The sequence below is a fragment of the Diospyros lotus genome, chromosome 15 (assembly GCF_014633365.1).
Source record: "Diospyros lotus cultivar Yz01 chromosome 15, ASM1463336v1, whole genome shotgun sequence".
Lineage (NCBI taxonomy): Eukaryota > Viridiplantae > Streptophyta > Magnoliopsida > Ericales > Ebenaceae > Diospyros > Diospyros lotus.
The window spans coordinates 18,330,322-18,402,410 of record NC_068352.1 but is presented as its reverse complement, the minus strand read 5'-3'; the positions used below and the strand labels follow the sequence as shown (position 1 = coordinate 18,402,410).

At 37.5% G+C, this 72,089-nt stretch overlaps 1 protein-coding gene across 4 annotated transcripts; it reads right to left on the bottom strand.

Annotated features, from left to right (window-relative positions):
* Positions 1-22,141: 22,141 nt before the first annotated feature.
* On the bottom strand, positions 22,142-63,794 carry LOC127791890 (plant cysteine oxidase 4-like). Of its 4 annotated transcripts, XR_008021018.1 has the most exons (7): positions 63,596-63,792; positions 62,951-63,343; positions 48,859-49,007; positions 48,586-48,727; positions 23,228-23,431; positions 22,837-23,023; positions 22,142-22,525 (listed from the first exon to the last, which is right to left on the bottom strand). XR_008021018.1 is itself a non-coding variant. In XM_052322056.1 (6 exons), exons 2-6 carry the CDS (start codon positions 63,048-63,050, stop codon positions 22,908-22,910), a joined length of 711 nt encoding a protein of 236 aa, XP_052178016.1. In that variant the 5' UTR covers positions 63,051-63,343; positions 63,596-63,792; the 3' UTR covers positions 22,677-22,907. The 4 variants fall into 4 exon arrangements, 2 of the variants coding, with proteins under 2 accessions (XP_052178016.1, XP_052178017.1); XM_052322056.1 differs by lacking the exon at positions 22,142-22,525 and having other exon boundaries at positions 22,677-23,023; XM_052322057.1 differs by lacking the exon at positions 22,142-22,525 and having other exon boundaries at positions 22,677-23,023; positions 63,526-63,607.
* Positions 63,795-72,089: the final 8,295 nt, after the last annotated feature.

Sequence of the window (72,089 nt, the reverse complement as noted above, 5' to 3'; positions counted from 1 at the left end):
TGGTCACCCCCACACTGGAGGACAATGGATCCCAACTAAAATTATATGTCTCCATACACACCACTGGACGTTGACTATATAGAGAGCATCCCTACCTCTCACATCGGATGGTTTTTCTTAATTGTAAATCCTTGACACTAATGTACATGACAACTCTATCGCCTCCGATCAAAGGACTAGATACACAATCAAAAACTAGTAACAAGTTATTAGTCTACTCAAGCATGTGATTTCTTACAAAAGTCACATTTAGTAGATGTTTTCTACTTCTACAAGTAGAGCTTCCACACGGTACTTAAGTCTCTTATTCTCTTCTTCCAATTACTCTCTAAATTTGAATAAGACCTCTAAACTTAGAGAATTTAATAACAACATAAAGTATATCAATGAGATAGAAATGTTGCTCCTGAAAGACTAGAAGTAGAATTACAAAAAAATTCGAGATTGGTTACCTTGAAGGATGAAACTTGAGAATAGTTTTTAACAAGCCATTCCCAATCTTCTTGATCTTGAATCTCCTCAGTCTTTTTTTTTTTTTTTCAGAATGTCTTGTACACTATTGTACAACTTGATATGTTTTCTATTTAAAAAGGACCTCTAATTATTGCACAAGAAATGCATGTGACGAAGTGCATCTTCTTAGTGATCCTCTATATTATCATTTTTAAACTTCTCCTACAAAGAAAAGTTAAACAAATCAATAACCCATATTAAAAATATATATATCAACTAATTTTTATTTACCTTAATTGCAGCCCACATGTGGCTCTTCAATTGTTCTCCAATTTCCTTCCAACAATGAACTCTAAAATGGAAAATATTAAAATCACGAATAATTCGTCCCAAGTGTCTTGAAAAATCCTCGTGATTAGATCCAACAACTTGATTTTGATAGAAAGATACTTATAGTCAATCATCATTTTTTAGGTTTGCAACTCTTTTGTTCTTGTTCATTCCTCGAACTCTTTTCTCTTTGTCTGACATAAATTTGTTAATATTACATAATTATGTATTAATATGTATAAATACCAAAATTATGATAAACAAATACCTTTATTTCCACTCATGCTTTCCTTTTTTCTTAGTGATTGATGTGGTTGTGGTTCGACTACATTTGGTTGTGGTTCACCCCCACACTGGAAGACAATGGATCTCATTCGAAAGCATCTGTCTCCATACACCACAGCGTGGAAACCACAGAGAGCATCTCTACCTCTCACATCGGATGGTCTTGCTCAATGGCAAACCCTTGACACCAGTGTACAAGACAACTCTGTCTTCTTCAATCAAAGGACTAGATACACAATTGAAAACTATTAACAGATCATTAGTCCTCCTAGACATATGATTTGTTACAAGCGTCACATTCAGTAGATGTTCTCTACTTTTACAAGTAGAGCTTCCACACAGTCCTTAAGTCTCTTATTCTCTTCTTCCAATTATTCTCCAAATTTGAATAAGACCTCTAAATTTATAGAATTTAATAACAACATAAAGCATACCAATGAGATACAAATGCTATTCCTTAAAAAACTAGAAGTAGAATTACAAAAAAAATCGAGGTTGTTTACCTTGAAGAATGAAATTTGAAAATGGTTTTTGCAACTTATTCCTAGTCTTCTTGATCTTGAATCTCCTCAGTCTTTTTTTTTTTTTTTTTCAGAGTGTCTTGTACACTATTGTACGACTTGATATGTTTTCTATTTAAAGAGGACCTCCAATTATTCCACAAAGAACTCATGTGACTAAGTGCATCTTCATGGTGATCCTTCATATTATCATTTTTAAACTTCTCCTACAAAGAAAAGTTAAACAAATCAGTAACCAATATTAAAAGTATATATATCAACCAATTTTTATTTACCTTAATTGCAGCCCACATGTGGCTCTTTGATTGTACTCCAATTTCCTTATAACTATGAACCCTAACAAGACAAATATTAAAATCAAGAACAATCCGTCCCAAGTGTCTTGAAAAAGCCTTTTGAATAGGTTCAACAACTCGATTTTGATAGAAAGATGCTTCTAGTCGGTCATCATTTTTTAGGGTTGCAACTCTTTTGTTCTTATTCATTCCTTAAAACTCTTTTCTCTTTGTCTTACATAAATTTGTTAAAGTTACATAATTATGTATTGACGCGTATAAATACCAAAATTATGATAAATAAACACCTTCATTTTTCACTCGTGCTTTCCTTTTTCTTCATGATTGATGTGGTTGTGGTTCGACTACATTAGGCTGTAGTGTAGTTTCATCAATTAGTGAATTATCTAAAAGACATTGGGAATCATCATTTGACTAGTTTTGTAATTCATTCCTAGTGGAATAAAATAGAATTAACAAACTTCAATAAGTGTGTGTAATATTAAATTGATGTGGCATTTGTTTTGTCTTTCTTTCCTTATGAAGCAACAAATAACAAAACTTAACGTATTAAGTTCTAAATAAATGCCTTAAGAAATCTAAAATCATTCAATTAAGAATAGCATTAAATTTAAAAAATCAAGAAGAAAATAATATCAAACCCTGTACGTCCAATACGAACTGAACCATCATGACTTTGATTTTCTATTTCTTTCTCTATGAAGAAACAAAAAATAAAATTAAAAACTTAATAGAACTAGAATCATTCAATTAAGAAATAAAATTAAAACTTCCGAAGAAACCAATTTCAAACATGTGCATCCAATACTTACGGATTGAATCATCATGACCTTAATCTCCCATTTCTTTCCCCATGAAGCAACAAAAAACAAAATGAAAAAACCTAATGGGTTCCAAATAAATATCTTAAATGACATATAATCATTCAATTAAGAAGTAGAATTAAGTACTTAAGAAGAAAACAATTTCAAACCTGTGTGTCCAATACAGATTGAATCATCATGACCTTGATTTCATATTTCTTTCTTTGTGAAGTAACAAAAAACAAAATTTAAGGACCTAATAATATCTTAAAAGATCTAAATAATTCAACTAAGATGTAATAATATCTCCAAACCTGGTTCTTTGACATGTTTTGGTAACTTAAAGGGAACGGGGCATATTGGCTTATCCTCATAGACAAAGATATGAATGTTCATTTCTTTATGACTTTCTTCGAACATTTGAAGCAAATCAGCATCACATGTAACCCATATCCCATATATATATGATTTTCATCCCAACAATATATATATCTAGATGTTTTGAGCACATTTCTAGGATGTCCATGTAAGTATACTTGTTTAGGTCAACTTCTGTTTCTATTTTTATTTTGTTGTTGTCCAAGTAGAAAAGTAAATTGTGTAGCATTTTTTTACCTATCACAAAACTCTTTGCTTAGATCATAAGAAAATGCTATTAATTGAACAAATCCAAGGGCCAAAAACGTATATGTTAATACAAACTTGGGTTCCCCAACACCAACCTTTTTACTGCCTCAAAAACAAAATGCTATGAACTTTTACTAGCTCATTTTTCATTTTTTATTTTTCTCTTTGATTGGAACTTTTGATCCTCTATTAGAAAAATATGTTGACCTTGAAGTTGACAAACCCTTTCATCTTCCTCTAAGTAAAGTAAGTAAAGTACCTGGAGGTATGAAGACATGTTTACCAGTTTTGAGCCTTCTTTCTTATCTTTTGTCTCTTTCATATTACTACAAAGCACAAGCAAAATAAATTAAGAACATATACCAAAATAAACATACATACACAATATAAAACATGCATGCACATATAAAATTAAATGCAAAATAGTTAAAATTCATAACCTTGGGTTTTGTTCTCTTTGCTATTTTTAGACCATTTTAGTTTTTAGCTTTCCAAAATAGTGAAATGTGTTTACTTTCATATTTTCGAAAACAAGAAAAAAAATTTGTAAAGAAAACTCAAAATAACAAAAAGTCATTTTTATTGTTTTCATCACAAATACGCTCAAAATTTTCAAAATGCTACAGACAAAAAGAACGCATTTTCAGAAATCTCAAAACAGACACTCAAAATACAAAACTAAAAACTAAAACATGAAGACAACAACCCCTTAGTTTCTTTCCTTTTTTTCTTTGAATAAATAATTGTGTCAACGACCATTGGGTTCAAGTCTGTCCTTGTCCAATGTATTGAGCCAACTTGCCCCAATTAAATGTTCAATTAAGTTTTGACAATCAACAAAAACAATATTTTTTAATTCATGTATAATTTATAGTCTCTAATTATTTCAAGTAAATTGTTGTATATTTCTTTATAATCTTAATATCCTCTAAAACTATTTGTTTTATTAAAACCAAGTCTTAAGCTCTTGCTATATGTATAAAATCTATTTTCTGTAAATTTTCCCTTCAGAAGTCAACTCTTGTATAACTGAAGTCGACTCCTGCAAAGCTAGAGTCGACTCAGCCAAGAGCAGTTTTATGCAGAGTCGACCTGCCAGCATTGATATTTTTGAAGAGTCGACTCTAGCATTAGAGAAGGTGACTCTTGTTCGACTAGAGTTGACTCCCACTTAAAATGGAAGTTGACTCTGTGTAAGGAAAGTCGACTCCTCAGGTCCAACAATCAATTTTTTTAATGTTGCACAGGTTTTCCAGGCTCGTCTATAAAAGCTCAAAGGTTGTTTTACTTGAGAAGTTTAGCACTTATCTGATTTCAAAAAAGCACTACAAGTTCCCAATCTCTCTCATCAAATTAACCAAGCATCCAAAGGCTCTCAAGCTTCGTTGCTCAATCACTCAAGAGCCACAAGGCAAAAAGAAGAAAGTCTCTTCGAGTTGTATCTGAAATTCTCTATCTTGAGGTTATTGTATCATTTTATTTATTGCCTTGTATAAGTTTCGTATTGCTTAAATCCTTTGAGTCCAAGTGTGGACAAAGTATTGTATTTATCTAAACTTTGTTGTGGATTGCTTAGGTTTCCTAGAACCATTTGTAATTTAGGATTGTATTAGTTTTCAAGGTGATCTAAGGAAAAAACTTTGGTGTTGGTTTTTAGTTGAACCCCAATGATGGTTAGACCTTGGGAGAGTGGAGAAGGTGTGTGGAATACACTGAACCACTTAAAAATTATCTTGTGTCATATATTGTGTTTCATTGATATATATATCTTGTGATGAGAAATTCATCTCTACAACCTCTCACACATATATTTATATAAATCTAATTTTGGTAAATTTGTAATAACAAGACCTTTATTTAAAAATTGATAAAATTTTAAATCACTTAATTCATCCCCTCCCCTCTTGAGTGGCCATACCCTAAAGGACCAACACAATAAACATTATCACTTATATCCATTGAGTTGGAAGCTTGAAATTCGAGTGGGATTGATGCATTTTGAGGACAGATTTCAAATATTTGATTTACATCATCAATGTCATCATCCTTTTGAAATAGGAACTCATGTGAATCATGAGGTTGTGTTTTTGTAACTACATGTCATCCTTTGATGTAGTTGTCATCCATATAAAATACCTAGGATGCTTGATTGCCTAGTACAAAATAATCATTAGATTTCAAAGACCGACATGGGTTAATGGATATGAATTGATCCATATTTATTGACCTTAATGTCTTTATCTATATCATGAACATCAAACCATCTGCATCGAAATAGTACTACTCTATTGTTATCAAGATATTGTAACTCAACTATTTCGATCAAAATGCCATAGTAGTCTATTTCATCCATCCCATTTCCCACATCCCCACGTACAACTACTCCACTATTTTGTGTTGTTAATTTTTTATCATAATCTTTGGTGTGAAGTCTATACCCATTGGCAATGTAACCATTGTAAAATGTCACGTTTTTAATGGGCCACGAGATAATGACAACATGCTCTCATTTATGTTACTCCGATCTTGACTACGTAATCTTACAACCTACAAATCAATTATTTTTAGTCAATTACTCAAAAAAAAAAGAGAAAAAAATATCTAGTGCCAAAAGAAATATTGAAATTACTTACCTATGTTCATGGTCAATGAAAGATTGAATTTTAGAAATATTGAGAAGGTTTAAATTTTCTTAAAACGATAAATTAAAGATGGTTCACACTTGCCCCTCAACTCAATTCTCCAACCAACCATCTTGGTTCGCATACGCCACAAGGTGTGGTCCATCAACCATTTTTCTCATGAGGAAAATATTCATCTAAAAATAGTGTTTTTATGTCTTTTCATTGCGAGGTGGCCTTTGATGATAATAGTTTCCTAATCTCACTTGAGCAAGTTTGTTGGGACACAGAGCATGGGTTAGGTGATTATTCCCTAACCACCACCAAATTTATTTGGCACATAAAACCTGCAAGTGAGATTCTCATGGCATACTCAAGATAAATGAAAAAGAATGTCTCCTGGATAGAAGATTTACATAACGGATACTATAGATCTTGCAGGTAATATTGATGGAAAGAGACAACCAAGATGTTTTTATTAACCCAATAGTACAATATTGGTAGCATAGAGAGGAAATTTCAGATTTCTTGTTAGATTCCACCATTCCAAGAGTAACTTCAATTAATACTTAATTTTCTGTAAAAACTCATGGTGTTATACAGGTAATATTAGTGCCATATATTTAGCCAAAAAAAAAAAGAGCCATACTATCATGTCATAGGCCAAATTAATTTAATTGCAAGTTTGGGGCTGAGCATGTATTAGATTAATATGGTAAAACAGGATATGACAGGATTTAAAAGGGAGAGTTTTTGTCATGACTTAATCCCATATTAATAGTATAATAACTAAACCAACTTCATGTGCTAAACGGCTTGCTAAATTAACATACATGAAAGAAAATTATTTCCCCTTTTTTGCTCGGCAAATTAAGAAAATTGTTGCTTTCAAAAGGTTATTTCCATCTAAGTTTCCACCCCAAAAGCATCCCTTGATTGATATGTGAAGTAAAAATGATAGTTTTTTTTTTTTTTTCCTAATTAGTTAGTGTTAAATGCATGGTGTGTCGAGTGAGTGAAATTAGTATTTCATCTAGTTACACCCACTCAATGTTCTTTTAAGTATGAAGCACTGCATGAAATATTAATAAGATGGTGGTGATGATACCATATGCATGCAGGCAAAATAAATTTCAGCAGGTACATGCATGGCTGGAAAAGTAATTCTTGATACGAGGGTTAGTAGTAATTAATAATATGATATGACACCATTTTTGCAAGCCTGAAGTTCTGATGTACATTATCAAGATTGGAGTTCAATTTACATTTGTTGACCCACAATAATAAATTTATTTGATGGAGAATGTTGTCGTCAAGTCATTTGAATATAAAAAAAAAATAATCAGAGAGTACGAAAAAGTACATGTGCAAACACTCCGATACTTAGATCAAGCATTAAAAATTATGAACACTGCATTGAAAACAGTTTTAAAGACATACCTTTTTGGAATAAGAGTGTGTGTTTTTTTTTATAAAGGAATATGGAGTAATTTTAAGTAATCCAAAATTAAAATTTTTACAAATAACATCTATCTTGATATTTTTAGGATTATTACATTTTTTAACATATTAGGATTAAGATTCTCATGGATGATGTTTATTCTAATATTTTAAAATTCTTTTAAAATTTAAATTTTTTATGGATATTACTTGTTCTTTTCTTGAAATATTTGAAAGAATTTTGAATGTCGGAGTTATTTACTTTGCTCTTTACGTTGGACCCCCTGCGTACCAAAACATTTATATTTTTTAGTCCAAAAAATTATTTTGGGCTTTTGAACTTTTTTTATTTTTAATAAACTTTTTCCTATAACACAACAACATTAATAATAATAATAATAATAATTATAATAATAATAGCATATATATTAATTGTGGAATTTTGACTCAATTTAATTTGTAAACAAAATTAAAGCATAGATAATAGAGTCAGAGGAAGGGACAAAATGTGAAGTGAGAAATAGAAAGAAATGATGCAGAGGGTAAGTCAAGAATTGTCTCCCATTAGCTATTCCTCAGACTTGTCTCCTTTCTCTTTTATCTTTTTCCCTCCTGTCCAAGGATTTACTTTCCAAGGCATTTCTAGAGAACTTTTCGGGGCTTGTCTGCCAACTCATATGAATATGAATTTAGCCTACCTATTAAATAAAACTTTAATGTAAAATAATTTAACTTATTAATATTTATATAAGAACAGTACTGATCTTAGTTTAATTATAATTTTTTTATTAAAAAAAATGCTATTAGCTAGAATGATATAACAACAACATGTTTACGATTACCAGCCGTTAATTAATGAACATTTTTCTTTTGAATAAATGTTCATCATTATATATTGGTCATGTCTTTGGAAATATTAATTATTGCTTTATATATATATATATATATTGATAGTTAAAAACTAACCCGGCGCCTTAATTATAAATTATAATCACAATTAAAATACATTATATCTAGATGATTTTTAAAAATAAAATTAAAGTTTTGTGTAACTACTAGCTAGCTAGCTAGCTAGCCAGTCAATTTATTTGTTTTGGCACTTTGGAAAGACAATAGGTCCGCCAGAGGAATCAATTCAAGGATAAGGTTTAGCTAAAAGACACCCAAAACTGACTTAGAAATGTGTGTCTGGAGAGAGAGAGAGAGAGAGAGAGAGAGATTCCGATCGAGGCAATGGAGACAAATATTCGAAGGATTAAATTAGTGAATGGGAAAGACTAGGAAGGAAATTGGGTTTGGTGTAGTAGTTAATAAAAGGGAGTTCTGATACACCGCCTACCAATGGAACTCTGTCACTCTTGTCATCTTTCCTGCATCTGCATGGGGAGTTGACATTTTCATCTTTCTGTAGCATTAATTTGCTGCCATTATATATATATATATATATATTCTTTTTTTCTCCTGCAATTGTCCTTCATTAATTATATGCATGTAAACATACATATACAAATATATATGCCGTTTTGGATATTTTGATTGTCACGCCATGCATATTATATACAATGCGTTTAACTATATAATAATGTTGGGTAATCCTAATTACAGTTACAGCGTTACATGGATAATGTGGAAATATTAAATTCAATTAATCATTTTGAAATAAATGACTCAATCTATATATCATCTTCTTTTTTTTCTAAGAAAAAATTCTAGTAAACCAACATTTCTCTTTATTATTTTATGGTGAAGGAAGAAAAAAATATATAGTGTATTAAAAGTTAAAACTGCCGCATCTCACATCCATCCACAGATTTTTGTTTATCTTTTGAGGTGTCTGTAGGCAGATGGCAATCCGATGCCTTATGAACAGTTCTCGATGTTGCAATTCTGCCATTTATTTTGAGAATTCGATTTGAGAGTCTTGAGAATATCTATATTAATATATTTATATTTCTATTTGGTTTGTTCTTGTAATTATTCTCTGAGATTTGAACTTATATATATATATCTATATAGAAGCTGTGCATGTAGATGATGAGAAGGCTATATATATATATATATATATTGGTCCGGAGTCTCTGTTGTGTTGGCAAAAGAGTCGCCGCGAACATAGGCATCAATGCCGATCTCTCTCTCTCTCCCTCTCTATGGATGAGGTAATTTTGTGGGTATGTGTCGTAGATAGGTCACATGCCCATGTTTTAAGGAGGGTTTAGCTGCTTCCAATGGAGGCTAATATATATATATATATATATATATATCAAACGTTCTGTAAATTGTATCAGCATGTCAATCAAGAACGAGAACTAGGACCATCCAACCTAGCTACCTATAACCACAGTGACAGTACTACTGGACATGCCATTACAATATATTGGCGTTCACATATTTTGATTAAAAAGAAGGCTCAAAGGGATATGAGGGTTAATTTGTCAATAATTAAAAAAAATATCATGTTTAAATTTTGATATATAAAACGTCAAGATTCGATATTTCAATTATTAAAAATTGATACTTTAAATTTTTATCATGACGAAATGTTAACACGTTCATGAACATGCTCGTTTCGCGAGTGAACGTTATGTCATTAAACATTACATCAATTAATATATAAATATGACATTTGATCTTTCAATAATTAAAAAATTTGACATTTGATGATTGATAAAAAAAAATGACCAAATTTGATTAAAAAAAATGACTTAAATTTCATAAAAAAAAAAAACCTAAAAATTTCGTAAAGAAGACTAAATTTAACCAAAAAGACCTAAATTTCATAAAAATACCTTAAAATTTCATAAAAAAATACTTGAAAATATTCAAAGAAACCTAAATTTCTTAAAAAGACTTAAAAAAAATTTAAAAAATACTTAAATTTCATAAAAAGACCTAAAAACTTCAATGTGGTTAGAAGTCAATCTAAAAGATCTAGAAGGAATAAACTACAAACTAGGTATGGTTTTTTAGTACCAAATAGTGGTGTTATGATTTGGAATGTTAGCTTTCTTTGAACACTACAAACTTAGTTTGTGATGGATTACCTACATGTTTGTTTATTTAACTAACTCTTCTTTTAAGCAACTATTATTGTCAGACTATAATAATTAAAATTTATTTGTTTCGGATAAACCCAACGAGCAGTCAGCAAGGCCATGGAGAGAAAATAAGGTGAATCTGGAAGGGGTCAACAATAGTTAGGAGGGCTCGATCCGTTATCCAAGAGAGCTGAGAAGAGTGAGGAAGCCTTCAAAAGAGTCACTCGGGGATTATCCAAAGGGTCTTACAAAATGGCAACTTTGGAAAGAGATGAAGGTTTTCGGGTAAGAAGGGCTCTAAGGGGAGCTATGCAATGTCTGTCAAAGAGCTTACCCAAAGGTGCAGAAGAGGTCTTCCAATTGGTCTCCAATTGGTTTGAATCTCTAGATCACCAAGATAATTAAAAGGCACTTAGGAGGCACGTAGGAATTTCTCCCACATAAGCCCTTTCATGCCTAAATCAAATACTATCTTGATACTAAAGAGGTGCATGTGTTGTGTGGATATGCGGTGGTATTTCTAAAGAGTAAGGGCTTCAGGAAATGCGTGATGAAGAGTCTTTGGTGTGGCTGAAGAGTAAGTTCGAAGAGTTGGAAAGTTTCAACACTGATGTAGCAGTTGTAAAATAACCCGAGGCAGCAACCTTTGCTCACCAAACAACTCCCAAACCAAGCCTCCAAACAGTCACATTGTTACGAACTATCTACCAGATGAGCAATCCGACCCCTGAAAACATGAGGGGCCTAGTTAGTCCACGCCCCGGGTAGCAATTGAAACTTGCAAGTTGCCTTATGTGCTAACTAAGAAACTTGCAGGAGATGAATTGAATGGGTTCAAATGAAATGGATTCTAAATCCAAATAGACCTTCTATTGGATTGGTTTGCTACTCTAGCAACAATGGAATCCAATAGCAAATGGGAGCTAGGGTAAAGAGGGATTCAAGGCTCTAGAAATAAAGAGAAAACACTCATAGCTGAGAAAAAAAAATTGGGCATCAAAATGGAACAAGTAAAAGCTTCGGTGTTTCTCTTCACCATCCCTTATATATGAACCCTAAAACCTTAAATACCTTCAAAACGAACAAACCAGCTAAGAGAGGGGGGGGACAAATCTGAAAGAGGGGGAGGAGTGCCCTAGGCATGTCGTCCTTCCGTCGTCCTCCTCTTCCATGACTCCCACAGAAATGATTACAAAAACGACAAAGAAATTATGTCAAATCGCAACCTTTCTGCAAGAAAATAGTCAACCGTATTCAAGGAACCAGTTAATTGGTTTGCACCAGTCAGCAAGGTCTAGTTATTCGTTCTCAACCTGTCGATCAGTTCTATTCCTTCGTTTCCAATTTTCAAAAATTACATCTAGGCCCATCGTTAACTCTTAATGGCCCTTTCATTATCTCATAATAAAATTGAGGCCCCCATTAACTCTTAACGATATGCTTGTCAACTCTTGACAATTGCTCTAATTAATTTAAACTCATTCCTCTAACTATTAACGGTGTCATCATTAAATCTTAATGACAATCATTAATTACAGTTTTTCATCACTAGTCAACCACTACATTCGGATATGCGTGTGAGCTTCTAGGTTCACCACCAAGTAGTAATCAGGACACGTTAAACACTTTGACGTCGACCAAACACTTTGATCTACAACGAAAATCTCTCCATCTCCCTAGTGTACCCCCAAAAAGTTCTGAGTGATAGAATGACAACTAGCATTATGTCAGAACGATCAACTAACATCCCGATCAAATGAGAGTCATGGACTGATCAAACTCACTAACTTAATATCTATACCAAGATCAAGTATGGTGTGATTGAGATGACACTTCAGAACTCCTTCCGAAATTGAAAACTCATTTCCAATCATGTGCACCCTGTCCAGGGGTTTATACAATCACAAGCCACCACCAATCACATAGGATATTCACCTCATGCTGGAGGTCAATGGATCTCATTAGCAACCACCTTCATCCATATGTTACTGCATAAAGACCACATAGTGCATATTCTCACCTAGATAACCAGGTGATTAGTAGCAACGATAAATCTCTGGCACCAACATACAAGACAACTATATTACCTCTAATCTAAAAACCAGTAATACAATCAAAGCCAGTGACATATCATAGATCTTCTTAACCATATGATCCATCACTTGTGTCACATTCACCAGATGTTCAACTAACATCCACTCACATCTCTATTATATCCATGTCATAAATTATGGCATGTGAAGCACCATTCTTTAATAATTAGTATCTCATACTAATAAAAGCTAGTAACCCATGTGCCAGTCCATAATTGATTAATTATAGTCTCTTAAGAAATCTAAGGATTGAGAATCACATTAAGAAATCCTTAATTTAAAGGTTTTTGTCACATATTCTTAATACTTAAGAATAAGACATTCTTATTAGAAATCTAGGGACTCATTTATATAAATAAATTTGAAGAGATATGAATGACGATATGACCATTAAAATATGAAAACATATTATATTTCATTTGCAAGATTTACATCATTAGTCCCATAATACATCTGTTAGATGTCATCTAAATCTAACATTAAGGGCACTAAAACTAACACATAAATGATCTATAAAACTAGTCGTTAAAAACATTTGCAACGAAAATGGTCGACTGGTTAGAGAAAACCCTAAAGGAAATGTTGAAAGGCATAAGAAAAATGGTCAACTAGGTTGACGTCAATCGGCCAGATTTCATGCAGTAGCGATCGATTGTGCTTGGTTGAGAGCATGCATTTGATCAGTCAATTGGCTAGGGTAGCCGGTCAACAATATGAGCTCAAGCAGTCAACTAAATATCAAAGGCAATCGATAGCTTAGCCTTGCATTTTAAAAACATTGTTTTGTTTTTCAAGTGCTTCAAGGCCAAATTTGATACAAGAATTTTAACCAATTCTTTTAACATAAAAACTTGATTTTTCGAATACCAAGAATTTTGAGAACGAGATTTTGGCATTAGATGAAATTGATTTTCATTTTGGTGCTTATAAAATGAGATAGGCACACCAAATAAAGAACCATGAAATTATTTTCATTTTGGTGGTTATAAAATGAGATAGATGCACCAAATAAAGAACTATGAAATTGATTTTCATTTTGGTGCTTATAAAATGATATAGATACACCAAATAAGAAAATCATTTAGACAATATTTTTCATCTTAAAAACCAATAATGTTTTTCATCATCAAAACCATAATAAAGAGCAAAACAACAATCGTCCCCTTTTTGATGATGACAAAACTCAACAAAATAAATCAATTTCTCCCCCTTTTCATCATAGTTCGAAAGGATTTTTGGAAAACAAATTTTATAAATAACACTACTCCTTAATATGAACTCCCTTTTAAGATGACTTGACCTTAAACATCCAATCAAGCAACTGTTAGTAATAAGCGAAATAGGCCAATGAAATGCATAGATAAAGACATTACATTCATTTAACATACAAACATTCAATACCTAAGAGCAACATATAGAAAACACATTAATTCAAAGCGCAAAACATACAAGAGTACAAGAATATGTGAACATAAGAAAATAATTTGGACTGGCGAGGGCTGATGTTAAGCTCAAGGGTAAATAAATACAATTTTGATGATAATAAAAAAATTTATGATATAAATGTATTTTTTACTCATGCAAAAAGTAAATTTATTTTGAATTACAGGAGAATTGCTTTTAGACATATTTTCTTATTTTAATAATTTATATCTCAAAAGCTTATATTTAAATTTTCAAATCTTGATTTCCCATGTAAAAAGTAAATTTATTTTGAATTAAAGGTGAGTTATCTTTAGACATGTTTCCTTGTGTTGTTCCTTATTATTTGAGAAAGCCTAAACAATTTTTGAATTTCAAACTTCATATTAACCTTTTCTTAAATGGCTAGTTTGTTTGGAAGATATATATATATATATATAGGGTAAGTATGGAGGCTCAAGGTTAAGAATAAACTTGATAGAGTATTCAAACAAAAGTGAGAAACTTCAATGTGCTGGTTGGTGGAATTCTCAACCGTTAGTGACTTATTTGTAATTATCTTTGGTTGTAAGTTTGTTATTTTTACTCACTTGTTGTGTGAGGGGATTGTATTTGCTAGTAGTGTGTTAGTGGTTATTGCTTAGACAAGGGATTGTATATTGGTTATAGTTTCAATTAAAAGCTAGTGTTGATTCTCCCTAGTGAAACCTCAAGCTAAGTCTTGAGAGCCTCTAGCTAAGTCTTGAGAGAAAGAATTAGGCTCTTTAGAGCCGAACTTTTATAAATTTCTCTTGTTCTTTGTGCTTGTATGATTTTATTGTTATCAATTCTACTGTAATCACCACATATCAAGATCACAAATTTAACAGTTTTCAAAAGAGCTAAAATTATTAATTTTTGAAAAACTCAATTCACCCCCCTCTTGGATATTTTTCTAGGCAACAGTTGAGAAGAAGACAATGCTAGTGGCGACAAGCAAGAGAGAACGATCTCGATAAGCTGCGCCATCTGAGCCAACATTTCATCTTGCCGACTTCAATTGTCCTGAATCTCCGCTCTAAAGTTGTTGACCTCAAACTAGAGATTGGTCAATCCATGCACAATGTGATCATCATGTGGTTGAGAAGACTCACCCACGATGTGTGATAGGGGAACCAACAAGGGCGAGAGAGGAAGCTAAAAGGAAATAGGAGGAAGAGGCTGATCGTCCTCATCCTCAGAGACATGCATTTTTTCTTTCTTTTCTTGGATTTAGAACATCTACACTCATCATCTTTCTTGTAACCCATACGGACTAAGGAGGCTTGATTTAAGAATTGGGAGGGGTTAATGGACACTCACTTAACATTACCAACATTTTCGACCTTAGAGTCTAAGATTGTGCTCAAGGCCATACGATAGGGAAGTTACCTAGTTTTGCTATTAAACACTTATATCATTTGGTTTAGGATGATTGAACAAAGGTCGACACATTGGTGAGTGATAACATTATACATAAGTCAAAAATTCTCTTTAGTAACTTGGGTGAAATTGCCCTTCTGTGGAATAAGGAAATAAACGTCAATCAAATGAATGAGACAATTACATATAGATAATTGAGACACATAATCAATATAATGAGTGAGTGTTTCATCTTCAAAAACAACTTGGGTTACTTCAACAAAATTAAACGACCATAATTGATATACTAGACCTTCCTAGGGAATACCAAACAGATTATGAATAAGAGAAGTGTTAACTTCAAATGACTTGCCACAAACTTTTGTTTTGAAACGAATTTCAGACGCATGACCATGAAAAATGTTTAAGGCATTCAAATAACATGCTCTAATGGCATCTACATAACCAAAGTTTGAAAAATTTTCTCAGTACAAAAAACAAATAGATTCAAGGAATGGAATATCAAGAAATCTACCCGATATGACATCTCAAGACCCGAAAAGAGATGTGAATTGCCCCATGTGGCATGGGTTGTCCAAAAGACATTGAATGTCAAATGGTTCATTTGAACTAGGGTTTTCTACAACCAAAGGGTGTTTGGTTCACGCCATTGAGTGGTTTTGATGCTAAACGGATGGATGGAACAGATGAAAAATTGAGAAATCAGACGAACGGAGTAAGGAGATCAGAGGATTTGGCTGAGAGAGAAATGGGAGAGGGTTTTGGGCAAAATGGCAAACAATTAGTCGCCCGTTCTTTTAAACCCTCGACAAAAATGGTCAATAGCAAGGGATAATCGATCTACTATTTCCTTTAGTTCACAAAATGATATAAGCCAAGTCCAAAAAGTCGACAGTCTTTTACAACCAATTGATAGTTCAGGTAGAAACGGTCGATAACATGGGCTTATCGATAGACAGTTTCTACTTAGCTTTTTCAAAATATTTAAAACAAATTGCACAAAAATGATATTTTAATCACATTTCTCTCATAGATAACATATAAAAGTTGCATCCAAATAAATTTCAATCACATTCATCACATGGATAACACATTATGATTGATCAATCATTCCTAATTCACTTCTAAAAAATTCAAATTTGTTTTTATCTAATGATTTTGTAAAAATATCCGCTATTTGGTGATTTGTGTTTATAAATTCAAGTTTGGTATCTCCTTTTTATACATGATCTCTAATAAAATGATGTTTTATCTCAATATGTTTTGTTCTTTCATGAAATACGAGATACTTTGTTAAGGCTATAGCACTTGTATTGTCACATTTGATTGGAATATTGTTAAGTTTTATGCCAAAATCTTCCAATTGATGTTTCATCTTATTGTGCCACTCCTTCTGAGTGGGAAGAATTTTTTCACCAAGATCAATCAAGTAGAGAAAATTTTCACTCGGAACCTAGTAGCAAGGCATTTCTTCCAGGAACCAGACAGTAAGGCATTTCTTCCCGAAATTCGAAAGCAAGGCATTTCTTCCCAGAACTCAACAATTAGGAATTTCTTCCAAAGACAAGGCAGCAAGGCATTTCTTCTAGGTGGAAGGAATTTCCACCTAAAATCCAACAAAGTAGCATTTCTTCTGGGTGTTCTTTTCCACCTGGAACCCGACAACATAGCATTTTCACCAGGTGGAAGGCATTTCTACCTAGAGCAAAGCAAACTCTCCGCATACTCGCACGACACATGTTGACATCCTAGTGTGACACATGGCCCCTCCAAATTCCTCGAGAATTGTGCCTATAAATACCCAATTATTTGGAAAAAGAATGGACTTTTCCACTTTTGGTAAAAACTTAACCTTATTAATTGCTCATCTCTTACTCTTGTTTACAGCACCTACTTCACACACTTTTACCCAAATGGACCTTACAATCCACCCTGATCAATTACCTTCATTTGTTACTGACTTAAGCATCGAAGGGTTTACGCGGATGAGAAATCCCCACATGGTTTCTAACCATTGCTTGTGATCGCAGTTCAACTAGAAGGAGCAATTGTCTTCCTAAAGCATGTCTGTTCCACTCGGTAAGCTAGCCAATCGAGCCACGATCCTTTTTCCCGGTAAGCCATCCACCTGGGTCAGCTCATTCCTCTCGAGTAGGCATCCACCCAGAGTCGATCCTTCCCCCCGATGCATTCTTCCACCTAAAGTCATCTCTTTCATTTTGGTGGATCCTTCTACCCGGAGCTAAGAACAACAATCTAAAGACGTCCAGCCAACTCCTGTGTTTTCCTCCCGGTGTGCCGTCTAGCAGGGTCCAATGCTTTCCTCCCAATGTGTCATCCAACCAAGTCCAATGTTTTCTTTCTGATGTGCCGTCCAGTTGGGTCCAATGCTTTCTTCCCAGTGTATCGTCCAACTGGGTCCAATGCTTTCTTCCTAGTGTATCCTTTCAGCCGAGGTCAATCATTCTCCCAAGTAGCTGTCCATTTGGAACCGACCCTTCCTCAAGGTGAGCCGTCCACCTAGGTTAGTTGATTCTTCCCCGGTAGCCGTCCACCCAGAGTCAATCCTTCTTCCTAGTGCTTTTATTCACCCGAAGCCATCTCTTTCCTCCTAGTGGGTCCTTCCACCCAGAGTCAAGCATCTCCTCTCGGAGGTTCATTTCATCCAAAGACATCACACGTCTCCTGAAATCAAGCAAACACAAATGCCCAGTCCCACATCACAGATTTCAATTGTTGTATTTTGACAACAACAATTTGGCATCCTCTGTGGGAATTGCAACTAAAAGTCAAGTACGATGGTGAGAACAAACAAATCTTCCTACATGGGTAACCCGCCTAACCACCCACAATGAAATCCCATAACAAGAGATGTAGCTATGGGAGACCATAGCCAAGTCAATCCTCTAGAAACACATATCTCAAGGAGTGGTGCTAATGAAGAAATTCAATATGGAAATAACCCTTTCATAGAAGGAAACTCGATTGCTATAATGGGGAGCATTGGGATTAGGAGACCATCTAAGCAAGAAGAAGCACCTCACGACAAGGCTACTAACCCTACCATACAAGAAATTAGAGGCCGGAGGCCCTACCCCATCAGGCCACCGCTAGTGATCCCAGCTCCACCAGAAAGGGATTCGCTCAGTCAATCCTCATTTCCAAGAGAAAATCCTATTGCCACAATAAGTTGCTCTAAGCCTTGAAGGGTGGCCTAGCCCACCATCCTACTAGCTGAATATGAGTAGATTAAGCAGAGCTGCGAGGATTTGAAGAGTATCGAAGAGTTGAGAAGTAATAATGAGGAAAATGTTTGAATGATGCACGGGATAACCTCCTTATTGCATAAGCTAATTCATGATGCTCAATTACCTCCTACTTGACCCAAACCAACCGAGGAGAGAAAGCAACTAACACACTGTGATAGGTTGGGGGGAAACCAAAACGGTGCACAGATAGAGATATCCTTACCCCACGCTCAAACTCGGGCCCAGGAAGATTCATGTGCTGAGAGGTGACGATGAATTGGAAAAGCATCAATGTATGATGAGACAGTTGAGAGGACCCCATCTAGGGGAAACGGGTTGCTAAATCAAGCCATTTGCATGCGCCCTTTTACAACAGAAAATCCCTTTCACGAGCCGATCAAGGCTGTCGATGTTAAATGATTGATAGAAGAAGTTTTGGAACAAAATAAGGTAGTGACAACCCACAAAGAGACGACCACGAAAGGTTTTCCACTTTCTGATGAATTACTTCAGCAGCCAGCCTAGCATGGTTTTAAACTCCCACAGTTACTAGTATATTTTGGATGGGAAGACCCAGAATAGCACATTTAGTAGTTTAAAGTAGTGGCTATGCTACATGGCTAGAATGAAGTCACCAGATGTCAAGCATTTCGCATTTCCCTGTCAGACCAAGTACATTAATTGCTCACTGAGTTACCAGAAGGGCACATAGGGTCTTTCAGCCAAATGAAAAAGGAATTTGTGGAGGTATTTGCAGCACAAGTGTCCAAAAAGAAAGACCATGGAAGCTCAGTCAATCTTTTGTATTGGAACTATTTTGAGCGAATTCACATCGCTCATGATCGATTAAAGACTGTCTTGCCCCCTATATAGTTTTACAAGAAAGGTTGTTCATGTGGTTGGATCAGTGCAACTGCCTATCACCTTAGGGGAGCATCCTCAAAGTATTACTCGACAAGTCTGTCAATGATGTGCCCTAATGTTAGATTTAGATGATGTTTAGTGGGCTTGTAATTAATACATATAATGTATCTTTGTATATAATTAATAAAAGGTAAGTTTATCTTCATTCATAAACTCTTCAAATTGTTGAATGAATGAATCTCTGAATTTCTTGTATTAAGAGTCTTATTCTCAAGATGTTAAAAATGTGTAACGAGATTCTCTAGTAAAAGGATTTCTCAAATATTTATAATCCTTAGATTAATCGAATAAGGACTTAGATTAGTCAATCTTTTGAGGCTATGGTCAGGGATGACAACAATTGATCAAAGGAAAATCCACTCTCTTTGGATAGTAATAAGGTTAGTTCTAAATTGTCGTGGGCAAGCCTTTTGGAATCAAGTGGTCCTCGCATTCCCACAAAACTAGAGTATGTTTCACCTCAAGTATTGGAGAATGGAATTCCACGAGTTAAGTTGCCGTTGGATGTTATTGAAAAGAATACGGCATATTGGATAAGCATGCTAATTGGTTATTTTATAGAAAAGAGATTAGCTTTTTCAGTGGTTTAGAATACTGCTATGAAGTTATGGAAACATCATGGGCTCATTGATTTACTTTCTAACAATACTGGATTTTATTTTTTATTTTTTTCCTTTTGACACTATGGTTGGGGTTTTTGATGTTGGCCCATGGCATTTTGCGGGTAAGCCATTATTTTTAAGATGTTGGGAGCTTGGAATGTTTTTTTTTCCCAGAATTCTCATACATCTATCCCTAAGTGGGTAAAAAAATTTAATGTGCCTATGGAGGAATGGTCAGTTAAGAGTATTTCAATTATTGCTAGTGGGATGGGAAACCTTTACATTTTGATCCCATGACTAAGGATAAAACTAGGTTGGGATATGTTTGTGTTTGTGTGGAGATGCATGTGTCTCCTTCTTTTCCCAAATACATTGACTTGGATCAAGGCATAGATGAATTTACTGGTGATTTGAAGGTTGCGTATTTACTAGTGGAATATCAATGGGTGTCCTCCGTGTGTACTCATTGTTATTTGTTTGGTCATTCTATATTAAGATGTCCTAAGAATCCTTCTCATCCTTAGGGTGATAAGGGTTTAGCCTAGATGGAAAAGACCATTTCTTGTTTCTAGGAATAATAAAGGAATGGGCGTTAAGTCTGTTCGAAGGAAAAAAAGTGGGGGAACCTTCGAGTAATGTTAGGAGAGAATCATCTAAGAAATCCATCATTGAGATGGTTGAACAAGCTTCTAAATCTATTCCTATTAAGCCAACTAAGTAGGGTCATTGATGGAGAATAGATTTGGCTCTCTTATGGAGAAGGCTAAGGATATCCCTTCTCCTAGGGAATTGAATATTCCTCTTGAATGAGAATGTGTTGTTAAGACAAAGATAGATATTGAGAACAAGGATAAAATGAGCCATGTGGAGGAGGAGGATTTTGCATCTAACATGATAGATAGTTTTGGGTATGTATGTTCCTATAAAATCCAAATTCCAGTTGAAGGAGGAGAGAAAGAAGAAAAATGCAATGGAGAAAGCTAGAAAAGGTTCGAAAGATTCAAGTCCGGTAATTATAGACCCAGCTTGATGGTGTTAGCTTTCTACATAGTTTTTGTAAATATGATGTAAGGATAGTCCTATGTTAGTTTGTTTCTTTTGAGGTCTCTTCTAGTTTTTTTTTTTTTTTTTTTTTTTTTTTTTTTTTTTTTTTTTTTACTCGGGATATGTCTTAACATAAATTATAGATACTTTGCGATATTTTTACTAATACACTTACAAAATATATATATATATATATATCATTTAGGTCATTACTTGCACGTCTCAAACTATCGGTTGAATTTTCTATTTTACAAGATGAAATGCCACTCGTAGAGTTTGGGGAATGTTGGGTGCAAGACGGGCCAAGGAATGCACTGCTAGTTGGGGGTTGCAGTTAGGCAGAGAGACGTAGCCATTGGCCAACAAAATCCTACTGGGTGTGTAGGAAGAGAGTCAACAGAATGCTCGCAGGTTGCCGAGTAATAGGGTAAAAAGGTAACCACAACTATGGGAGAAGCAAGTAGAAGGGCCAATGGTGCCTAGTTCGAGCACGTAAGTCTCGAGGCAACAAGGACATTGCCATGGTTCTGGGGGAGAATTGTCACAGGGTGCTAGTGCGATGGCCAACCAAAAAGCCCCAAGGCATGCCCACATGAGGATTCAACCAAGGGAGGTAACGAATCGAGGCTGCAAGATAAGCCCAGCCGTGAAGCCAAGTCATGCCAACAATAGTGACTTGGGCGTGTGAGGCGATGAGCCAAGCAGCAAACGCATGACACGCAACAAGGCATGCGCACAAGGAGGGACTTACGTTGCACAAGGTTAACACAACGGGCCATGCGGCAAGATGATGCGCACGCACACTTAGCAACTATGGCAAGCTGGGCGACGAGCAAGGCATAAAGGCCATGAGCGCACGCAGGAGATAGCTGCATGGGGAGTCGATTAGTACACGTGGGAAGCCAAGATGCGAGGAAAATTGTGCAATGGCTAGATGGCAGGTGCAAAAGCCAGGTAACGTAGGCAAGAAGCCATGCGCGCGCAAACGCAGACAGGTGTGAAAAGCTACACGAGCTAATTTGAAATTTGAGTTAAAGCGGGCATTTTGTTGCCAAATTTAAGCGATCGTCTGGTCTATAAATATACAAAAACCACCCCAAATTGCAAAGCTTGAGAGTTTTATAGGTAAGGACTTGAGCTTGAACGTGTTTGAGAGTGTACATCCTTCTCTCCCTAGTGAATAGCATACTTACCTTTCCCACATTATTTTGCATCCTCATGCTTCCTTGTGTGCACTTTTCATTTGTTCTTGCGCATGAGGGCTCCTTCGGCTTGAGTGTACATTGAGTAGCCTGACTTAAAATCGCCAAGAGCCATTTGGGACACTACGGTCGCACGGTTTCAGGGCTTGAAGAATCGACCATGACATTTAGCATAAACCTGAGATAAAGCAAACATCTCAAGCTCCACTTAACCAGACTCACAGGATTCGCATAAATAAAAATGCAAAAAGCAGCTGCATAAATATAAGACGAATGATTTTCCATCTACTCATCATAATCAAACACAGATTGCCAACAAGAGGGTATCATTATTCTCTCAAAAATTTTCATTTGGTCTTCAAACTGTTAAAATACAGTAATGGCAGCTATATATCATTGCTATGTACAAGTCAAAGGCCGAACTCATAGCCAGCAAAAACAAAGTCATTATTGTCATGACTATTGACAGCTCTCAACTCCAGAACTCACCTTAAAATTACCCAAATTTAGCACTCAATTCATTTGAAAATTAAGATCAATGCCAAAAATGAAACTATTCGTCAGGTCCTGATTGGTCGACCCCTATATGGCACTCTCTGGATCATAAATTCATCTGGGAGTTGGTATTCTTCCAGCCAGGTCACCTCCACAGTCGAGCCATCCAATTCAAGAGTACCTTCAAGGAAAAAAGCAAAAGGGATAGGTATAAATTCAAGAGTACCTTCAAGGAGAAAAGCAAAAGGGATAGGTATAAATTCAAGAGTACCTTCAAGGAGAAAAGCAAAAGAGATGGGTATAAATTCAACGATTCAAAAAGCAGGCATCGGAAGCATTTATGTAGTTGCCAAAGGTGGTCGACATCGTGCAGTAATTCAATTACCTGGCAAATCTGCTGCTCGAGACTTCTGGAAATAAGTACAATGTCGTCCATCCTTGGCCGAGTAAGGCGGAGACAGGATGTCAAAGAAAGCACAAGGAGTAACAGCTTTGAAATGATGGATGTTGCCTCCACTGGCTGGGTAGAGAATGGTTGGCTCACAGGGGGCCCTCATCTCGGCGTCCTTAACAAGCTTTGCGGGTCTTGCTGTGAATAAGTAAATGCATGAATAAATAAAATTGCAAACACGAAAAGCAGTTTCTGCAATGAGAATTTTGACAATAATGATGCGTGAGAGGAAATAATATCGTTTCTTCCTTAAGAAAATAATTAGTTAAAATAAAGATGCAAAACTCCTGGTGATGGGCATTCTTTGCGCAACCAACAATAAAGATACAACAGGACTGCACAACATTTGGTCATCACTAATCATCATTAACGTGTATTGCATTCATCCAGATTAATACACAAATAACAGAGAATAGGATTGGGCCTCTATCTAATAAGCACCAGTCCCAGAAACTCAATAACATGGTACACAAATAAGTTTAAGAGCTCTCATCTTTTAACCAAAATAAATTAAAGCTGCAAACGGAAGCATTTTCAAGGGAATGAACATTTCAATTAAAATGATAGCTAATCTTACAAATAACATACCTAATAAGCTAAAGGTATTACTGAGTAATTTGAACAATTGACATCATGGAAAGACCTTGTCTCAAAAAGAAAAATATATTATCCAAATTTAATGAATTTGTAAAATATCCATTAGTAATAGGTCCATCTTTCAGTTAGGTTCAATATGGTGTGTCAAACCAAAAGACAAGAATGCACCTCAACCCGTGTCAACCTGAAGCATTCAGATTATATACAGCTATCCTTCTTGTCCAACGGATTGCTTTCTTGAACCAACTCATCAATAACTCTTATTTGTATGAGACCACAACTAAATTTTATTCTTGCTTTAAGTTTAAGAAGTGCAATAGTATTGCTTAACCCAACGTCCGAACTTGCACTTATAAGCAATAACATCCCCCACATCCTACTAATCAACCAAAGCAATCTTCAAGTGACTAAAAATAAATTGGGTGTGAAGCTTAGGAAATAAACCTAGCTTTTAATATGTATAAAACCACTTAATTAAATCCATAGACTATACACCTATATATATATATATACAAATACAATGGGCTATGGGCTCTATCATAGGATTAACCCTAGACTATAACCATATAACTCAACACTCCCCCTCAAACTGGAGCATATATATCATATGCGCCAAGCTTAGTACAAATATACTCAATTCGAGGACCCCTGAGAAACTTAGTGAAGACATCTGCTAACTGGTCATTGGAATTGACGAAATTTGTGGTAATACAGCCAGATAAAATCTTCTCTCGGATGAAGTGACAATCTATCTCGATATGTTTGGTCCTCTCATGAAAGACTGGATTGGAAGCAATATGTAATGCAGCTTGATTGTCGCAAATTAATCTCATCTGTGATATCTCCCCAAACTTAAGCTCCTGAAGCAATTGTTTTAACCAGATAAATTCACACATTGCCAAGGCCATAGCACGATATTCTGCTTCGACACTCGACCTAGCAACAATCTCATGCTTCTTACTTTTCCAAGATACTAGGTTTCCTCCAACCAAAACACAATATCCTGAAGTAGACCGTCTGTCAGAAGAAGAACCTGCCCAATCAGCATCAGAATATCCGACTACTTGAGTATGACCTCTGTCCTCATACAATAGTCCTCTACCTGGAGCTCCCTTAATATACCTGAGAATCCGGACTACCGCATCCCAATGGCTATCACAAGGAGACTGTAAAAACTGACTGACAACACTGACTGAGAAAGAAATATCTGGGCAAATGATAGTGAGATAATTAAGTTTTCCGACTAGTCTGCGGTATCTTCCAGGATCAGCAAGAGGCTCCCCCTGTCCTGGTAAGAGCTTTACATTAGGGTCCATAGGAGAATCTATAGGTTTACAATCAAGCATCCCAGTTTCTTCCAGAATGTCTAACACATACTTCCGTTGAGAGATAACAATACCAAAACTGGACTGAGCAACTTTTATGCCAAAAAAGTATTTAAGTAACCCCAAGTCCTTAGTCTGAAAATGATGGAAAAGATGTTTCTTCAACTGAATAATACCATCCTGATCATCACCGGTAATAACAATATCATCCACATAGACAACCAAATATATACACCTCCCCTGTGATGTGTGCTTATAAAAAACCGAATGATCAGACTCATTACCAGTCATACCAAAGTCTTGAATGACAGCACTGAAACGACCAAACCAGGCTCGAGGAGACTGCTTCAACCCATATAGTGAGCGGCGGAATTTACAAACCTGCCCAGACTCCCCCTGAGCAACAAACCCAGGAGGTTGCTCCATATAAATCTCCTCCTGAAGCTCACCATGTAAAAAGGCATTCTTAATGTCCAGTTGATACAACGGTCAGTGGCGCATAGCTGCTATAGAGAGAAATAAACGCACAGCGGACATCTTAGTAACAAGGGAAAAAGTGTCACCATAGTCAAGGCCATAAACTTGAGTATACCCTTTGGCAACCAAACGAGCCTTGAGGCAATCAACCTGCCCATCAAGACCCACCTTGACAGTGTAGATCCACCGACAGCCGACAAGAGATTTCCCTGGGGGTAAAGGAACCAAATCTCAAGTACCATTGGAATACAAAGCAGTCATCTCATCCACCATTGCTTGTCGCCACCCCGGATCAAAAAGTGCCTCACTAACAGTCTTAGGTACTGAAACAGAGGATAAGGAAGACACAAAAGCACAAAAAGGAGACGAGAGACGATGATAGCTAAGAAAATTATAAATGGGGTGAGGATTGCGAGAAGAACGGGTACCTTTTCGAAAGGCAATAGGAAGCAAATCCTCAGAAGGCAAGACCGCCACAGGGGAAGAGACTGGAGCAGGATGTGAGGCAGCAAGAGTCGCTGAAGTAGTAGGAGATGTGGGAGAAGGCGTAGGAGCAACATCTCCACCAGGAGGAGACCGAGGCTGATGACGCCGATGATAAACCTGCAATGGGGTAAAAGAAGGAATAGGGAGAATAGGAGCAGGAGGACTCGCGGGAAGAGGGATGTCCTCAGAAATGGGCTGACACTCGGAATGAGGCGAAGAGTAGAAAGGAGACGACTCAAAGAAGGTAACATCCGCCAAAAGAAAATAGCGGCGAGTGTCAGGAGAATAACACCGATAACCCTTCTGAAGGCGAGAGTAACCAAGAAAAATGCACTTGATGGACCGAGCAGACAATTTATCATGACTGGGAGACAGATTATGGACAAAACAGATGCAACCAAAGACACGTGGAGGAAGAATATATAATGGTTGATCAGGAAACAAGAGAGAATGAGGAATTTGGTGCTGAAGAACCGATGAGGTCATCCTGTTAATGAGATAGCAGGCAGCAAGGACAGCTTCAGCCCAAAAGCGAAAGGAGACATGATGATGTAGAATAAGAGTGCGAGCAGTTTCAATCAAATGTCTGTTTTTACGCTCAGCAACTCCATTCTACTGTGGTGTATATGCACAAGACGACTGATGCAAGATCCCCTGAGAAGACATAAAAGTAGTAAAGGGAATAGAAAAATACTCAGGGGCATTGTCACTGCGCAATACTTGGACAGAGGTATGAAATTGCGTTTTGATTTCAGCACAAAAGGATTCAAAAATTGAGAATAACTGAGAACGATTTTTCATTAAATATAACCATGTGCAACGAGAATAATCGTCGATAAACGTTACAAAATATTGAAAACCCAAAACAGACACGACACGACTAGGACCCCAGACATCGAAATGAACTAAAGCAAACGGGGACACAGCCCGATTATTGACACGCTTTGGAAAAGAAGTGTGAGACTGTTTTCCAAGTTGACAAGACTCACAATGAAAAGACGACAAACTAGATAAACTGGGAATCATCTTCTGAAACTTAGCCAAACTAGGATGTCCCAAACGATTGTGGAGAAGAGCAAGAGACTCAGTCACCGAGCAAGCAATAGGCGATGCAGGAAGGTTGAGATGATAGAGACCCTACGACTCACATCCGACGCCAATCATCTGTCCCGTACTGCGATCTTGGATAGTAACAGAATGATCATCAAAGGTGATAGAACAATTTAAGGCACACGTAAGTTTACTAACAGAGACAAGATTAAAGGGGCAATGAGGAAGATAAAGGACAGAATCTAAAGGCAGAGAAGGTAAGGGTTTGGCAGTACCAATAGCTTTAGCAAGCGCTTTGGACCCATTGGCTAATGTTACAGAAGGTAAAGAAATAGAATTAGTAAAATGAAAGAACAAATGGGGATTACCAGAGATATGGTTAGAAGCACCTGAGTCCAGGACCCATGGTCCCAAAGAGGAAGACTGAGCGAGACAGGCAGTGGAATCACTAGAGTGGGCAACAGAAGCAACTGTGGATGAGGTTTGCTGGGACGTCTTATACTTGAGATACTCATCATAGTCAGCCCCAGTGAGAATGACAGATTACGGTGGATGACCATCAAAGGACTCAGATCGAGAACCATCAGCATGAGCAACATTAACACGAGGAGGGCGGCCATGCAACTTATAACACTGTTCCTTAGTATGCCCCCACTTGTGACAATAGTTACACTTGGGCGTTTGCCCCGATTACCACGATCTCCGCCCTGTTCGCCAGTACTCTGAACCTGAGAAGCCATGACTGAATGATCACCTGCAGAAGAGGGAGGCATCGTAGGAACGGATGAAACTCGAAGAAGACGAGAATACACTTCATCCATAGTAGGTATAGTAGGACTAGCAAGAATCTGATCATGAACAGGAGCAAGCTTAGGACCAATGGCAGCAAGAGTACACACCATGAAGAACTTATCCCGCTGAGCCAGATCCTCTGCAGCAATCTTACCAGCAAGTAACAAGGAGTTAAATTCAGCTTTAATAGAGGCTATCCGACCAAGAAAATCAGGAAGAGTCAAACCCTGTTGTCGTAAACTGAGCAAATTAAACACCACTGAATACAGGCGTTGAATGTCATTAGTGTATAACGCCTAGGCCTGAACCCACAATTCACAGCACGTGGTATAGTTAGTATAGATCGGATGAAGAGAGGGATCAATTGACTGCCACAGGAGACTGCACAACAGAGCATCAGCTCTCTGCCACTCGGGTTTGTTTGTGGTCACATTCTCAGCCTTGGTAGTTAGATGATCCTGTAAGCCTTGACCCATACACCATAGTTCAACCGCCTTGGACCAAGAGATATAATTGGAACTACCCATCAACTTCTCAGTAGCAATAGCTGGAGGGAGACAAAATACCAGAAAAGGAGCCAGATTTACTAGTATCAGCCATGTTGGATAAAAGAGAGCCCTACAAGATCAACAGATCTGCAATCAAAGGGTTAAATAAACCAAAAATAAAGGCTGGATGATTCAGCACAAAGAACAGGTGCGCTAGAGCGACGGCAGATGGCGGATGCCGGTGACCGGCGACCGCGACGAAACCACCTGGGCTGGGATGGACTGAAGGAGGTGAGTCCAATGGTGAAGACAGCGTTGCGATTGGAGCACTGGTGAGAGAGATCGGAGCAAAACAGTCTTTGTGAACAGTGCGAGACAGGCGGCGCGTGGCGACAGCGGCGGCAATGGCGACAATTCTCCGGGGGTCAACAGATCAGAGGCCGGCGAACACAACGGCGGTGGTGGTGTGCGTAACCGGTGGCCGAACGGTGAAGACCCACAGCTGACCAGTAGCACGCGCGGTATAAACACAGTGGGCGACGACGGCAGTGGCACGGCAGGCTGCGACGGTCGGTGGCGACGCAACCTACGGTGTTCGTCAGTGATGTGGGCGGCGGCGGCTAGGGTTTGTATTAAAAACTAGGGTTTTTATTTTGGCTCTGATACCATGTGAAACTTAGAAAATAAACCTAACTTTTAATATGTATAAAACCACTTAATTAAATCCATAGACTATACACCTATATATATATACAAATACAATGGGCCATGGGCTCTATCATAGGATTAACCCTAGACTATAACCATATAACTCAACATTGGGAAATCATAAAACTTTGTATAAATCTCTCCACATATCTTGGCCACCAATTGACAATCTGAAAATTCAAGCACTTCATCATGTCCAACAATTTCAGCAGCATCAACTTCAATCTTTGCCCCTGTTATTGTTACTTTTAGTTTTACTACCTATTTCAGGGTTTACACTCCCTACCCCAAGATTCAGAGTTATTACAAAGTACCCATCAAGTGCCAAAAATTCACTAACTAGTTCTGTTATTTATCAAACAAAGGTATTCACTGGTGCCGTTAAAAAAAAAAAAGTAAACAAATAGTGTAGAGTGTACTGTTGAAGAATGCATCTTTTTCTGCAGATAACGATAAAAAATCAAAAATATGGATAATTTTTTTTATCAGGATATGATTTGGCTGAATTTGATCAAGTTAGTTGATCATATCAGATTATACGCTATCTTTTCAGTTGGTTTTTAAATTTTACTTTTTGAATTTGGGTAGAGTTTATCCATGTTAGTTATTTTTCCTTCTATAAATATCAGTTTCAATCAATGAAAAGAAATCAATTCAGTTTCACCTGTGTTTTTTATTGCTTTTTGAACTAAGAGCCTACAAATTGGTATCAGAGCCTTACTGTTCTTAAGGGCCTGTGATTGAGTGCGAGTGAATCTGGTGAGATTAAACCTTTCACTTCAAATTAAACACAAAAGCCTTCACTGCCAAAGAAAATCATGGCAGAAAACAATGAATCCCAGACACTGCCTCCATCATTAACATGAGATAATTATCAAGTTTGGGCTATAAGAATGAAATCCTCTCTGGAAGCTAATGATCTTTGGGATGATGTTGAAACAGGAAGGGATCCACCACCATTGCCTGAAGATCCAACTCTTGCACAAATCAGGAATCGCAGAGAAGAGAGAATGAAGAAGCACAAAGCCAAGAATTATATCCATTCAATTGTGTCGGAGGCAATTTTCACAAGGATCATGGCTTGTGATACAGAAAAACAAGCCTGGGATTTGCTTAGGGAAGAATTTCAAGGCAATGATAGAACAAGGCAGATGCAAAGTCTTGAACATCAGAAGGGAGTTTGAGACCCAAAAAATGAAGCCCTCAGCAACTATCAGAGAGTATTCTGACAGACTAATGGCAATCTGTAACACAATCAGATTGTCTGGAGAACAACTTCCAGACAGCATGATTGCTGAGAAAATCTTGGTTACATTGCCAGAAAGGTTTGAATAAAAAATTTCATCCCTTGAAGAGTCAAAGGATCTAACCAGAATCTCTTTGGCCAAATTTTTAAATGCTTTACAGGATCAGGAACAAAAGAGAGCACTCAGAAAGGAGGAAGTGACTGAAGGTGCATTTCAAGCAAAAAACAAGAATCCAAGTCAGTATGGAAACAATGGAAGAAAGCAGAATTGGAACAATAAGTGAGGTCAGAGTAGAAGAAATGAGGAAAAGAAAAGAGAATATCCTCCTTATTCGCATTGCAAGAAAACAACACATCCAAGTAAATATTGCTGGTACAGACCTGATGCATGCTGGAAGTGCAAACAGAAGGGACATATGGAGAAAGTTTGCAAGGAAAAACGGCAAGATGAGAAACAGGCTCAAGTTGCTGATCAACAGCAGGAGGAGCAGCCGTTTGTGGCAACTTGCTTTGCAACCAACAAAACAAGTGAAGCTTGGTTAATTGATAGCGGCTGCACTCATCACATGACCTTTGATGAGTCCATGGTTTAAGGATCTTGACAGAACAAAAATCTCTAGAGCCAGAATTGGAAATGGAGACTGCATTGAAGTTAAAGGCAAAGGAACTGTGGCAACTGATACTGGGTCATGTATAGAACTCATTCCAGATGTTTTATTTGTACTGAAATTGATCAAAACCTAATAAACATTGGTCAATTGCTTGAAAAAGATCACTATGTGGTGTTTTAAGGATAAGTTTTGTGTAATTTATGATTCTGTTGGTACTAAGCTTTTTCCTATGAAGATGGAGGACAAACGTTTCTCTTTAGATTGGATGCAAACTGAATCTTGTGCATTTCCAAGCTTGGTTGATCAGTTTAAGCTTTGGCACAAAAGGTTGGGTCATTTTCATTATTCTGCACTCAACTATATTAAGTGAGAGCAAGCTTGTCCAGGATTTGCCTACAATTAAAGCAGGTGGAGTTTGTGAAATATGTCAACTGGGGAAGCAGTCAAGGCTTCCATTCCCAGTGTCTAAGGTGTGGAAGGCTGCTGAGAAACTTCAACTCATTCATACAGATGTGTATGGACCAATAAAAACCATGTCATTAAGTTGCAGCAGGTATTTTATTATGTTTATTGACGATTTTAGCAGAATGAGCTAGGATTATTTCAAGAAACAAAAATTTGAGGTTGCTGGTATAATTTGGAAATTCAAAAATTGAATTGACAATAAATATGGTCACAAAATCAAGGCAATCAGATCTGATAATGGTACAGAATATACTTCTGGCAGATTTAACAAGTTTTGTTAAAATGCAGGGATTGAGCATCAGTTGACAGAAACCTATACACCTCAACAGAATGGTGTCAGTGAAAGGAAGGATTAGGCAGTCATGGAGATGGCCAGATGCTTCCTGTTTGATAATAAGTTGCCAAAGAGGTTTTGGGCTGAGGCAATCAACACTGCAGTTTATCTTCTCAACAGGTTACCAACCAAAAAACTTCAAGAAAATACTTCTTTTTAAGGTTGGAATGGATTCAAGCCCACAGTCCAAAACTTGAAGGTGTTCAGTGCATCTGTTACACTCAATGTGCCTGATGCAAAAAGAGACAAACTAGATCAAAAGGCCAAAGTTGGGATCTTGATTGATTAAAGCAGCGTTAACCAAAGGGTATAGAGTCTATTGACCTCTAACTTGTAAAGTTGTTAGTAATGATGTTTTTGATGAATTAGCAGCCTGGGATTGGGACAAGTCAAGAGTTGAAGCTGAAATCAAAGAAACAATTCTTGAGACATCTCAGGATCAAGATGATTCAGTTGATGATGTTCCTGTGAGAGGTACCAGATCATTTTCTGATATTTATCAAAAATGTACTGTTGTTGTGCTTGAGCCTGCAGGTTTTGAAGAGGCCGCCAAGGATCCAAAAAGGATAGCAGCAATGGAGGAGGAGCTGAAAATGATTGAAAAGAATCAAACCTGTGAATCGGTGGACATGCCAAAGCACGAGAAAGTAATAGGAGTTAAATGGGTATTCAGAACCAAACTCAATGCAGATGGTTCGTGCAACAAGCACAAGGCCAGATTGGTGGTCAAAGGGTATGCACAGCAGTTTGGTGTGGATTTCTCAAAGACTTTTGTACCAGTGGCTAGATTGGACACAATCAGATTGCTCTTGGCACTTGCAGCTCAAAAGGAGTGGAAGATTGTTCAGCTTGATGTCAAATCATCCTTCCTTAATGGCTATCTGGAGGACAATTTTTATTAAACAACCTGAAGAGTTTGTTGTACAAGGAAGTGAGTATAAGGTCTTTCTACTTAAAAAGGCCTTGAATGGTTTGAAGCAGGCACCTAGGGCCTGGTACAGCGAGATTGATGATCATTTTCTTAAACTTGGTTTCCTGAAAAGTTTAAACGAATGGACTTTATATGTGAAAACTGACGGTGTTGATCTTTGAACAGAAAGTTTTGGACGAAAGAATGATTTCATTCATAAGGACTAATCTTCTGTACAGAAATATATAGACAAAAGATCTACAACCTTACCATCTAGAATGTACAACAATTAAGGAATTAGACAATCCTAGAAATAGAAAGTTTTAACTTTGTACAATCCCTATAATTACTCCAGTCAATCATCTATCAATCCATAATTTACAGCTGCAATCTTGTTTAATATACACCCTATCAATAATCCTTAACTCTCGGCATTTCAACAATCTTATTGCTATTTTATTGTATGTTGATGATTTGCATGTGACAGGAAGCAATACAGAATTGGTGCAGCAATTCAAAGAACAAAAGAATTGTTTTGAGATGATTGATCTGGGACAGATGTCTTCTTTTCTTGGCACGGAAATTTAGCAATCACAGCAAGAAATTTTCATTGAACAGCAGAAATATGCAAAGGAGGTGTGTAAGAAGTTCAAGATGGAGACTTGCAAGCACTCCTTCAACGCAGAATGTAAAACTTGTGAAGATCGATGGCACTAAAAGATTGATGAAGGCCTTTATAGGAGTTTAATTGGTTGTCTTGCGTGTTTAACAGCAACAAGACCTGATATTATCTTTTCTGGGAGTTTGCCGTCCAGGTTCATGCATTGTGCAAGTGAAGAGCACTTTAAAGCTGCTAAGAGAGTGCTTAGATATGTTAGTGAAACAAGCAAAAAACAGAATGCTTGATTAATTAATTCTCGAGGAATAGGGAAGAATATATACACAAGGGTCCCTTATCTTATCTCCTACATTTTAGGAGAAGATTTAGGATTCTTTATCACCTAAAAACTAGGAACAAACCAAACTTAAAATACAAACTTGAAATACAAATTTACCACAACTACCCTACAAGGATAATGACTTATCCTTATCTTATCAATCTCCTATTTTGACTTTCAAACCTTCTTGATCCCGTCCAACACTTCCCCTCAAGGTTGGGAATAGATGCAAGCCATTCCTACCTTGACTATTAGAGATTTGAACCCTAGTTTTATCATAACTTTTGTGAACACATCTGCAATTTGATCAGTAGTTGGAACATAGGATAGAATTATTCCCCCTTTCTCAATTTCATGCTTTATAAAATTCCTATCTATCCTTACATGCTTTATACGATCATGTTGGACAGGATTTCTCACAATACTAATAGCAAACTTACTATCACTGTATACCCTTGTAGGTTGAATCAAAGGTATCCTTAGGTCCTCCATTAACCTTTCTAACCAAATTACCTCACAAACGCCTTGAGCTATTGCTCGGAATTCTTCCTTAGCATTGTTGTCAGCCTTAGTGCAACATTCCCCATACCTTAGTACAATAACCAGTTGTTGACATGTTGTCCTCTATAGAGCCAGCCCAATCAGCATCAACAAACCTTTCAATTCCTTATTTCTTGGTCTTTTTAAGCATCAACCATTTCCCAAGTGTCCCTTTTAGGTATCTAAGCACATGAAATGCAGCATTCATGTGCTTCTTTGTTGGAGCATGCATGTATTGACTAATCTTGCTTACCGCATAGGTTACGTCGGGCCTGGTAAGAAATAAATAGATCAACCTACCCACTAGCCTTTGGTATCTCTCTTTTTCAACTAGGATATCATCATCCTTCTCTTCAAATTTCCAGCCTTTGTCTAATGGGGTACTAGCTGGTCTGCATGTTAGCACCCCTGTGTCTTTGAGTAAATCCACGGTGTATTTTCTTTGAGAGATAAATAAGCCTTCCTTGCTTCTAGCCACCTCCATTCCTAGGAAGTACCTCATGAGTTCTAGGTCTTTCACCTCAAACTCGACTCTTAGTTGCTCTTTCAGTATCTTAATACCCTGCTCATCATCACCTGTTACAATGATATTATCAACATAGACAATTAGTATAGACTTTCTTCCCATTTATGTGGTTTTGATAAACAAAGTATGATCAGCCCGTCCTTGTTTATACCCAAGTCGGATTAAGGTAAGGCTAAATTTCTTAAACCAAGCCCGAGGTGACTACTTCACACCATATAGGGATTTCTTCAGTTTACAAATCTTTCCTTCACAACCCATTTCATCTTCAAAGCCTGGAGAAATTTTCATGTAGATCTCCTCATCTAAGTCCCCATTAAGAAATGCATTTTTTATATCAAATTGAAACAAAGGCCAATCCAAATTAACATTAATTGAGAGTATTACCCGAATAGAGTTGAGTTTAGCTACAAGGGAAAAGGTCTCTTCATAGTCTATCCCATAGGTTTGAGTAAACCCTTGTGCCACTAACCTTGCCTTATACCTTTCAATACTACCATATGCATTGTGCTTGATGGTAAACACCTATTTGCATCCCATGGTTCTCTTATCTAAGGGTAATTCAACTATATCCCAAGTGTGGTTTCCAACCAAGGCCTTCATTTCTTTCATCACAACTGCTTTCCACTTAGGATCTCCCATAGCTCCTTGAATATTTTTAGGAATTTCAGCACAATCAAGCCTTGCAATAAATGCTCTAAGTTGAGGAGACACTTTTGCACAAGTTAAATAATTGGGCAAAGGATATTTAGGATGTTTAACACAAGATCTTACACCCTTTTGGAGAGCTATAGGTACGGCCCAGTCTAGCCCATCATCTTGAATAACACCACTGTTAGTTCTGGGTTGATCCTCAATTTCTTCCATTAATTCAGTCTCATCCCCTGTTAAATCAGCACCTGTGTCAGAATCGGAACTCCGATTCTGACAAGCTGAATTCCTCTTCAGCCGAGAGGAATGTAGAAGTAACCAGAAGGTTCAAAGAAGATGAGAGAGAAAGAGAGAGAGATTAAGAGAGAAATGGCAGGAGAGAATGAATGTATTGATAATTCCCTAAGTAGTTTGGGAGGATGGCTATATACTGCTCCTGCCCATCCTTAGGCGCCAAAGGCCACTTGCCTTATTTACAAAAATTTGAAATCAACTTGCTTAACTAACTAACCAATCTTCCCACTACATTCTACAATTGTTAGTTACACTTGCGCCCCCCATTATTCAACCATTCTCGTGACAGCAATCACTCTCATGACAACTACCCTCCCCTTTAGCAACTTCTTGTCCTCAAGAAGATCACAATAGGCCAGACACCCTAGGAAACTGAGTAAGTAGCTAGGGAAAGGACTCCCAAGTGTTGTTCTCTAGATGGAGATTGGACCAGCGAACCAGAACTTGCATCAATGGGGCCCCATGTCGGTGTATGATGCGCTTATCCACAATAGCTACAGGCTCTAGAACCTCTGTCGATTCAATTAAGAGAGTAGGTGGGGCAGTGCTTTCATAAGCGAAACATGGAACGCGAGGTGGATTTGGGACTCCGGTGGCGGTTGTAGTTTGTAGGCTACCCTATCGATCCTTGCTGCAATAGGATAGGGGCCAAAGTATCTGGGGCTCAATTTAGAGCTTTGACCTGGGGCCAAGGTTTGCCTATGGGTCTTTCTAAATTTTAGGTAGACTAGATCGCCTACCTCAAACTCCAGGTCGGTTCTCTTTCTATTAGCAAACTGCTTTGTGCGGTTATGAGCACTGGCCAATTCTTTTTTCAACACCTTCAACACTTGTTGCCTTTGCTATAAGTAGGATTCCACTATCTCCACGGTTACCTCCCCTACTAATGCTGGTAATAAAGGTGGCTTATACCTGAATAAGGCCTCGAAAGGGGTCAACTTGATGGCGCTATGGTGGCAAGAATTGTATCACCATTGAGCTAATGATAGCCAGCGATGCCATCCCTTAGGCTGTAAGAAACATAGGCATCTCAAGTATGTTTCTAGGCATTGATTCACTCGTTCAATTTGGCCATCTGATTCCGAGTGATAGGCTGAACTCATGGGTAACTTAGTCTCCAAGCTCTTGAATAGCTCCTTCCAGAAAAGACTGGTAAAGACTTTATCTCTATCCGACACTATGGTTTGGGGAACACCATGTAGTTGCACTACTCTATCAAGGAAGATGCGGGCTACCTCCTGGGCAGTGAAAGGATGAGTTAGGCTAATGAAATGGGAGAATTTAGTGAATCTGTCAACCACCACTAGTATACAATCCCGGCCTTCGGACTTTGGTAATCCTTCCACAAAGTCCATTGAAATATTGGTCCATGCTTGGGTAGGAATGGGTAATGGCTGGAGTAACCCAGGTTGGGCTACTGTTTCGTGCTTGCATTTCCTGCATGCATCACATCTCAACACAAATATCATAACATACTTCCTGAGCTTAGGCCAGAAGAACATCTGTTTTACCCTTTGATAGGTACCCTGCACCCCAGAATGGCCTCCTAGAGGAGAGCCATGCAGTGTCTCCAAAATCTTGCCCTTTAACTCCTCCTTGTTTCCCACTACCAATCTGCCTTGGTATCTCAGTACTCCATTTTTAAGGGTGAACCCGGGTTTTGAGGTTGGATTTACAGTAAGTTGTTCCATTATGCCTTTAGCCCATTCATCTCGTGCATAGCTATCACTGACCTCCTGATACCAGTAAGGTACCACCATTGTGATGGAGGCCGTCAGTGCTTCTTCCACACATCTTGACAATGCATCCGCGGCTTTGTTCTCCTTTCCCTTTCGGTATTGGATAATGTAGTCCAACCCCATTAATCTCACTATCCCCTTCTTCTGTAGATGCGTGTGCAGCCTCCATTGTAGGAGGAATTTGAGGCTCTCATGGTCAGTTTTGATGATGAATTGTCCACCTTCTAAATAGTGGCGCCATTTGCCAACTGCAATTAACACCGCCATCAGCTCTTTGTCATAGACACTGAGTCCTTGATGCCTTGAACTCAAAGCTTTGCTAATAAAAGCTAGGGGCCTCCCCTCTTGAGATAGTACTGCTCCTACTCCTGTGCTGCTAGCGTCAATTTCCAAAGTGAAAGGTTTGGAGAAGTCAGGAAAACCTAGGGTAGGGGCTTCGCTCATTGCCTTCTTAAGCCTCTCAAATGCCTCTTCTGCTTTCTCATCCCACTGGAACCCTTTTTTTTAAGTAAATTGGTGAGTGGTCTGCTGATCGCCTCATAATCTTTAATGAACCTCATGTAGTTGCCTGTGAGGCCCAAAAATCACCTCAAGGCCTTTACTGATGTGGGTCTCGACTATGATAACATTGCAGCTATTTTGGTGGAATCAGTGCTAACTCCTGCACCAGATATGACATATCCCAAGTATTCTACCTTTGGTAGGGCAAAAGAACACTTTTAAGACTTTTTAATAAACAATTGGTTGAATCTTAGGACCTTTAGAACAATTCTCAGATGGGTGAGGTGCTATGAGAACAAAGGGCTATAAATGAGAATATAATCAAAAAATACTAGCACAAACTTACAAAGGTAGGGTTCAAATATGTGATTCATTAAGGCTTGGAAAGTAACAGGGGCGTTGGTTAAACCAAAAGGCATTACTAAAAATTTGTAGTGTCATTGATGAGTAGAGAAGGTTGTTTTAGAGATATCATTAGGGTTCATAATAATCTGATCATACCCTGATCTTAGGTCTAATTTGGTGAATACTTTGGCGTGTTTAAGCTCATCAAGGAGGTCTTCGATTGTAGGGATAGGGAACTTATTTTTCACAGTTTGGGAATTGAGCTAGCGGTAGTCTATGCAAAAGCGTCAGTTCCCATCTTTTTTCTTGACTAGTAATATAGGTGAGGAAAAGGGGCTTTGGCTTGGCCAAACAATTGACCTAGCCAACATATCCTTAATCGGGTTCTCGATTTCTACTTTCTGTTTAGGAGGGTATCTATGAGCTCGAATATTGATGGGTTCGGTATTTGGTTTTAAAGCAACAGAATGATCAAAATGTCGGTAAGGTGGCAGTGTTTGAGGTTCATCAAACAAGTCCTTAAATTCAAACAAGAGTTTATTAAGGAAGTCTATTTCGTGTACCTGCCAAAGTTGAGATTGGGTACTAATCTCTGCTTCTGGCTGCTCAGTATTCCCTTCTCCATGTTCCACTGCCTCAATCGAAAACAGTTATGCCACCTGAGTCCATTTGGACTTTAAGACCTTCTGCAACCTCCTCCCGGTAATCATCTTACAAACCCCCGTTTCCGAACTTCATGTGAGTGTCAACCTCCTCCCATCCTTCTCAAATGCAACTTCCATTGCATTGAAGTCAAAGCTGATAGGGCTCACACCCCTCATCCAATCCACACCTAGGACTATATCGCACCCCCCTAACTTTAGCAATCTTAAATCAACTTCAAAAGGCTCCCCATGCATCTCCCAGCAGAACCCTTCACACGCCAATCGACACATCACCTTATTGCCGCTGGCCACCGTTACTGACAAGGGTTGTGTCCCTGTTAACTCACATTTTAACTTCTTGGTCATCCCCTTATCAAGGAAGCTATGAGTGCTTCCACTATTTATTAAGACCATTAACCGGTGGTCCTTGGATTTCCCTTCCACTCGTATAATCTTGCCATTGGCTAGACCTCGGAGGGCATGGAGAGATATCTCTATGTTTTCTTCCCCTTTTTCATTGCCTTGAGGCAGCATTTCTTCCTCTTGCCCCTCCCTATCTTCATCTCCTTCTATGTGTAGGAGTTACCTCCTGCACTGATGTCCGGGAGTATACCGATCCCCGCAACGGAAACAGAGTCCTGCTCTTCTCCTCTATTCGGTGAACCCCCCGCTATTCAAAGGCACTGGAGTTAAGGCAGAGGATTGTCCTCCACCTACATTTCCTTGGATCATCTTACTTCCTTCTCTTCCTACTCCTCTGTTTCCCATTGAAGTCATTCCCACATTCAAGGTCCTCATCTGCCCTCTCTGTTTCTTCATTAATGCTTCTATCGTTAGCTCCTGAAGCCTTGCACATTCCACAACTTGCTTAACCATTCTTGGCTACTCTACATTTTGACAGTGGGCTTTAATTCTTCACTTAATCCACTCACAAAACTGGAAACAAAATACCCCTCAGCCAGGTAGGGGTACAGAATGATCATGAGGGACTTAAGCTCCTCAAATTTCGATTGATATCCCTACACCATTCCTTCCTGTCAGAGTTTATTGAACTCCTCGACCACATCCATCATATTCCAATCTCCAAAACCTCTTGCAGAGGTCCTCTACAAATTCCACCCATCGGCAGACTTCCTTAGTTCTAATCCACCCCTGAAACCATGCATCCCCTACATCGTTCAAGTATGTTGCTACAAGAGTCACACGTTGCTGCTTCGGCACCCCATAGAAGCTAAACATCCTCTCGCACCTACGCACCCACCACCTCGGGTTCGTCCCATCGAACATTGGTATTTCCAGTTTAGGAGTTGGAAATCCATGCAGATGGGAAGCTATGTGCTTGCCCTGCGGCCTCTCCACGTGATTCTCCTCTACCATCGTCGGATCACCCCCGAATTCTGATGCACCTTCTACGTGAGACGGCGGATTATGGCCGAGTAGGATGGGATTGAATCTCTCCTGTGGAGGGAAATCCGGTAAGAGCCTCACTTGGTTCTGACTCGTGACCATGCGTATAAACATCTGCATCTGGTCATGCAATTGATTGTGTTGCTCCCGATTTTCATCCCTCCATCGCTCCATGGCGCCTTCAATTCTCCTTTCCACTATTGCCTCCATGGACAATTCCAAACCACCCATCCGCATCTGCATGTCGAACACCGCCGCCGTGACTTACTGCAGTTGAGCTTCCATTTGCTTCATTCTTGTGTCATCAGCCATTGTGAATTCCGATGAGATCGTAGCCCTAGATCTGCTCAGATACCAGAATTGTCAGAACTCTAATTCTGACAAGTTGAATTCCTCTTCAACCGAGAGGAATGTAGAAGTAACCAAAAGATTCGAAGAAAACGAGAGAGAAAGAGAGAGAGAGATCAAGAGATAAATGGCAGGAGAGAATGAACATATTTATAATTCTCTAAGTAGTTTGGGAGGATGGCTATATATTGCTCCTACCCATCCTTAGGCGCCAAAGGCCACTTCCCTTATTTACAAAAATTTGAAATCAACTTGCTTAACTAACTAACCAATCTTCTCGCTACATTCTACAATTGTTAGTTACACTTGCACCCCCCATTATTCAACCATTCTCGTGACAGCAATCACTCTCATGACAACCTACTTTACTGTCTTCTAATACACCATCATCGAGGGAGGATGATTAACCCTACTGGACTTCAGATAGACCTTTAGGTCTTCGGGAATACACAAACTAGGGAGGACTGGTAGCTTGTTGAGTTTGAGACTGAGGAGATAAGGACTGCACAGGTTTAGAGATGGGTGATGTAACAAGAATTGGAGAAATTGAAGGTAAACTGGAAGGCTTAGGGTTTGTTGCTGCCAGCATCTTATCAGGGATGGATAATGATTCTCCCCCTTGAGAAGATGCTAGAAGAAAGGGAGGAAAAACTGAAGGAACAAGAAGGGGATCAGTAAGATTGGTTTGAGAACCAATGTGCGAATAATAGGCAAGATCCTCATAGAAAGTGACATCAATGAAGATATAAAACTGTCGATTGATCGGAAAATAACACTTGTAGCTCTTTTGTGAAGGAGAATAACCAATAAAAACACATTTTAGGGCTTTTGGATCTAACTTGGTTCGAGACACACTGTGATTGTGAACATACACAATACAACCAAAAACTTTAGGCACAATGGAAGGAAAGAAGGGTGTATTAGGATAGGATTCACAAAGGGTTTCAAGAGGGGTTTTGAATTTGAGGGTTTTAAAAGGGAGACGATTTATCAAATATCCAACTGTAAGAATAGTCTCCCCCCAAAATGAATGAGGCACATGAGTGGTGAACATCATGGCCCTTACCACTTCTAAGAGATGCCGATTTTTTCTTTCAGCCACACTATTTTGTTGTAGTGTGTAGGGACAAGAACTTTGATGCAAAATACCATCCTCAAGTAAGTAGTTGGTCAAGTCATGAGAAAAATATTCTCGACCATTGTCGGTTCGAAAGATACGGATAGAGGTTTGAAACATATTCAAAACATACTTGTGAAATCTTTTGAATATGCTACTTGCTTCTGATTTATCTTTCATAAGATACACCCAACATGCCCTAGAATGGTCATCAATAAAAGTTACAAACCATCTTGAACCAGAAAGATTAGGATGTTTAAAAGGGACCCAAATGTCACTATGGATTAAATGAAATGGTTTAGAAGACTAATAAGATTGAATGGGATAATGGGTTTTGATTATTTTCAAGAGTACATTGTTCACAAGAAAGAATTTGATCTTTATTGATAAAAAAACTGAGGATACAAGAATCTAAGATAGGGAAAGTTAGGGTGTCCTAACCGTTTATGCCATAACATAATCTTGGCATTGGAGGTAATAGTTAGGACTGTTTTATTCGAATGAGATGAGGCTAAAGTATTCTTCGTCAACCAGTAGAGTCCATCTCTTGCTTCATTACTGCCAATCATCATTCCCAATACTTGATCCTGAAACACGCAACATGAGGGAAGAAATATCACCCTACAATTCATATCTTTGGTAATCCTACTCACTGATAAGAAATTATAACTCAACCCAGGCACATATAAAACTGATTCTAACTTTATATTTGAAAGACAAACAATCCCATGACCCACGACAAGAGACCTAGTACCATCAGCCATTGAAATATCAATTGAATCTTTAGAAGGAGTGTATTTGGTCATATACTTAGTAGAACTAGACATATGTGTGTTGTCAAGAAAAGATAGGGATTACCTTGTAGAGCCATGGATGCAGTAGGCTGATGTGTAAAGGGGCTGGTAGGGCTGGTACCTTGATTTAGCAATCGATAGAGGGCCTGAATTTGTTCTTCTGACAGATTTAAATATATCCTACTTCCGCCCTCACTCGGTGCCTCGGCAACATAGGCTGATAGGGTATTTTCTCTCATTTTTAGGCTTCCAATTTGCAGGTTTATCATGGATCTTCCAACAGGTATCCTTTGTATGATATGGCCTTTTACAGTGGTCACACCACTGTTTTTCCCTTCATACTCCTTTCGAGAAATTTTCCCTTGGTTTAACAGTTGCAAGAGTAGAATTTTGTTGGTTTATAATTAGATCACTGAGTTGATGAAGCATTACCTTTCGTCGACTTTCTTCTCTTCTCATCTCGGCAAAGACCTCCATGAGAGATGGCAAGGGTTTTGTTCCTAAAATCTTGCCTCTTACTTCATCTAAATCAGTATTAAGTCCATGAAGAAAATCAAATATCCTATCTTTTTCAATCATCTTGTAATAACTCTTGCTGTCAGCAGTACACTCCCAATTTATAGTATGGAATAAATCTATTTCATGCCATAACTCAACCAATATATTAAAGTAATCTGTAACACTCATGTTATCCTAATGGCTTACCGTATTTCAAAGCTTTGGGAGGAGTTCTCCAGGTCGGAATACATCTCTTGGAAAGAATCCCAAATCTCTTAAACGGTTTTGTGAAATAGATAAGTCATCCCTAGTCTTGGCTCCATCTAGTTGATCAACCATGCCATTATGGTTGAATTTTCTGCTTCCCAAGTGCCACAGGTGGTAGAATTGGTCTAAGGAGCAAGAATATCCCTCGTGAGATAGCTGAATTTTCCTTTCCCTTTGATCACTAATAAAACAGACTGAAACCATTCCCTAAAATTACTACCATTTAACTTGTGGTGAGTAATTTGTATGGGATGGTTATCGATAGAATTGGTTGGTAGATTCTAAGAAGAGGGGGCTAGAACAGAAGGAGGAAGAGGGTTTGGGGAGCTTGTCGAGGAGGCTTCGGTTAGGGTAGGATTCTGGTGATTATCGACCATGATCTTTGAGAGAGAGAAGAAGAATAGCAAAAAGCTTTAATGCTGTTTGTCGAGCCTTAGCTCTGATACCATGAAACAAGTAAAAAACAGAATGCTTGATTAATTAATTCTCGAGGAATGGGAAAGAATATATACACAATGGTCCCTTATCTTATTTCCTACATTTTAGGAGAAGATTTAGGATTCTTTATCTCCTAAAAACTAGGAACAAACCAAACTTAAAATACAAACTTGAAATACAAATTTACATCAACTACTCTACAAGGATAATGACTTATCCTTATCTTATCAATCTCCTATTTTGACTTTCGAATCTTCTTGATCTCGTCCAATAGTTAAAGGCACACTTGACTTTGGAGTTCTATTCCAGAAAGTAGACAAGTTCAAATTAATTGGTTTTGCAAATAGCGATTGGGCAAGATCAAGTGATGACCTGAAAAGCACTTCAGGTTACTTGTTCAACTTTGGTTTAGGATGTTTTTCATGGAGTTCAAAAAAGTAGGATGTTGTTCCTCAATCAATAGCAGAAACTGAGTATGTTGCAGTTGCTTTTGCTGTGAATCAAGCCTTATGGCTCAAGGAGGTGTATCAGGTTTTTGAAGCTAACTTTGGGTTTCTGTAAGTAATTAGGAAGAACGAGAGAGAGAGAGAGAGAATCAAGAAAGAGAGAGAGATCATAAAGAACAAAGAGAGAGAGAGAGCTCATAGAGAATTAGAGAGAATGAATTCTATTATTTCACATTATAATCTCCCATCCTCCAAATAGTAGCCTATTTATAGGCCTTCTAGCTTTCAATACTTTTAACTTAAGATGCAAGTTGCTTTCAATCAGTTACAACTATTAATTGAAAGATACAAATTGTAATAGCACAAACAATGTACAATACAATAATGGGAAATTCTATTTACAGCCTAGTGTTTTGCTCTCCACAACCACATTTAAATTTGACTAAAATGTAAAAACCCATTTTTGCCCTCTGTTTGTAGCCACGCCTCTTCTCCTCTCATCACCAGTCGCCCCCATCCTCTTCTCCGTTCATCATCGCCACCGACTTACTCCCATAACAGCGACGCAACCACCATCATCTTCATTCAAGTGCGTTCAGACTCGACCGTCATCATCTCCATTCATTATCACTGGTCGCCCCATCCTCTATGTTGTCATCGCCAGTGGGAGCGACACACAGCCATCCCGCACACAGCAAGCAGGCGCCAGCGACTCGTGGAGACGATGGTGGCCATGCCAAGGATGGGTAGTTTCACACCCTGGAACCCATGGGTTCGGGGGTTCCTAAATGCACTCATACCCTGGGGTTCGGGTGCGATGATGGCAGTCGCATTCGTCGCGGCCACTGACGGGAGCGATGCCGCAGCCGACGATGATGGGCGGTAGCGTTCCTCGCAATCATCGGCGCCCGCTTGCTGTGTGTGGGATGACTGTGTGCGTGCGATGGTAAGGGTATTTTTGGAAAATAATAGATGCAAAGAGTAATAAGAGTGGGTGTGAAGAGCAAAATGTAGAATTTTAATGGAAAGTGGGTGTGGATAGCAAAAGATGTGGGTACAAATAGAATTTTCCTACAGTAATTGTATAACCCTAGGCCTTGATAATCCCCCCTCCTAAAAGATTTCTTGTCTCCAAGAAATCACAATAACTTCTACCATTTCTCCATCCAATCCCTACAATGTCCTCCTCTTCTTCTACTATTTCTTCATCCAGTCCTTCCATTTGCAATAACTTCCTATTGCACTGATGGCCTGGACTGTACTTCTCTCCGCATCTGAAACACAATCCTAGCTGCCTTCTTTGCTCCATAGCGAGTGGCTTATCTGGATTTGAATTTGGTAAAGCCTTAGGATCCAAATTTCCTCTATACATCCCTAGATTGGCAGTCCTAAGATTTCCTCCAGGCTGTTGGCTGATCAAAGGATAGCTTTCAGATTGAACCGTATGTTTCCTAAAGAGCACTTCCAACGCCAACTCCTGCAATCTAGCCCTCTCGGCAGCCTACTTGACAGTTGCATGCTGCATCATCTTCACCGTTGGCCTCAATTCTTCCATTAGGCCACTAATAAAATTGGATACAAAGTAAGGTTCAGTTAAAGTAGGAAATGAATTAAGCAATAAGGACCTCAATTCTTCAAATCGGATCCAATATTCCATCCCCGATCCTTCCTGTTTCAATTTATTGAAATCCTCAATTACATCGGCCATAGACCTTTCGCCAAACCGAGCACAGAAATCCTCCACAAATTCAGTCTAGATTGTCTCAACTCTCATTTTGCTCCATCCTTGATACCAAGCATCAGCCATATCATTGAGATAGGCTGCTACTAGGTTAACTTTCAGGCACTCAAATCACATTATAAAACTGGAAGAATCTTTCACATCTCCTAATCCACCACCTTGGTTTAACACCTTCAAAAATAGGAATTTCTAGCCTTGGCATCGGTGTGTGTTGGTGAGTTTGATAGGATCCTCTTATCTGAACTACCTGATCCAATTCAAGTCTTTCCTCATCTTCCTGTAAGGTAGAAGTATGAGGAAGGATTCTAGATCCTGTAAGAATAGGTTCTGCAGTGGATCTTGGAGGAAAATCCACTGGTAGGCTGGCCTGAGGCATTTTTGAAACATTTTCAGAAAGCTATCCAACCTTTGGCCAAAACTAGAAAGTTCTTCCTTAACTCCTCTCTCTATCGTCTGCACAATTTCTCTTGTTGCAGCAGTTTCTTCTCGGAAGCAACTCACCTCCTCCCGAGTCTGCCATAAGCCTAATTCCCTTGTATCCAATCTGGCCTCCAACTGCTTCATACGAGTTCCTTTGGCCATCTCCACTGCTTGCCTCTGAAACTGCTTGCAAGAATCACCTGGATCTGCCTCTGAAAAAGCCTCCAAGAATCACCTGGATCTCAATTCAACAACCAAGGATTGGCTGCTCTGATATCAAATGTCAGATTCCTGAACCAGACTTAGGGTTTCTTAAGTAATTAGGAAGAAATCGGGGGAGAGAGAGAGAGAGAGAGGATGAATTCTGTTATTTCACATCATAATCTCCCATCCTCCAAGTAGTACCCTTGTTTATAGGCCTTCTAGCTATCCATACTGTTAACTGAAAGATGCAAGTTGCTTTCAGTCAGTTACAACTATTAACTGGAAGATACAAACTGTAACAGCAGTAGCCTATTGACAGGGCCTTCTAGCTTTTAGTACCGTTAACTGAAAGATGCAAGTTGCTTTCAGTCAGTTACAACTATTAACTGAAAGATACAAACTGTAACAGCACAAACAAGGTACAATACACTAATTGCAGCAAGCTGCAATTACTGTTATAACCCTATGGCCTTGACAAGGTGCTAGCAGATTTAAACAAAGTTCAAAATGAAGATACTGAGTTCGAAATCTCAGATTTTTGTTGACAACAAAGCTGCCATTGCAGTTTCTAGCAACCCTGTTTTTCATGGAAGGAATAAACAATTCAAAATCAAATATTATATTGTTAGAGAAGTCCAAAGAAACAAGGAAGTGGTTCTGCTGTATTATAAAACAGAAGATCAAGTCCCAGATATTTTTACATAGGCACTGTCAAAATCCAAATTTGAAGAACTGAGAGAGAAAGCTGGAATCTGCAGCAAAAGAAGCAAGGAGGAGTGTTGAAGAATACATCTTTTTCTGCAAATAAGGATAAAAAATCAAAATATGGATAATTTTTTTACCAGGATATGATTTGATTGGATTTGATCAAGTCAGTTAATGATCAGATCAGATTATAAGCTATCTTTTCAATTAGTTTTTAAATTTTATTTTTTGAATTTGGGTAGAGTTTACCTATGTTAGTTATTTTTCCTTGTATAAGTTTTAATCAATAAAAAGAAATCAATTCAGTCTGACCTGTGTTTTTTTGGTTGAGTTTTCAAACTAAGAGCTTACAGTAACCTTTACATTATACAAGTTTTTGACAGATCTTGGCCTCCCACAAGATAATGTGAAAATACCAAAGCATCATGCCCAGCAATATAAGCAACATCATCTTCAATCTTTGCCTCCATTATTCTCAGTTTACTATTTGTTTTAGGGCAAATTACACTAATCACCATTGAGATCTAGAGTTATAACACAAAATTCCAATCAAATATCAAGAATAACACTAATCACCTTTGTCAGAGTTTATAAATCAAAGGAGTTAACCTGTGTTATACAAAAATATTTGGATATTAATCCACCACTCTGCCCACAACTACAATCCTGCTGCCATAACCTCCATGCCACTACTCTCTACCACTTCAACCCTAGTTGACTGCCACTAACCTTCCATTTGGAGCCAACTACCTTCCCTAATGACAAAGAGCCTCATCCACCACTACCCCTCTAACAAGTCTACCAACAGCCACTGCCTTCTCCAATCCTGCCCAAACCCCAAATCCCATCCCACCACCCTCAAGGCCGCCATTGCTTCCAACTGACTCACCTCCCACATGCCCAATTCCTTCCAATGGAATTCTCCCCCACTACATATACTGCAACAATTTCATCCATCACCCCAATTTTTTCATTCCCCAACCACCATTTCAAATCAATCACATAAAGTTGGCATATACCCATCACATTTCCAAGAATATTTATCTACCAGGCTTAATTTGTTCCAAACAAAATCAGTTGTTTCACTGTCATCATTTTCCTCAGCTTGCACGATTACAACTTCTCTAAGCCATAACGTCCAATTTCAGGAACCACAGAACCAGCCAAAATACTGATATTTGGAAGGGGAGGGAGCGGCAGAGAGAAGAGGAGGAGAGCAAGAGAGAAGAAAAAAATGGCAAACCTTGCACTTCATCATTAAGCTTGTCAACCCAATCAAATGATTCTACATGCAATGTGCCATATAGAAGTTTGCTCAACACAGTCATTTCGGGATGATTATGAAGAGGTATGGTAGAAGAAGGTTGCATGCAGAATATTCCCATCTGCAAGAACATTCAGAAACCAAAAAAATATGTAATTTAGCTCCAACGTTTCAACATTAAGAAGATTCTAATCTGCAGGAAGGTGCAGGCAAGATAACTTCAAAGGATAAGCCTCAAAGTGCTGCACTTACAGAGAAGCTTTCACACTCATGTAAATGCAGGTATCTGATTGGTGGCACTGACTGAAGAACAGTGCCATTACGCTGACGCACAGAACCTGTCCATGCACGGACCAACTGTGCCTCCTGCTCAAGACCAACATCAGAGGGCTTAATTTTGTCTGCAAAATAGCTGCATGTTAGAAAAGGTATTATAACAGTAGATGGACTATATGTAATGGCAACAACAGAGAAAGTAAACAAATATATACAAAATAGAGCATGACACTAAAAATATTACAAAAGTATGATTATGCACTTAGATAGTTTACTAATAAAATATAGCTAGGATTTAATTTCGAATGATGAACCTTTAGACGAATAAGGTCAAATAATGGAACAGCATAAACAATACAATGGAGAACAGACCAACATCAGATTGATTTAACAATCACAAGAACTTCTATTGGATTGTGTGATGCGAAACCCAAATCAAAGAAACAAAAGTAATCCCAATTACTCAAACCAAATATAATTAATCAATATTATTCATCAAAGTCTAACCTACAATATATCACTAAAGGATTATTTATAGACAGCTAATAGATAAAAATCTATTCTAACTAGGATTCCTTGACCCAATCTAATTAAGATTGTAAAGATAATCCCAATCTAATTAGGAACAAAAGAAACTAGGAAACAAATTAAAAATAAATAAACTAGTAAAATGATATTAATTTCTATTTTATGCCTAAAATATTGTTTCCCAAAATATTTATTTTTACAATCTTAGTCATTCTTCCCTAGTTGAAAAGAACTCAGCTCTGATGATTTGGACTATAGATACCACTCCAAAAGCTCAAAATCTAAGACTTAAAAATCCTCTTCAGTAATCAAAGTATTATCTAAATTTGATCAATCTTTCCATTTGACAAGAAATCATCGATAACCACCACCATGAGAAGAAGCCACAATCTCAACAAGAACATCAATCACATCCTTTTGTTGCGGTAAGCATGGGATACAAGGAACCTGGCGGCCTACAAAAATGCTAGTAGGCAAGGGAAGGGCTCAAATGTGCCTCGATCAAGAGTTAAATCTTCCACATTGAAAGTAGGACTAATATTCATATTATCAGGTAAGTCGAGTAAATAAGCATTAGGTTCAAATTTTCGAATGATGGAAAATGGGCCACTAGCTCGAGCATGAAGTTTCTTGAAGGAATGTTTAGAAAAGCACTCAGAGCAAATATGAACCATGACATAATCACCTTCATTAAATTCCTAAGCCCTACGATGTATCAATAGCAAGTTTATAGTCAACATTACTCATTGCAATTTTTCCTTCTATTCTCAGCATGTAGGTCATGGATGTGTTGGGCAAAATTTTCAGCAAGCAAAAAATTTTGGGAGTTTGGGGGTAAGGGTACAAGATCAAGATCAATAGGGGTAAAGGGGGAGTAACCATGAACAATCTCCAAAAGACTTTTACCAGTGAACTTATTAACAGAGTTGCTATAGGCAAATTCAACAATAGGCAAAACCAAGTCTCAATTACCAAGCTTCTCTCCTCCAAGACACCTAAGCAAGTCTCCCAAACTGCGATTCACAACTTTAGTTTGTCCATCAATTTGGGGCTGGAAGGTAGAAGTGGATTTCAAACTTGTCCCAAATAGTTTTCATAGTGACTTCCAAAAATAACTAACAAATTTGACATCTCTATCAGATACAATAGAAGAAGGTAAACCAAGTAATTTAACAATTTAGCAACATGGGAAGCATATGTTGTCTTACTACAAGGAAGAAAATGTGTCATCTTAGAAAACCTATCCGCTATGACTAGAATTGAGTCATGTCCCCTAACAGTCTTGGGAAAACCTAGAATGAAATACATGCTCACATCTTTCCAAGGAGTATGTGGGATAGGAAGAGGAGTGTACAAGCCCATGTCATTGTTTCTAGTCTTAGCCAGTTGACATGTGCGACACTATGAAACAATCCTAGAGACATCCCTTTTCAAAGATGACCAATAAAATCTATTCTCAACAAGTTTTATAGTCTTATCTCTTCCAAAATGACCAGCTAATCCCCCTATATGCGTTTCCCATATGAGAAAGTCTCTAAATGAAGTTCATGGAACTCACAACTTAGTTCTTTTAAAGAGATAACCATCATGAATGAAAAAAACAACAAAAGGACGGTGATTACCTTGACTAACCTCAAGGTATATAAAACCAAAATCAGGGCAATTAAGATAAGCGTCCTTCACCCTATCAAAACCAATAACCTTGGTACTTATCACCTAAAGAAGACCAACTATCCAGCTAAGGGCATCAACTGCTTTGTTATTGACCCTAGAACAATGCCTAAAGACAAAGGTGTACTCACTAAGGAATTCTAGCCACTTAGCATGCCTAGAATTCAACTTCTTTTGAGACTCCAAATATATCAATGCTTGATGATCAAAATAGAGAACAAATTCTTGTGGCAATAGATGGTACCTCTACTAGCGAAGAGACTGGACAACAGCATAGAACTCTCTGTCTCTTCATGATAAGTGAAATATTTTTGTTTAGCTTCATCGAGTTTCCCACTAAAGAATGCTATTGGTTAACTCTCTTGACTAAGAACACACCCAATACCAATGTCAAATGCATCACAGGCAACCTCAAAAACTTTACTAAAGTCAAGGTATCATAAGACAAGTGTTGTGGCCATCCTTTCTTTGATTTTTGTGAAGGCTGTAATGGTTAAACTAGGCCACTAAAATCTCCTTTCTTCAAACAATCTGAAATTGCAGCCATGATAGTACTAAATCCTTTAATGTATTTCCTATAAAAAGTAGCCAAACTACAGAAACTATGAATCTCAGACACTATCTTAGGTTCAGGCCACTCTCAAATAGATCAAACTTTCTCAAGATCAATAGCTACACCCTGTGCAGAGATAATTCAACCTAAGAAAAGCACTTGAGGATGTAGAAATGAACACTTAGGTTAACATACAATTTGGCTACCCTCAAAGGTGGTTTAGATGTTCATCTTGGGACTTGCTAAAGAATAAAATGTCATCAAAGTAAACTAACCAAGAATTTTCCTATGAAAAGTTTGAGTACTTGTGTCATAAGTCTAATGAAAAGTATTAGGAGCATTGGATAGGCCAAAGGGAAACTAACCATTCATAAAGTCCATCCTAGGTCTTAAAGGCAATTTTCCACTGATCTCCAAGCCAAACACAAATCTGATGATACCCACAATTCAAGTCTATCTTGAAAAAACAATTAGAACCAACCAACATGTCCAACATATCTTCCAATCCCAAAATGGGAAATCAATACTTGATGGTGATTTTATTAATGGCTCTATTATCCACACACATTCTCCAGGATCCATCTTTCTTTAGGGTTAAAAGGGAAAGTATAGCACAAGGGCTAAGGCTATATCAAACAAATCCCTTAGTCAAAAGGTCTTCCATTTGTCCATTCAATTCAATGTCCTTTTTTGGGTTCATCCTATAATGGGGCAAATTAGGTAATTAAGTGCCGAGAACTAGATCAATGGCATGTTGGATATCCCTCATAAGTGGTAAGTCACTAGGGAGCTGGCTAATAGGTCAATAAGAGAATCTAATTGGAAGCAGTGTCAAAAAGGGGCAGCGTCCCAAGTGAGTGAGGAATCTTATTGGAAGCAATGTGTATTCTAGAAGTATTGAGTGCACCATGCATAGACTTGTTAGAATGGTAGGACTCCACAAAATCTTCTCCTATCTTTTGCTTACCTAGTATTTTGAGGACTTTGCCATCTGTTCAGTAAGTGTTCCCATTGTACTCGAAAGACTCAAGATTTCTCTCATTCTGGTTTTAATGGATTTTATGGAATTCTATAATAACTGTAGATTTGTTAGCATAGTGGAAGAAGGTTGTTCATGTTTGTTGGGGTCATTGCTGGGGTCAAGTAAACAAATAGTAATGAGAGAAGGCCAAAGAGTGACGCAACAAATTAAGTCAATGCTAAGAAAACTCAACTTGCAACTTAAATGTAGACAAGAAACCTACTAGGATGCACAAATAGGACTAAGAAATTTAAATTAGATGAAAATGTCAAATAACAAAAATACTACTTGAGATGCAACAAATAAGGCAAGAGTTTTTTTTTTTTTTTTTTTTTTTTTTTTTTTTGGGGGGGGGGGGTTGTCTCTCTCTATCTCTTTTTTTTCTTTTTTTGGTTGGCTATGAAAGAAATTAAATGGACCTAAAACAATTTACATACCCAATAAATAAATATCAATCAAGGTTGTAAAGTGAAGAGTGTAGCTTTAACCAAAACAGGGTTGAATTTAATTTTTGCTTAGAAGAATTATTCCTGGAGTAGGCTGAACTTTGGGTTAATCAGTGGTTGGGTTCGCGAGGTGGGTCGTGTGCTGGTAATCAGTCTGGGCTGGCTAATAGGTCAGTAAGAGAAAACTTTAGGTAATCCTGAACAAGTTAAAGGGGCAGGTTGTTGGTTTTCAAGGGAGATCTGGGTTCGGATAAGTGGGTAATGAGTCTTCAATTCAAGTTAGGGTCTGAAATTGGGTTACGAAATTGAGTCAAAGGGAAAAGGCTTACAGTTGGGTGCGTAGGCAGCAAAGGGTGCAATGTTGTGGGCTTCTGATGAGATCACAGCAAGGTGTTGTAGAGGCATAGGAACAAATGGTTGGGAATTGGTGATGAAAAGACCGATGATTTTCAAAAATTTTCCTGAAAAATTTAGAAAATCCTAAATCCTCGAAAACAATTTAGGAATTTTGGCTTTGGTACCCAACTGATGCAAAACCCAAACCAAAGAAATAAGAGTAATCCCGATTACTTAAACCAAATATCATTAATCAATACTATTCATCAAAGTCTAACCTAAAATACATCACTAAAGGATTATTTAAAGATAACTAATAAATAAAAATATACTCTTAACTAAGATTTCTTGACCCATCTAATTAGGATCAAAAGAAACTAGGAAACAAATTAAAAATAAATAATTCATAAAACAACGTTAATTTCTATTTTTACACCTAAAATATTATTTCCCAAAACATTTGTTTCTATAATCATCATCACTATACTACAAGCCGGAGGATTTTTTAATCCTGGTAGACAAAAGGTGTTTGGGTGTATGTTATTTGTAAGTGACATTGTATTGGTGAAGGCATGAATACTAAGCTTGAGTTATGGGGGGGGGGGGGGGGGAACCTTAGAATCTAAAAGCTTTAAGTTGACTAGGTCAAAAACCAAATATATGAAATATAGGAACAGTAAAACTAGAAGTATGAATAATGTTATAGTGAGACATGAAGATCATGTTATTCCCAAAAACCAAAAAGATCAACTTAAACATCAATGAAAAATTGTAATAAAAAAAAAAAGAGAGGATTAGTAAGGACATTACCCATAGAATGAATGCAGAATGGCTACAATGGAGAAGTTCTTTTTACATTTTATGCGATTGTAAAATCTCCTTAAAGCTAAAAGAAAAATTGTATAAAGCAACTACACCGTCAGATTGTCGAGGATCTGGCAATGGTCAATTCGGAGCTTCTTCCGAATTGACAATGAATACCGAAAATTCGAGAGAATTCCCCGATAAATGAGGGTGAACAAATTGATAGAGGAGAGAGATTAGAAAGATGAGAGAGAAAACAGAGAGTTTGGAGGGAAATTCAAATAATTATGTATTCAATTTCTGGATGCCTCTCCATGTGGGGTGGGTTGCAATTTATACCCATTCCCCGCATACATGACTGTTCCTGCCAATGGTCAATTACAAACAGCCTAACTACATTTTGTTATTACTTTCTACTACACTTCCACTTGCATCGTTGCAGTTTACCTAAATACCCTCATAGTATTTAGGTAAACTGCTAACTGCTATTCGACGACCTCAACTCTCCCTGGGGGGTACTTTCTTATTTACATTTATGTATTAAAGTAATTCATTTACTTAAACTAAAGAAATGTAAATATGTTGTAATGTATACATGTTGGAATCGAGAAGATGGGAGGAATTGGGCTGTCCAGGTTTTCATTAAAACCTAAGTTTCATGAGGCGCGCCTCTTGCCTCAGCACCTCATCGTACAAGGCGAGGGCCTCGCTAAAATCGCCTTGCCTCGGCTCAAGCGAGGCGCTGAACTGGCGCCTTAAGGCACCTTGCGCTTAGGCGCGCCTTTAACAACTATGACTATGGTTTTAGAATTAGAGGAAGAGGTTGGGAAAGGTGTTTTCCTGCGTCTACCAATGGTGTTGATTCCTTATAGAGAACCTGCAATCTCCTGAAATAAGTCCTCAGAAACTAGGCATAAATTTTTCTCATAATTCCATTGAATAACTCAAATCTCTAAATACAAGCTTGGTGGGGTAACCACCTCCTAAAAACAAGGAATACAAGGAAAGTGGAGGAGTAACCTCCTCGACTAAACAACAACATATCCAGCCTTTATCCCACTCTCCTCCACTGCCTCCTAAAAATAAGGAATCTCCTAAAAACAAGGAATACAGGGAAAGTGGAGGAGTAACCTCCTCAACTGCCTCCTAATAACTAATCAAAAAATAAATTCAAAATAAACACTAACTTAACAGAAAATACAATAATTAACTAATGATAACTAATTCAGAAAATTTAATTTCTGAATTTTCCATGTGTAAACCAATGGTACACCAAAGGTTTGCTAACATTACTTCCCTCCTCCAAATCAAGCTTGTCCTCAAGTGTGAAGTGTGGAAAACGTTGCTGCATAGATGAAACAGTCTCCCATGAAGCCTCAGCTAGAGAAGTGTGCTGCTAATGGATTAATACTTGAGGAATCCTGTGAACTAGGCGTCGGTCAAGAACAACGAGAGGTTGGGGTAGTACCAATAATTGCATTTAAAGAAATCTCTGGTTGGTCTGTTTGTGTCTCTTGGTTTGTGGGACCTTCTTCTTCACGTCCTCAATTAAATCAATCCAAAACAACCTCTTGCATTGGTGGCCTTGTACAAAGGGTTTATCACAATTGAAACAAAGTCCTTTGAGTCTTCTTTCCTCCATCTCTGATCTGGTCAATTGCTTCTCAATTTTGGAACATTGTTGAGGAGGAGGATCTGTTGTTTTTGGCCCACAACCTTCTTGTGATTGTGAATGAAGGGGTTGTACATTCCGTTCATATAATCGAGAGATACTCATAGCTGTTGCTAAGTCTGGGGGGTCATGTAACTCCACTTCTACTATTATATAATCAGCAAGGCCGCTAATATAGAGCTCTATTTTTTGTGATTGGGTGAGAGTACCAGCTCGAGAGGCTAGTTGCTCGAATTTCTCTTGATAATCCGCCACAGACCCAATTTATCTTAATTTTGCCAATTCTCCGAATTTATAACTTCTAATTGGTGGGCCAAACCGCAAATTACATTGTTGTTTGAATTCTTCCCATGCGAGTTGAGGAATATCTGTTTCTAACTAGAGGAACCATAATTGAGCATTTCCTCCCAGATGATAAGATGCTAATCCCACCTTATCCTCTTCAAGTGTTTGTTGATCGCAAAAGAAGTGTTCACACCTGTTCAACCATCCCAATGGATCCTCTTGTCCCTTAAAGCGCAGAAAGTCCAGCTTCAGAAATTTAGGGACAGTGGAACTTCCTACCACGATCTGTGAGCCAACAACTCCCTTCCCTCCACAGTTGTGGCTGCTTTGTTCAGTAGAATCAGTGGGAAGCTTCAAAGCTAATAGCTCCTTTGTGAGTACATCCAAGCAAGCATTCATTGCTTCTTGTCTTGCGAGATTGGCTGCGCAGTCTTCTTGGAATAATTGCACTAATCATGTTAATTGTTGTTGAAGTTGATCTCCCATAACCACCTACTCTGATACCAAAATATTACGGTCCCTAGAGATAGATCTGGTGATGGGACGAAATACTGTGGTTTCAGAATTAGAAGAAGGGGTTGGGAAAGATGTTTTCCTGCGTCTACCAATGGTGTTGATTCCTTAAAGAGAACTTGCAATCTCCTGAGATAAGTCCTCGGAAACTAGGCATAAATTTTTCTCATAATTCCATTGAATAAGTCAAATCTCTAAATACAAACTTGGTGAGGTAACCACCTCCTAAAAACAAGGAATACAAGGAAAGTGGAGGAGTAACCTCCTCAACTGCCTCCTAAAAACAAGGAATACAAAGAAAGTAGAGGAGTAACCTCCTCAACTGCCTCCCAATAACTAATCAGCAAATAAATTCAAAATAAACACTAACTTAACAGAAAATATAATAATTAATTAATGATAACTAATTCAGAAAATTTAATTTCTGAATTTTTCATGTGTAAACCGATGGTACACCAAAGGTTTGCTAACAGGTGGGTTGTAATATATACCCATTCCCCATGTACATATGATTGTTCTCGCCAATGACCAATTACAAACAGCCTAACTACATTCTGTTATTACTTTATACTACTCTTCCACTTGCATCGTTACAATTTACCTAAGTACCCTCCTAGTACGTAACATATACCAACTATGCTATACGATATAGAATGTTGGGTAGTTACGCACTTATACAAAAAATATGAGTGTAATTAAGACGAGGATGTTACTAATAGATATGCGATAATATAAGAAAAGATAGAAATAGAAATGAGATTATCCATAACAAGGTCAGATGGCACCTATTGGAGATAAATGTATGAGATGCATATAAGATGATTTATATATGTGAAAAGAAAACCCATAGATGCACCTAAAAGAATGAAAGAATGGAAATTTTTTCTAAGGGGATAGTAGAAGCACAAAGACAACTTGGCAAAAAACCCTTAGGCATGACAAAGGTATTTACAAAAGATATGACCAAGGGTAAAAATTATTGGTGAACCAATATCTACATGTAGCTGAACCCACCTAGTGGGCTTAAAGTTTGGTATGTTGATTTTTATATTTTGACTTTACTATTATGATTTTTATTATGTTGGACCATTAAAAGATAGGCTAACCAAAGATATAGAAGAGAAACCAAGATGTTAGAAAACCATTTTAGTATCATGTCTAGTAGGCCAACAATGGAAGCTATAAATTTGTTGAGGTGCCTAATGAAAAGGTATAGAGATAAACAAAAGGATTTAATATGGTGTTTATAGATCTAGAAAAAGCTTATGACAAAGTTCCTAGAGAAGTTTTATGGAGGATTTTAGAGAAGATAGGAGTTTAAATTGCTTATATACAAGTTATTAAAGGCACGTATCATGGAGCAAAAACATGTGAAAAAATATTAAGGAATTTTCAATTGCATTGGGATTACATCAACGATATTAAGCCCTTGCCTATTTGTCTTAGTAATTGATGAACTCATGAAACATATTGTGTTGTGGTGTATGTTATTTACAGACATTGCATTGGTGGATGAGAAAAAAGAGGTGTGAATACTAAGCTCGATAGAAGGACACTTTAGAATTTAAAAGTTTTAAGTTGAGTGACAACTAATTACAAGGAATATAAGTTTAGTAAAAATATAAGTGTGGATAAGTTATGGTAAAACTCAAAGATCACGTCATACCAATAAAAGATCAACTCAAATATCTTATAGATCGATCCCCACAAAGATGGGAAGATCAATCAATCCAAATATCTTAGATGAATGTGTAGCCATGCAAGAAAATATCAAATTAAAAATCAGGTTATTAGTACTAAGGTCAGAGTGACTTCTATTAAAGATACGATGCATGAAACAATTAAGATGGTTTAATCATATGAAAAGAAGACCGATAGAGCTTCCCTAAGAGAAAAGTTATGAAATGGAACAAATATTTAGCAAAAGATATAGAAGAAAAACTTAGCTAGAAACACTTAGATTATGATATTCATTACAAGGGTTTTATCTAAGATAAGGCTACAAATAGAAATAACTAAAGAGCTAAAATTCATGTAATTGATCTCACAATGGGACAAATGAGTTCCATATTAGTACAAAGAATCAAAACAGTGACCAAAGTTTATCGATTTAATAAAAAATCAGTAGTTTTCTGTTTTCTTCTATTTTAGTGTTCAAGAAAGTAATTAATTGAACCACTAAAGGGATTGAGATCACTAACAAGGTTCAGTCTAGCCTTAGTGATTCAAAAATCCAATGATCTAAGAAATGGACTGGACCGGACAATTCAATAGGTCAAACTGGGAGTTAACCAAGTTTTTTCAATTGAACTGGGGTTTGGCCAGTGAATCAGCCAAACCAGGGGGTTCACTAGTTTAAACGTCTATCCATTTGTAAGCAAAATTCTTCATTCAAACTTAGTTTCAACGGGAAATATTACCTCAAGCCTTTAGATTTCAAGTCCTTGAACCACCAAATCTTGGATTTTGAGATATTCAAACCACTGAACCTTCAATTTCTTCAGATTTGTGTTTGTCTCTCCCTTGGGTTTTAAGACTTCACAAAAACTGGTTTGGTTTTGCTGGCGAAACAGTGGGAAATGGTGGGTATACTATATACAAAGACAAGAGAGAGGGAGAGGCTTTGATAACAAGATAAAGACCCAAAATTAGTTGAGATCTTGTGCTAAAAATGTTTCTTCACTGCTCATGGACACCATCACCATAGCTCCATCTTCTGCAAAGAAAGATGGAGAGATATACATGCAGAGATTGCAAGTCCATGAAGAGAGATAGTGACAAAATATTGTTTTTGCAACATTGACGAGGAGGAAGCTGTAGTAGTAACTTTTTCAGCATTGGGCTTTGTTATGTGACTTTTTAGCTTTTCTTTGTTAAAGTTGACATGACATTTCATTGCCTTTCAGATTATTTTGAGATTTATAGCTTTTCTTTTTGCCAATTTACTCTATTTTGTATTATTAAAGTATAATTTAACTTTTTTCTTTAATTTTGTTTGCTTTAAGAAAAAGATAAACTTTTTTTCATTTATATTTAGATTTTTTTCTAATCAATTTATTTTGAGATATTTTGATGGTGCGATGGATTTTAAGCTTTTATTTTTATCATAATTTAATTATTATTTATTTATTTTATAAAAAAATACCTTTGGTTCAACTGCAATCTGACCATTGAACCATAAACCTCTCCCCTTTCCAAGTCAATATCCTGGTCCAGTTTTCAAAACATTGCAAAAATCAAATCTTGTTTTTACTATTTACACCATGATCCACCACATTTTTGATACGCTGATCCACATATTTTATTGAGGCACAAACATATTTCCTAGATGCTTTGACAATCTACATTCCATTTGAATGCTTAAGCCATATAATCTAATGAATTGCCAATTTCCTACATATAGTCTCAGTTTCAAGAGCAAAGTAACAAGCATAATATACCCATACCATGTTTAATATACCTATTATTGAGGCAAAATATACCTATTATTAGGCTGTAACTCCTTAACTGACATTTCTTCTTGGACTTGGAGCATGCACCACCTTTCCATGTATTATTAGGGGGATCATTATCATGTCAAAAGTTGTAAAACATTCTAAGATACAATAGATCACAATATGATAGGAGAAACTTCACATTTGGTTCCTTCACCAAGGATCCTATCAAGAGCAGATTTAAAAAGGGGTAACCAAGGGCCAAATACCCACCAATGACATAAACGAATAAAAACTTCAAACATCTGTTTGGTATTCCATGTGAAGTTTAAAATTCTCCATTCACAGTAAGTAAATCCCTCCCATAAGAAACAACAAAGTTTTAGCATTAAAATCTTAATAGAGTTTCTAGGAACTAAAAATTAAGAAAATTCTTGGGATTAATTTCTCTCTAGTTTATTGAAAAATAAATACCTTTTAGAAGCAATTTCCATGTTGATCTATTAATCTAGGACTTGCATGTGTACATAATATTCTTCTTCTTTGGTTTCATAGAGGCCCCATCTAGTGGAATCAAGGCTTGGGATTTGTTTTGGAAAGTGTGTGTGAGCTGAGATGCATTGTTGTTAAGTTACTGTTAGTATAATTCAATGTTATAAAATTTACTAACATGATGGACTTTACATTTTCTAATCATTTTGACAAAATGATTTATTCTTTGTCCATATGTAATTCAGATTCGAAAAAATACTTCCCATTTGGTCAAAAATCCTCCCCAAACCATTTGGGTGGGGAAGTAGAGGCACCCAGACCAGAACATACTGTGACTAATGCATAGAATGTTTTGAGAGTGCATATTGTGACCAGTTGAGTGCTTTCCCAGAAACTTAAGTTGCAAAGTGGAGTTACCTACACCCTTTCTAGTCCAAGACCTCACCCAGTGTTCTAAAAATCGCTCTAGGCGGCCGCCTAGGCGCTGCCTAGGCACTAGGCGGCCACTAGCCGCACCGAGTATGCCTTAGTCGGGCATCCTAGGCGCCGGCCCAATTAATCAGCCGCGGAGGCGCCTAGGCGGCCCGCACCGCCTGGGCCGCCCAAGTTTTTGCTTTATATATCAGTCAATTTTATGGTATTTTATTTCTTAATCTCGTCTGTCAACCTCTCCCCCTCTCACCCCAAGGCCACCGCTGCCTCAACGTTGTCGCCTCAACGTTGTCGCCTCAACGCCGTCGGCTCACCGGTACTCACTGCCATCGCTGCCTCCAGCTCCATCATCGCTGTCAAGCTTCATCAACACTGCCTCTATGCCATTCACATCCTCCTCGCTGCCTAAACGTCGTCGCCGCAGCCGCGTCCTCGCCGTCAAGCTCCACCTCCATCGCCAGCAAGCTCCATCTCCTTCGTAACCTCTCTCTCTCTCTCTCTTGAGTATCTGGTTATTGGTTTCTCTTTCTCTCTGTTACATTGTTTCTATTTTTCATTTTTTGTTTATTTTATTTTTTTGTTCTATTTATATATTAGATATATATTTAGTTTTAATTATTATTAATTATATATAATATATGTGTTTTTACATGATGAAGAAGATTGAAAACAAAAAATTATATGAGGTTATTGGTTATTTTGCAGAAAATAATTTATGTTTTCATTATATTATAAAACAAAAGTTATTTTGCTATTTTATTGTTTTAATTTGATTATTTTGTAGTTATTTTGCAGTTATGGCATGATATGTTATTGTTATTTTGAATATTAAGTGAGGTTATTGGTTATATATATATATAGGTTTCTATTGCAAGTTTCTCCAATTAAAAAAAAAAAATCAAATTTTTCTAGGCCCCGCCTAGGTGCTAGGCCCAAGCCTGGCACCCGACTAGTGCCTAGAGTCTTTTAGAACACTGACCTCGCCTTTCTTATTTGATGTGTAATCTATGACAGACTCAATATATTTACTTGTTGAAACTGAAAATTTTGGTATGTTGTGATTGTAACCGAAAATTTTGGTCTTGCTAGGTTATGATCCATTGTGTGTTGCTACTTCTAAGAAGCCACAAGGGATGACAAGAGAAGGAATTTCACCACATTTAGCAATTAAGAATGATAGCATGAAGGCTCAGATCACACAACAAAAGATAATTGAAACAATAGTAGGAAAATGCAGAGATGCTTTGTTAACCCAACATAGGAGGCTATGGAGAAAGATATTCTTAAAAAACCTAGACCATCATCTCAGCAATGGTTTCAGGCAATGCAATAAATGTTGTATGTTGATAGAATAACATAATTCTGACATTGCTACATCAACTCAACAAAAGGAGCATATAAAAGTAAATATGAAGAAAATAAAGTTTTCTTCTTAATGAGGCTAAGCATAACAGATCAGAGGACACTTTGTTCAACAGATAACAGCATAAAACAGGGATTGACAGAGAATTCTACATACAAAATCATAGACATCACTGATAAATAATTTCAAATATATCCATAAACCAATAGCCTGAGCAAAGTGTGAGAAAAATTCAACATATAACAGCATATAATAGGGGTTGACAAAACATATCATACCAAAGACATCATTCAACCTAAGAATATCATTCTTAGGTTGAATCGACAACCACAGGTAAAATCAAACCAATTAGCAGATATCTCATTTAAGGTAACATAATGCAATAAGCAAACCAATGGATTGAAGAGTTATCAAAGCAAAATTTATAAAAGCATGCACACTACATTATTTCATCCAGTTATTAACTACTACAGTTATGGAGCTAAATAAGGGGCAAAAGAAGAATTATCTCAGGCTACCTAGGAGGGCACGAACTTTTTGAAGAGCTTCATTTGATACGGGTCCATCGGGTGAAAGAGATACTTTACAGGCATTATAAAGCTTCTGTATGGCTGGCATGATGTCGAAATCGTAACAATCACAGGAACAACTGCAACCTAGATGACAGTTCAGCGAACGCCGTCGAAGCAAAGGAGTCGATAGGCACAAGATGAAGTTTTAAGCCTCAAATCCAATCCAAAGGGCCTTCTAAAATACAGAAGACCCTTAAAATAGCATCAACAGTCCTTTGCCGAAAAGAAAAATTACGGATAGATGGTTACTGGATCTTCTACTGTGAACAACCACATAGACGACTACGCAACCACATCACAGGGAATCCATCTCTTTCTCCAAACCGTATCCCGAAACACCTATACATAAATAAATTTAATTTCTGAGTTAAACAGAACAAACCGCAGACTGAATCAACAAATAGACATTGAGCAGTGAACGAAACTAGACCAACCAGCAGAGAAAACCCCAAATTCTTATGTGGGTAGGTTCAATTTCCCGAAGAATTTCAATCAAAAGACGAAATCTCGCAGAAACTTACCTGGGCAAGTAAAATTTCACGGAAATTGATTCAACTACACAAATCCCGAGCTGAAAGGGGGAAATCTTACCTCCGGTTTGCATGAGAAGATAGAAATGGAAGATTTCTTGTGAAATTTGTAAGCTTCTGTGTCGCCAGGTGCAATCCAATCATTACTCTTCTGAAACCAACGTCTCATCAACCCTTATTTCGTCTATCTTCTCTCTCACGGTCTCGCCTCGCCTCACCTGTTTTTGTATTTTACCCTTTCTTGTTCTTTTTTTAAAAGCAGAAGCATCTAGAGAGGCTGGGAAACGCTACTTAATAAAATTGAATTGGGTGGTTGGGCCGCAAATTCGTCGTGTCAGATCTAAAATATAATTTCTAATCGTGTCCCCCCACAAACATAAGCACCATTATTATAATAATATTATTATTTATAAATATAAATAACTGAAATGATATTAATTATCAAAATACCTTTAGACATTTAATTATTTATTAATTATCAAAATACCTCTTGTGGAATTGTTATTTTCCTCCTATAATTTTATTTTTTTTATTGTAGGTAGGTATGTAATAGTGTTCTAGCACTTAAAAAGCATTTTGTTTTTTGTTTGGATTATTATTATTTATTTATTTTTAGTTGTTTGTTTGTATTATTGCTATTTAAGTTGTTTTTCTATAATTATTCTCCATATTATTTTTATTTATTATTATTTTATCTAAATATAACAATAAATTTTGTAACTACTGATGAGTGTTTGTCACGAGTCTTGAGCCTTTAAAAGACGTGAAAAAAGAAACGAGGAGCAAGGTGTTTCTTGCGCAAACTCTCTAATGCTTAAGTCAGTCTCTTTTTAACTGAAGATTCAATAATAATGGAAGTGCAGTAAAAATAAAGTTCTGAGCATACCTCAATCGAAAGGATTTTTTCCTATTTATGAAGGGTGAAATTGACAAGTGAAGGAGTTCCCACATCTTTTGGGGTCACTTTTTTGAATCTTCAAGCAAGCACATTGGAGGTAAGTTTAACCCATTCTTCATAGTTTCAAGGTAAGTAATCTTTTGGACACCATATCTAAAGAGTCTATGAGTCTTTTGAAAAAATCTCTCACTATCGAGAAAGAGCCTTCTAGGTTCGAGTGACCTATGAGAGTCTCCTATAGACACCAAGAGAGGTTACTCGATTTTTCCAATATGATTTCTTCAAAGTGAGCCATATAAGTCTTATATGTTGAACTTGAGAAACCTGTGAGTATTCAAGAGACGCCAAGAGTTACCTGGAAACCTAGTAACTTGAACTTCTTCCTTTTGGGCTTCTTTCCTTTTAGGCATCTTTATTTGAGATTAGACCCGTTCCAGGGTACAACAATTACTCCATACTCTTTCTTTCAAGTATCCTATGGGAAAGACTAATCATATAATCAATCATTTAGTACTTCTCGAGAGACTATACTTTTTCAAATTTCTAAAAGACTCATCTCTTAGGCTCTCAAGAGATAACACCTTCCTAGAATCTTCTTTTTTCTCAAGTCATTAAGTTTTGGCTTAGTTTAAATCATGCAGCTCAGATATTTCGTCCTTTCATCTCCCGTCCTTTCATCTCCCACAATCTTATACTATACAGATCTTCCAACCATTCGTCTCCCGGACTCTTTCCTACAAAAGGGACTTGGCCAACTTATTTGTACTTGTTTTAAAATTTCCTAGCAAATCTTCTTGAGCAAACAATTTTAGGCTTTCATGGAGAACTTTAATTTAGTCATTCATAGGGTTTTCTTGATACTCACTCGAAATCTATATTGTTTAACCATTTGTGAAATTTTATGGTCACTTGGAAACATTCATTTTCTCCTAAAAGTCTCTTAGAGCCCTTGATCGATCTCTTGTAGTGTTTTAGCCTCTCAAGGAGTTAACCTTTACGATACTCTCCTAAAAACCTTTTTCTTATGGCTAAAACTAAAAATCTTGGGAGGGCACCCTCTCCTCAAATAGTCAAGATCCTTTCTGGAAAAGCTCGAGGCTTGAGAAGAGGGATTTGTTAGGATTCAAGAAGCCTTTCCTTTTCCTCCCAGCTATACCATTAGATTACCTAGTTGAGAAGAGACCTATGTTGCAAAGTTACAAGGAACTACATAGGAACTTAAGAAGCCTCTCTCATTTCACACCTTTGTTTCTTAATTCTTGAGTTTAGCATGCAACTTCTAAGAGCAAACCACATCGTCCTTGATTAGCTTCATCCCAATGGCTAAACTCAACATATTGGCTTTTCCATCCTATGCTATTAAAGGGATGTGGTCCCCTTAGTTAGGCTTTTTGGATGATTTTACTATCTCAGAAGAGTGGATTAATGAGCTAGCTTCTTCACTATTCATAGACTGGATGGACTCAAAAAGTTGTTTTTCGATTTACCCAACAATGTTGACTTCTTCAAATCCTGATGGTTTGTGGTTGAGCACTCGTCAACTTGGAGTGCCCCATTGCAATGTTGTTGGGATAACAAATAGGAGATCCAGGTTGAGAGGCTTCAAAAACCTAAGCAAGCTTGAGTTGTGCATCACCGAGCCATTGAGAGATTAATGTCTCAGAGGCCATGTCATTTGCACAATCTTGTTACCCCTAGAACATCTTAGCGGCAAGATAGGGCATCCATTCTGAGGATGTATCAGGACCATCCCATCCCCTTCAAATGCTAGGACCATTCGCTCCTATTAATGCCTCTCATGCTGGAGGGATGATAGTAGATCAGGATGACCACACCAAAGACTCCACTAAGGCATTCTCCTCACACACTTCCACAACCCCACAGGAGCAAGCCCATCCTAAGGGTACATTTCTTGCATCTTAATAAGCCTTATTTACCCAAGTAATTTGGATAGTTAACTTTTTCAATTTTGTTATATCTTTGTAGTGATGGATTTCATGTAAGTTGTCAATCAAAGAAGGTGGGTAGGTGGCTTGCAAACATAGAGGATAGACAAGTATTCTTAAGCTTATAAGTGTCTCTGGGTTCAACAAAGAGAAGTGGGTACCTTCTCCACCATCCCCCATTCAAATCGTGGACCTTCTGCAACATAGGTTATCATTCTGGAACCTCTTTAGATGTCGCCTCCTAGAATAGCTCTTTCTCTTCCTTCCCAAGCTATTGGAGCTGATCCACCATACCTTAAGGATGAAAAGTTCACGTCACGCCTCAACCTTGATGAGCATTATGTTAACAACGAGTCAAGTGCAACTATCCCTTCATCCTATTATGCAAGGATAGGTGGAAATTGGAGGGAAAACACTTAAGAGCCCCTCCCATCTTTCTAGTGATAAGGTAAGAACTTTCACACTATATTTATTTCTTTTGAAAAATATTTTTCATCCTCTAACCTTTTTCTTACTTTTGTCATCAGGGCTCTAAAGGATAGTGATTACCAATGCTTAAGTGGAAGCCTACCACTAGCACATGTAGGTGGAGAGAGATAGAGAGGTATGCATATGCATAGCTCTAGCAAAGTAGGTGCACATGTAGGTGGAGAGAGATAGAGAGGTACGCAGATGCACAGCTCTAGCAAAGTAGGTGCAAGTGGCTGGAGCGAGAGGTTGAGGAACTACGCTTCCAGCTATCAAACGCTTATTCCAGTTCCTCAACCCTTAGGGAAGAGATTCAAGAGCTTAAGAGTGCTAAAAAGGAATGTTACCAAGAACTTAAAAAGCCGAGGGTGACACATAAGGCACTCCTCTAAGAGCGATCTCAACAGGTTGAATAATTGGCCTCTAGCCGAACTCGAGAGCTAGGCCTACATGAACAACTTCGAGCCTCCAAGCAACTGCTAGAGTAGGACTACTCTTCCATCCAGGCAAAAGCAGTTAGTGAGTATCATTTGTCCCAAGATTGCTATGATATGAAGGAATGATACACCTCTCATTTCACTAAGTATGGCTTCGACATGGCCTGTTCTTTCTTTGAGTCGATGCGTTCAAGGCAAACGTTCCTCGAGCTCATCTTTACCCTAGCTATGGAGGACTTTAAGGTCTTGAATTACCATTGCTATGATATAGATCCCATGAGCCCAAGGGCTTTCCATGCATCCCATCTTGAGGATGACTTGGAAAACCTTTCAAGCCCTTGGGAGCTGCATCCTATGACTTTGCGGGTGGCTAGATAATTGATGCCCTCGGGGACTTGGACACAACTGCCCATGATAGGGCTAAAGACTTGGTAGTTGGAGATGTTCCTTCATCGGTTGTGTGTGGGACATACATTTTAGATGCTCCAGTAGGCAACCAAGGCACATTGGTTCCCTTCTGTCCTCCTATCTTTTCTCTGGCACCTCACTTGGAGCTCTTTGCTAGCCCTAGTTAGGTTTTTGATTTTTTTTTATTGTATTTTACTTTTTCCTTTCATTTCTCTATGCACTTTCTTTGCCAATTAATCAAAGTAATTTTCTTTTTTCGCTTCAATGTTTTCCTTTTAATTTTGTCTTCTTACTCCCATTGCATATTTCTATTGCATTTGAATGTTAGTACATTATAGAATTCATTGCAAAATATTTCATAAATAATTAAGATAACAATAACTTACCTTTTCTTTGAGGATTAACTATTTTTAATGTAGTCATTTAGTTGAAGTTAAGATGACCCTTTTGTCATATTGTGCACTAAGTCTTATTTGGACTTTAGCATTTTTTCTCATATGGGACTGACTTTTCAAAATTATGTTATATAACAGACGATGGATTGTCATTATTAGTCTTAACAATTTAGAATAAGTGCAAGATAACAAGTTTAACTCTTATGGTGGGTTTTTAATAATTTTTAATTTTAGGCAGTATGCCTTAATAAATTCTTCATTGTCAGGCTTAACAACTCATGTTGTATGTAGGACAATGAATTTCATCAATTTCTTGAGAGACGATAGCTCTAGACCATTTGATTGTTAGGCTTTTATGTTCATCTCCCTTAAGGTCCTTCTTTTTTGTGTAATCAATGTCTTGAAAAACAAAGCACACGAATGGAAGATTCTATAATATGATCATACATGAAAAAATAATATTATCCACCCAAGACAAACATATTTTTACGTGTTTAAGCCAAATATGCTTACGTTTACGGTCCCACTTGGGGCTCCTTTTATTACTTGCATGAGGTACAATTACAATAAGAGGCATTTTTATATATCTAGGGGGAGATACAATTTTAGGTTATTTGTGTTCCAAGTCTTGTCAATTTCATGGCCTCGAAGTGTCTGTAAGATGTAAGTATTAGGATCGATCATTTCATGAATGCAATGGGGACCTTCCTAGTTTGCTCGTAGCTTTCCTTAATCCCGAAGAGCATGTGTGATTGTTATCTTTCTAAGAACCAGATCTTTATTTTTCAAGGGCTTGTTTTTCACTCGAGAATTGTAATAATTAACTGCTCTTCTGTGATAAGCAGTTATTCGAGTGGCTATTTTATCTCTTTGTTCTTCTATAAGGTTTAGATACATTCACAAGGACTTGAAATTAGTGTTGTTATCAAAAGCACTAACCTTGGGAGATCCAACTTTTATTTCCACAAGTATCAAGGCTTCTATACCATAGACCAAATTAAATAGATTCTTTCTCATCGACACCTTACTTGTGTGATAGGCCCATAGGATTGAGTGTAATTTATCTACTCAAGCTCTTTTTTCCTCTTCCAGACAGGTTTCAACCCACGATCATGCAATTATTGATTTTTTCTTGTCTGTTTGCTTAAGGATGTGCCATTAAGGCAATTTGCAATATACCCAAATTCTCACAGAAATTTTGGAAGGCTTCACAATTAAATTGTTTGCCATGTTCAGTGTTAATGATATTGGGCACACCAAATCTGTAAATGATGTCCTTCCGTACCATAAACTCCATTTTTTTATTGTAGCTAAAGCTTTATTTTCAAGCCATTTTTTGAAGTAATTTGTTGCTACCAAAAGGAATTTTCTTTGGAATGAGGCTTGTGGAAAAGACTCTTATATATCCAGTCACTATTAAGGAAAAGGTATTGGTTGAAATATTGGGGCATGGCTCTAACACTTATCACATTTTCTAACCTTCATCAAGGCATTTTGTTGTAATGTTGGCCAAAAGAATCCAACTCGTAATACTTTAACTGCTAGGGCCTTTAAGCCTAGGTGTTCACAAATTCCACCATGAACTTCTTCCAAACCGTATTCAACCTCTTGAGGACCTAGGCATTTAATAAGGGCATGGTAAATATTGGATTGTACAATGTTCCATTGATAGGAGTAAATCAAACTTGTATTTTCATTTTTCAAGTATCTATAGGGTCATTAGGCAATTCACCTGTGGTGAAGTATCAATAAACGGATATTCCTTAATCTCCCATTATTTTAATACGTAATGCCCCACTATCCTTGGTACTTGGTTATTAAAGGACCTCAACATACACTGTCCTTTTCGTTGTCTCCTTTGCTAGGCAATTCACCCGTGGTGAGGTATCAATAAACGGGTATTCCTTAATCTCCCATTGTTTTAATATGTAATGCCCCACTATCCTTGATACTTGGTTATTAAAGGACCTCAACATACACTATCATTTTCGTTGTCTCCTTTGCTAATGCTAATTTAGACAAGGCATTTCCATAGCTTGTCACAGACTAATTAATCTGCACCAAATGGAAGTTCTTAAATAACTATGCCAGTAACTTAATATTTTGCTAATGTTGACCTATGATTGCCTTTCTAGCTATATATTATTCATGAAACTACTAGACAACCAATTATGAATCGCTATGGGGCTATTAGTTGAGATACCTCAAGTTTTTGAGTTAGGCTCATTCCAATAATTAATGCTTCATATTCAGCAATATTATTTGAACTAGGAAAAGTTAACTGTAAAGAGTATTCTAGGACTTATCCCTCATGAGATATTAGGACTACTTGGACCTTTCCCTTGTGAACTTGAGGCCTCATGAACAAATAATGTCTACTCTGGTTCCTCTTTTTTTGATAATTCACTACCATGTGTGCACTCCACAATGAAGTTTGCTAGATCTTGCCTTTAATTGCTTACCCCAACTGAAATTGAATTTCATACTCACCCAATTCTATTTCTTATTTGGTGAGCCGGCCAAAATATTTAGGATTTTGCCAAATGTGTTGAAACGACTGATCAAGAAAAAGTGTGATTGGGTGTTCTTGGAAGTAGGGCCTCAACTTTCTTAAGTTGTCACCAAGGCAAGTGCGACATTTCCTGTGAAGATGTTACTTACTTCTAGGTACAAGAATAATGGCTCTCTAGTTTCAAGCTTGGTCAAAAGCAAAACCTCTTTCAAGTACTCCTTCAATCCTTCAAAGGTCTTTTGATAGTAATTGGTCAATTCAAAACCTTTTCCCGTCTTTAGTGTCTAGAAAAATAAAAAGCTTTTTTCTACTAATGTCAACAAAAAATGGCTCAAAGCCATTTTCCACCCTATTCTTTTATCGAGGTTGGTGGTGCCATTTCTAGTATAGTATCATGAGGAACAATGATATATCCCCTATTTATAGGAGTGAATATGATTGGTACCTCATTTTCTTGTACCTCTATCACTAAGTATGCTTGGTAAGCTTGTCAAGCATAGCCCTTTTAAAAGGATGATGAATCACCTGCCAAAGTCTCTCCTCTTGAGATGACATGAATGGCCTAATGTGTAAGCTCATTATCTAAAGGAGGAGCCCTTCTATCTTCACTCCTCCTTTCATTTTTGTTATTGGTCAAGCCTAACTTGCCTTCCAAGCCTTTCATCTCTCCACTGAGCATCACTTTCTTCTTTTCCTTCTATTCTCACATATCTTTTTAACCTCTATTCCCTAATAATGGCTTCAATATGTTCTTTAATTCACAGCACTGGTCAGTAGTTGTTAGTGTTGTGTGCCTAATACTAGATTTAGATGACATCTAGCAGGTTTGTTTGTAATGCATTAATTGTATTTTTGTATAAATCTATAAAAGACAAGGTTTTTCATTCATATTTTCTCTAATCATTTATATGAATGAGTCTCTAGATTTTCTGTGTGAAAATATTATTCTCAAAATGTTGAGACTGTGTGATAGGATTCTCTAGTAATAAAACTTCTTAAACTATTCCTAGTCCTTAGATTCTTTGGATGAGAATTCCAATTAATCGAGTATGGATTAGCACAGAGGTTACTATCTCGTTTAGTAAAGGGATACTGATGGGAGGATGGTGTGTCACGCACAATATGACATGAGATGTCGTTAATAGACCTGCGGGTGGTCGTTGGGGAACGATCAGCCGAATGTGATGCTGATAACTGATCACGTGGCCTGGTGGATAATAGTCAAGTCATGAAGTTGCGATGGTGTGTTGATCTTTAGACTTGAACCGGTACAGTTGTTTTATGTATTAGTGTGCGGGATTTGCTAATGAGTCAAACTATCCAATTGGGAGGTGGGAATGTTCATATATGTGGTTCCATATTGCTAGTATATAGAGGCAGGTGTTGGGAATAAAATTTGTCACCATCGTCGGTATTTAATGGGGTGAACGTCCTATCTGATTTACTATTAATGTGACGAGACAATCTCTGGGCAGGGCAGATTTAAAGTCA

Excerpts from the sequence above, each read along its gene's own strand:
- LOC127791890 (XM_052322056.1), bottom strand. The coding sequence starts at position 63,050 with ATGCCAGCCATACAGAAGCTTTATAATGCCTGTAAAGTATCTCTTTCA. Across the intron at positions 48,728-48,858 it reads ATGAGTGTGAAAGCTTCTCT|ATGGGAATATTCTGCATGCA; the intron begins GTAAGTGCAGCA and ends ATGTTCTTGCAG. Across the intron at positions 23,432-48,585 it reads GCTTAATGATGAAGTGCAAG|CAAGACCCGCAAAGCTTGTT; the intron begins GTTTGCCATTTT and ends ACTTATTCACAG.